This window comes from Panthera leo, chromosome E2 (genome assembly GCF_018350215.1).
Source record: "Panthera leo isolate Ple1 chromosome E2, P.leo_Ple1_pat1.1, whole genome shotgun sequence".
Taxonomy (NCBI): Eukaryota; Metazoa; Chordata; class Mammalia; order Carnivora; family Felidae; genus Panthera; species Panthera leo.
Genome location: NC_056693.1, coordinates 51435299 through 51506732, shown reverse-complemented (window position 1 = coordinate 51506732; position 71434 = coordinate 51435299). Strand labels below are relative to the sequence as shown.

The 71434-nt window shown below is 47.3% G+C and overlaps 1 protein-coding gene across 1 annotated transcript; it reads right to left on the bottom strand.

Moving 5' to 3' along the window:
• Positions 1-14610: 14610 nt before the first annotated feature.
• Positions 14611-28704, bottom strand: NUDT7 (nudix hydrolase 7). The gene is made up of 4 exons (XM_042918944.1): positions 28622-28704; positions 26233-26386; positions 20728-20886; positions 14611-15241 (listed from the first exon to the last, which is right to left on the bottom strand). The coding sequence occupies exons 1-4, from the start codon at positions 28654-28656 to the stop codon at positions 14873-14875; spliced, it is 717 nt and encodes a 238-aa protein (XP_042774878.1). The 5' UTR covers positions 28657-28704; the 3' UTR covers positions 14611-14872.
• Positions 28705-71434: the final 42730 nt, after the last annotated feature.

The following is a 71434-nucleotide window of genomic DNA, read 5'->3' as shown; positions in this document are numbered from 1 at the left end:
GATTCTTTCCTTCGGGCTTTAAATCTGACAACAAAATTCTCTAATCCCAGTGTTTTGGCGTATCCCTTTTTAAACATGTTTGCCTCTTGAGTATCACTTTTTTGCTATGCTGGCCCCTTAACGATTCCATTTTTATTGACCAAAACTTGTAGTAAGTGAGGATAATTTGAGAAATAAATAATAGATAGCCCGGTTCATTTCTCATTAACACAGTCAAGATTCAACTTCAGGGCTGGAGAAGGGAAATTTTATATGGAACAACTCACTGCAAAAATGCGAGTAGACCAAGATAATCCAGTGGTTTACTTTCAGCTTCTCCCTGCGGTCTGAGTGCTTAGGAGCCAAGAGAATTTATCTGATGAGTTCAGTTCAAGATCCACAACTTTATTTCCCCCCTACTAACAGAGCATGAGCATTAATTTAACAGTGTTGCATGATCTCCAAACACCGATGGCCTTATGTTCCAAATGAAAACGTTCATCAGCGAGCTTATCTCCCGATGTGTTATTAGCTGGAGGTCAAAATTAATAAATTTTGTCAGATTGCCTGGAGGAGAGAGAGAGAGAGAGAAATAGAACTCATTGGCAGACAATTTCCACTCTGTCAGCTGCTTAGTGTTGTTGCTGTTGGTGGTGTCGTTTTAATGTTATTCCTGGGGGTCCTCCGAACTTAGTGTTGCCCAGAACTCTTAGGGCACAAGACTGAATAGTATTCTGTTTCTCCTCGTACCTCGATAAAGTCCTTAGAAAGGTCTGTGGGTTCTCTGCCCAGAGAGGAAACACCACACGGGGATCCTATGACGAGAAGCTCAGAAGGAGTGATTGAGGAAAGTCACCGATGACCGTCGGCTAACGGAGACCTGAAAACATGCTAGGGCCATCAAAACCACAGCTACCACGTCTGTCTTTCCTGGGAAAGGTGACTCAGGTGGACCGGCGTAGGTCCTGCAGTAGTGATCCTCACTTGAAGAGCCCTGTGTCCTTTGGCAATCATTCGACCTCACAAATCTCTTTACTCACGCTGTGTACAACAGGGCTAACTGTTCCAGTCTTGCACGTAGGAACATAAGGACGACTAAGCAAGGAGCAGAGTGTGAAAGCCCCCCGAAACACTCGTTATTGTTCATTCCGTTTGTTGCTTGGGTCCTTTTAGACTCAGCCATTTCCAATAGCAGTGGGTAGAAGAGGAGGCCATTGAGAAAAGTTGTCTGATGATGAAGGTTTTCAAAATCTGTGAGCCCCACGGAAGGACCAGCTTGCGGTTTTTTGGTTTTTTTTTATAATTTTTTTTTTAACGTTTATTTATTTTTGAGACAGAGAGAGACAGAGCATGAATGGGGGAGGGTCACAGAGAGAGGGAGACACAGAATCTGAAACAGGCTCCAGGCTCTGAGCTGTCAGCTCAGAGCCCGACACGGGGCTCGAACCCACAGACCGTGAGATCGTGACCTGAGCCGAAGTTGGACCCTTAACTGACCGAGCCACCCAGGCACCCCTTGTTTTTTTTTTTTTTTTAAATCTGTGGAGGGGCGCCTGGGTGGCTCAGTCGGTTAAGCGTCTGACTCCTGATCTCAGCTCAGGTCTTGATCTCAGGGTCATGAGTTCAAGCCCCACGTTGGGCTCCATGCTAGGTGTGGAGCCTGCTTAAAAAAAAAAAAAAAATCTGTGGCATGAGAAGCATGTGTCTTCTGTATGCAAAGGCTCAGACTCTTTTTTAGGTACAATATTTTGTTTTCTCAAATAATTACCTATATCTGGCCGTAATTGAAACCCATGTCTTCAGTTCAGAGCATCTGTGATTAGTGAGTGGCCTGGAAATTTTGTGAGAGTATAAAATGTGTTTTCTTCCTTATCTTGGAGAACCATTCTTAGGGGATGGTCTTGGGAGAGATATATATCAACCCTATTTGCTGTCGTGGGATGAGTGGTGGGGCACCTGGGTGGCTCGGTCATTTGAATGTCTGACTTCAGCTCAGGTCATAACCTCATGGTGGGTAAGTTCGAACCCCGCATCGGGCTCCGTGCCGATGGTGTAGAGCCCACTTGGGATTCTCTCTCTCTCTCCTTCTCTCTCTGCCCCTTCCCGACTTGTGCTTTCTCTCTCTCTCAAAATCAGTAAATAAACTGGAAAAAAAAAAAAAAAAGAAAGAAAGCAAAACCAAACCTTCTCAAAGCTTCTCTGTTTTACAGGTGACCAATTTGTAACACAGGTACATGAATATGATACACTGGGGTGGATGGGGGTGACATGGGGCGTGCAAGGAATGGAGTCAGAGAGGGGACATCAGAGAAGATGGTCTCAAAGCCACCCACAGCGTGCCATGGTGTTGCCCGGTTGGCTGAGCCAGTGCTTGCCAGAAACACAGCCGGAATTACCGTTCTCCGACCACCCCAGCTGAATGCTGTAGTTGCAAATCTTGATTTCGGTATTTGGACTTTTACTCCCTTTTTCTCTACTAGGCATTCGGTTGTTGTTTTGTTTTTTAAGTTCTCTCCTCCTACTCAAACATCCCAAATCCTTACATTTTATAGCCTTTCAAAGTTTTTTTGGGTTAAAGGGTAGCATGATCCCAACCCCCTTCCTGAGGAGACAATTTCAAACACCTTGGTGAATATCTAACGAGAAACACGGGTAAGATTATTAGACAAAAATGGAATCATATAGACTTTTCCATAATTTACGATAATTTATTTAAGCCGTTCGCAAGTTGTCGGGTGTCTAGGCTGTCCTAATTTTTTCCTAACGTATACAAATATAGAAATGGGCTAATTAGCTGGAATAAATTAGACATTTTTTAAGAAGGAAAAAAAAAAACATTAACAATTCTAAAACATAATTAAAGATGCATAAATCGTGACAGAATTGCCCCCTGGTGACCCAATTACCAATATTAAAATATAATAAACATCAAAATCGGAATACCTGGGAATTGTTTGACCTAATCATTGATATGATCTCATTACGGCGCTGACCTACTTCTTTGTGGCAAAAGGACTCGGCCACCTCGTTTTCAACAAAATTAATCCATCATCCATTGCAGATAGATTTACTGAGTCCTGGCAGAAAATAAAATTTAATAAAATGTTCCCACACTCACAGAGCTTATGTTCCAGTGGGAGACAGAGGAAGAAACATAAAATAAATATACAAAAATATCAGATAGGGAAGCCGGGTGTAGAGAACTGACGCATGGGTTTGTAAGGATAACACTCTCCCCGGAAAGGACAAGAGTGTTGACGATTGGTGATAACTCTGGCACCAGACATTCAAAGACCAGGGCAAGACCATCCCAAGGCGAGGGGACAGCTTGGTGTAAAACCTCTGTCATAGGGACGACGCTGGCATGCTTCTGGGAGAGAAGGAAGAATGTATTGAAGGAAGCAAAGTGGCCGAGGGTGAGGGGGGTCGGAGGCAGGCAGGATCCAGAATGCGCCTGTTCGTCAGCCAGGAAACAAGCTTGAACCTTATTATAGGCCCGGTTGGGAGGTACGAGAAGGGGTTAAGCCAAGAAGCGACATGATTTTGCTCCTGTTTTCAAAAGATCACCCTGGATGTTGAGTGAAGGACGGGGTGAGTGCGGGGGCAAGAAAAGGCGTAAGGAGGGCGCCAGTTAGGAGGCTGTTGTGGGTCCAGGTAGGAGGTGATGGCGGCTAAGTCCAGGTGTCACGGGGGAAATGGGGAGAACTGGATGGATTTGGGATATGACTTGGGACGAGACTGGCCGGTGGAAAGCAAGTGAGGGATGTAGGGGGAGCAAAATCACCCAGAATCAAAGACAGTGCCAGTAGAACTTCTGAAAAGAGTCTTTTGTCTGCTAAGCATTTTGGGGGAAAAAAATAGCTTGTTTGGGCATCTATTATGATACGAAGGATAGTGTGGATTTTTTTTCTGATAGTAATGACAGTAGGCCTCCATCACTGAGCACTTACCACGTGCTGGCCATTCTTTTCCTTACTGTGTGAGTGGGGGCAGGGATACACGTTCACCTCACTTGCTAAGTTACAAAATGGCCCATGTGTTCCGCGTGGCCTCTGCCCCTCTGGGGATTGAATTGTCAAGGAAACAGACGATTAAGCACAGTCGCCGAAGCCAAATCCTATTAAATGTGCAATAATTCAAACAAAACGTACAAACCAGCATTCGGGTTTCGAATATTGGCTTCTAAATGTCCGCCTCCTCATGCCTAATAGACACCTAATAAGGTTCACCGTTTTGAGGCCTAGCTCTACCTAGAGTTCTGGACGTGTACGTTCCTGCCCCAAATCCCTGCTCCGAATGTCAGAGTGTTTAATTAATCTCCCCCACATGGTATTTTCGCATAATGAGCTCTCTGCACGCCGCTGGCTTCAAACAGTACACAAAAAGCGATTCTTTTCTTTTCCTCAGTCAGATGTTTTCCTTTGTGAAACGGTAAGCAAAACTGCTTAGTTACCTGTAGGTGCTCAGATATGGCTGGAGAAGATCCAGAAGTAGAGATTTCAGAAGTAGAAGTTGTTCAGAGAGCAACTAGTTCAAATCTGCTTTATCCATAAGAAACTTGAGGTTCAGAAAGGTTGGTTAATGTCTCTAAGGTCACACAGCATAGTAAGGGACAGTGCCAGGGCCAGTGCCCACATCCCTGGCTGGTGACCCAGTATTGTCTCTCTGTGTGTCCAGATTGTTCCTCTCGACCCCCTCCCCCAAAAGTCAAACTGCCCCCTCGTTATAAATTCTTCCTTTCCCGCTCTCTTCCGCCTCCGTGTTTCGTACTCCACTGTGACCCCATTGCTTCGTCCTTCCACCCCCCACCCCAGCCCCTCAAATGCAGCTTCTTACTCCAATGTCTGATCTTATCACTCTCACCACCATCTCTCAGGCTCACCTATCTCTCTACACAATCGATGCATGTAGACACCACATACGTTTTGCACAAATGTGGGCTTTTCTCCATCCAGCATCCATGGGCTTTGCTCTAAGACTGTGCTCACTTGACCCTGTCATTTCATTAAAAAAAAAAAAAAATTCCAAGGGGATGAGGAAAAAAAATGTGATTGGAATCCATGTACCATATGTAGATGAATTCTTCTTATTTAGGAAAACTCACTGCGAGGCTTTTTGGATGTGGAAGGTGAGTCCTGGTGCTCACGAGATGCAAGGAGGCAAGTAAGTCAGATATGACCTTCCAGAAAAGAAACGAGTGCCACTTAGGGAGTACGAGTGAATAGAAGGCAAGGGCCAGAGGGCTGAGGAGGGCGGTGTCCACCTGGAGCCTGATTTGGCAGAAGCGGACGGGACCTTTTTCGCAACAGGAAAACACAACACTCAGATTTAAGTTCTGCTCTCTCGTGTTACAGTCTGCTTTCCTGGCTGATACCCCTCTGTCTCCAAGCAAACAAAGGCACTCAGAGGTTTACATAAAAGGCATCTTGCGAAAAACAAGGAGAGATGATGGTCTGTGACCAGATTTGGGCTGACACCGGGGTAGAGGAAGGAGGAAGGAAAAACCTCAAGATATAGAACACAGAACTGAGATTCGCCAAAGCTGGAGATTGAGCCAGAAGTGATTCGAGGAACTGTAAGCCCTTAAGGGTTAGAATAAATCTCGGGAGGACATTGAGTTTGCCCTGGAATCACAGTGGGGATTCAAGTCAAGTTCATCTAGATCTGAAGGGGCATAGGCCCGAACGTGTGCCTGGCGTTGGAGGCAGGCTGAAGGGGGTCTCACTCTTGCGCTCCAGTGCTCATGGGAAAGGGCATCCAGACAGCTAGGTAGGGAAACAACCACGTGACCGATTGAAGCTAAGAGCTGCTCCCTGATTGACTCTTGGTAGGGCACTTTCCACCAGTTATGCAGTAAATGGGGTTGACGAACCACATCGGGCCGTCTCGGGTTGCTCTTTGTCAAGTCCACTATTTGGAAGAGACTGGATTTTTCCTTAGCCCACCAAACTGGCTATTTGATTAGAAAGACATGCCTCTTTGCCCATTTAGTTTTATTCTTGCACTTAGTAAATATGTGTTGAACATCCACTCTTTGCCAAGGGCTACACTAAACGGTAGGGTACAGTGACGGACCAAAAGTGAGACACGATCCTGCTATTACGGAGCTCAGAGTCTAGAGGAGGAAGGATGCGTCAATCGAGGAATCAGACAAAGGGGTGTAATAATGTAGCTGTGATAAGAGTTATGGCAGAGAGGTACATGATACGGAGAGAATTTATCACCAGGGGAGCTGACCTATTTATGGTGCCAGAGGAGGCTTCTCTGAGAAGCTGAGATCCAAACGATAAGTAAGAGTTAGCAAAGGCCAATGCGAAATTGTTGCAGACTGAGGGATCGGCTTGTGCAAGAGTCCTGTGGCATCCATGAATTTAACCAAAGCCAGGGGTATAGGAGTGGGATGAACAGGGAGGGGCCACGTGGTACAACACACAGCTAGAGAGGTAGGCAGGAGCCAGAATACAGGGCTTCTAAGCTCCATCAGTCCTTCTCATAAAAACAATGGGAAGTCATCAAAGTGTCTCAAAGAAAATGTTTAAATGTTGAAAAAATAACTCCGGCTAGGGAGGAAAATGGTACAGAGCAGTGGCTATCAGGTAGATATTTTCTGGAAGTCTATGATGTCTTAAACTAAGTTGATGTCGGGGCGCCTGGATGGCTCAGTCGGTTAAGCGGCTGACTTGGGCTCAGGTCATGATCTCGCGGTCCGTGAGTTCGAGCCCCGCGTTGGGCTCTGTGCGGACAGCTCAGAGCCTGGAGCCTGTTTCAGATTCTGTGTCTCCCTCTCTCTGCCCCTCCCCCGTTCATGCTCTGTCTCTCTCTGTCTCAAAAATAAACGTTAAAAAAAAAAAAAACTAAGTTGATGTCAGTAGAGATGTGAAAAGATAGTTTTGACAAATATTCAGAAGGTAAATTCAGCAGAATTGGGTGACAGTTCGAATACAGGAGTATCTTAGTTTGAGTTTACCTAGAAAATCTAAGAGAAAGACTCAAGTCATTTGGTGGAATATGCAGGACACATCCGTAGGGGAGTGAGGAAAGGGGACAAGAAAAAGAAGACAGCTACTAAAAGGCTAGTCGGCTACCCTAGCAGACAACTGGAACTCATTTCGTTCTCCGAGTCCATGAAGAATTATGCCTCAGAATTATCCCACCCGAGGGGTGAAGAAACTGGGCGACTGATATACCAAATTCTTCCAGTTACTCACTGAGGACTGACGTGGGGGCCATTAGTTTTCTGGTGCTCCCAACCTACCTGCTACGGATTTAGAAAAACCTTCGGGAACACAGATGGAAGAACTGGCCGTTGGAAGTGGTCTGGAGCTCACTGCATCGATGGGGAGCTGGGGGTGTGAGTGGGCTACGGACTGTGTCTGCTGGGGGTAAGGGCGAGGATAGTGTCAAGGACGACAAAGATTTCTGAGCTGTTGAGATAAGAAACGTCGGGAAGGGCTGCAGCACGGGTACTGTCATGCCCTGGAAATGCCAATGAGGTCAGGTCACTGCCTTCATGGAACTTACAGACTACTGCTAGGCTAGTTAGTGAGAACACCCAAGGACCTTCTCCGGAGAGCAGGAAGGTGCTGGTGCTGCGTGGTCCTAATCTCAGGGGAATTACTGGGCAAGTAAATCTGATTAACGGCATAGGCTGCATGCCAACCCGTGGACGGTCGACAGGGGACTGTAATCCTAAGGCAGAGGGGAGACTTATTCCTCAAAACTGGTGGTGGGGAGGGGTTCAGAGCCGAGGGTATGAGTTTCCACGGACTGGTATGACAAAGAACCGTGAACTTGGTGGCCTTAAACAACAGAAATGTATTCTCTCATAGTTCTTGAGGCCAGAGTTCAAAATCAAGGTGTTGACAGGGTTGACACTTACCCCTGACATTGCTAGCGAAGGCACCTTCCTTGTCTCTTCTAGGTTCTGGTGGCTTCTGGTGTTCCCTGGCTTGTGGCCACATCACTCATGTGCCTTCATCTTCATAGGCCTTCCTCCCTGTGTTTCTGTGTGTGTCTCAGATCTCCCCCTCCATCCATGTAGAAGGCCCACCCTACCTCCCGGATGATCTCATCTCAAGATCCTTAATCACGTCTGCAAAGACCCTCTTTCCAAATAAAGTCACCTTCACAGGTACTGTGGATTAGGAGCCGGACATTTCTTTTTTGGGGCCACTGTTCAATTCACTAGAGGGGGCTAAGACAGATTGATACGCATTTATAAGAGGTTAGGAACTCTAGCAAAACTATCTTCAATTTATCACTGGGTTCAATGTTAGGCCATACAGATTTGTAGTCAGGAAAAAAAAAAAAAAAGGTAGGCAACTTCTCAGAATGCTTTATGGGCTCCATGGGATATAGCAGATTTAGAAGAAAAACCCAGGCTGGTTGAAGGAAAGGAAATGAGCCCAGAGAGGCATCTGTTCACAAATTAATAAACACAAATAAATTAAGAAAGTAGAACAAAATGACCAGCAAATTTCAGTTTCACATGGGAAAGAAATGAAAAAGAGAGGGGGAAAAGAAAAAAAGGAAACAGAAGTGCCATTGACAGCCATGATGAAGGAATGAACAAAGGCTCGACGATATAAAATGAAAAATGGGGAAAGTTATAGTCGAGGAAATATCAAACCAAGGCTACACCTATAAAATAAAAATTTATGGACTTGAATATGAGGTCTTTAAAAGGGATCTTTAAATTGCATCAGGAAATATTCCTTCCTCTTCCAGTTGTGTCTGGTGGATTCTGACAGGACAGCTACTGCCTAGATTCAAGACACATTTCCACCTATTACTGGCTAACTAACCTTTCACCTCTGACTTTTGGGGCTTACTCATCATCATGCACATGGCCCAGAGTAGTTCCTGAGCGTAGTTCAAATGTTGTGGCATAGTTCAAATTCTTTGGATAATCTAATAGACTTAGCTTAGTCATTTAAGTAGACCACACAAGTCATAGATCACTGGCCATCAAATTAAATACCCCCTTTGGGTTGGCCATCCATCTTCTTTCCTTCCTTCCTTCCTTCCTTCCTTCCTTTCTTTCTTCCCTCCCTCCCTCCCTCCCTTCCTTCCTATGTTTATTTTTGAGAGACAGCGCGCACAAGCAGGAGAGGGGTAGAGAGACAGACGGAGACACAGAATCCAAAGCAGGCTCTGAGCTGGCAGCACAGAGCCCGACATGGGGCTTAAACTCACAAACTGTGAGATCACGACCTGAGCCAGAGTTGGACGCTCAACCGACTGAGCCACCCAGCTGCCCCCATCCCTGCTTCCTTTAGGGCCAGGGAAAGTCAGACTGAAAGGTCTCATGGAATGCTGATCTGTCCCTTTCAGGGTCATGGCTGGAATAAGCACACAGATACACACATATTCAACAGATAACCAACGCAGGGCAATATCCATGTGTCCGTGCCACGACGTAGCGTGGGTGGTCGAGGCAGTGGGCACCCGGGAATGAACTCAAAGTCTGAGTCCTGTTCAACAACGGGAAGGCACTGAGGGGTGATGGCAAGGCAGTCAAGAATCCCGAATGCCGTGTACACACAGACCCCATCGGCGACCCTGCACACCACATCTAAGACAACTGGACTGAGTGAGGATCACTCCGATGATCTTATCAAAAGCTGTGCTATTCTCAGATAAGAAACCAACTGGAAACAAGAACACGACCTGAGTTCTATTTAATCGTCTTGTCTCAGGGGTGAAGGCAATGTTTCCCCGTCTCGGTTCTTCAACTGAAAAGCTGGCACCACGGACAGAGTTGTTAAATTAGCAAGTATGCCAGCACTTTCATTTATTAATTGGTAGGTTCCATTTTAATTAAAATCATCCTAGCTAATTAGTCATTTCACTGTGTGCACCGCCAGCTGAGTAAGCGGGAGGACACGATGATGGCAAAAATAAACACTGCTCCCCCTCCAATTTATTAAGTTTGTGTTGTCTTCCCTTTCAGACGGAGAGAATCAAGGGAAACGTAAATTTAACCTTCTATTCTTGCCCATGTCCTTCTGAAACGAGCCTTGTCTTGGAGTAAGTGGGTAACAGTAGAAAAAGCACAGGGTCCGAAATTCATACGTGTGGGTTTGGATGTTGCCTCTTCCATTTATGAATCGTGCGATCATGGGCAAATATTTAACTTCTGTGGTCCTCATCTAACGTGGGAGGTATGGGCGCCTGGGGGGCTCAGTCGGTTAAGCATCCGACTTCGGCTCAGGTCATGATCTCACAGTTCGTGGGTTCGAGCCCCGCATCGGGCTCTGTGCTGACAGCTCAGAGCCTGGAGCCTGCTTCAGATTCTCTGTCTCTCCCTCTCTCTCTGCCTCTCGCCTGCTCACACTCTGTCTCTCTCTCTCAAAAATAAATAAACATTAAAAAAATTTAAAATAAAATAAACTGGGAGTTAGGAGTAATCCTCAGTGCAGAGATTTGGTGTGAGGGTTAAATGAGTAATCAAAGTAAAGGACCAAATATGTAACAGGCACTTAATCAATGTTAGTTCCCCTCAACAACACCACCACCCCATTCACTCGGCCATCAAGGCTCAGCTCAGCCACCACCTCTTCTGAGATGGCTTCCCTGGGTCCTAAATCTGAGTCAGGCATCCATCCCTCTTCTCTGTGTCTGTGTGTTTATTCCTACCACATGGCAGTATTTGAATCTTTCGTCTATTTCTTTGCCCAACTAGTATGCACATATCCCATTAGTAAGCAAATGTGGTTATAAGATTCAAATAAAAATTGTATTTTAAAGGGCATCTGGGTGGCTCAGTCGGTCAAGCGTCTGACTCTTGATTTCAGCTGAGGTCATGATCTCATGGTCTGGGAGATCGAACCCCACATCGAGCTCCGCACTGACAGCACAGAGCCTGCTTGGGTTTCTCAGTCTCTCTTTCCCTCTCTCTCTGCCCCTCACCACCCCCCCCCAAATAAACTTAAAAAACAACAGTATTTTCTAGAGGTGCCTGGGTGGCTCAGTCGGTTAAGCATCTTTGCTCAGTGACATCGGCTCAGGTCATGATCTCACAGTGCGTAAGTTCGAGCCCAGCGTTGGGCTCTGTGCTGACAGCTTGGAGCCTGGAGCCTGCTTCGGATTCTGTGTCTCCCTCTCTCTGCCCCCCCCCCCCCCCATGCTCATGCTCTGTCTCTCTCTCCCTCTCTCTCTCAAAAATAAATAAAAAACAAAAATAAAAAAACAGTATTTTTCTAGTATATAGTTTATGTTCAAATAGCTACCAAGTTAGTAGGACATAAACACTTACTAGATTGTTTGGCTAGAACGACATAACAAATGCAAGTCTTAGGGGTTTCTTTTGGCCTATATTGTGTTGTGAAAAAATTACTGAGAGGCCACGGGTGCTCACGATGAACCAAGAAAGTGCAGGCACCGCTGTACAGGAAAATGACGATGTTCTGAACCAGAGAAAGGACAATACTTGACATTATTGTTACAATATAACCTTGCAGTTAGAACGCCGTAATTACTAGCCAGATGCTTGTTCCGAGCATCTGGTTGTGCTGTGAGTAAAGGGGTCACATGTATTCACTCCTTTAAACCCTCCAAAAGACCTAAAACAAAAGGTTGACTTCTCCCATTTACCGAAGAGGAAACTGAGGCCTATAGAGTGTACGAGTAATTGCTAAAGGTCACCAAATAGGCTGATGCTGGAGCTGGGATTCAAATGTAGGCATCCTGACTCTCAGACTCAAGGCTCTTAGCCACTTGCTTACCAAGGATGCAGGGATGCAAAGAAGGAGACAGCTGACTGTCTGGATGGCACAATCCACAGAATTCAGGGACCAGAGACACTAGATGTTTGGGGATGGCCACCTAGCCCACTTTCTTCTGAAGCGCTCCCACCCACTGCCTGCTGACTCAGGGGACTTAGGGAGATGTGTGCATTTGTGGTCCCAACCCTGACCCCTGCCCTTGAACGTATCCACAGGTTACTGGAAACGTGCCAGGTGTCCCAAGCTCCATTAAACAAAGCTTCCTCCAAGAAACCGGAGGTGGACGCAGTGAGGGCCTCTCGCTTTTCTATGTCTGTATCAGTCAACTCAAACAGGCAGTTATTGTCACAATAATGACAGGATGCGGGGCACCTCGGTGGCTCAGTCGGTTGGGCGTCTGACTTCGGCTCAGGTCGTGATCTCGTGGTTTGTGGGTTCGAGCCCCGCGTCAGGCTCCGTGCTGACACCTCCAAGCCTGGAGCCTGCTTCGGATTCTATCTCCCTCTCTCTCTGCCCCTCCCCTGCTCGTGCTCTCTCTTGCTCTCAAAAATAAACACACATGAAAAAAAATTTTCTAAAGTAAATAACAGGATGCAAAAAGGAAGGTTTACAACTTCTTGCTTTAGAGGTGGCTAGCTGGGCTTGCTCCCTCCCCACTGCGAAGCTCCCTGAGGTTGACTGGTTCAGTGGTTTTGCAGACTCCCTGAGATCTGTACCCTCCCAATACCTTCTTTCCTTTGAGCCAGATTTGCTAGACTTCTGTTCCTTTTAACCAAAGGACGTTTCCCTGGAATCCCGAACATAGATGTCATAAAATACACCGTTAAAAAAAGGTATATGTTCAGGGCTGGGTAATACCTCCAGTGCTAAATATTTGGCCCCTTAAATTGGGTGGCCACGAGCGTGCTTCAGACTGTAGACTTTGGCCGGGCCACGTCCTCTTAGAAACCAGGCAGGCCTGCAGGGTTCACGAAAACAAACAGTTCAGAGAGGCGGCTTTCTGCATGGTCAGAGGGCTCAAGAATCTACCAGGCGATTACACTGCTGTCAGATTGTAAATACACGTTCGCAAATGCCTCTGTAATTGTTTGGCAACAGTGTGGGCCTGTTCATGCAGGGCCAGCTACTGCATGTTAATGGGGAGGCTTACCCAGCATGTGCTTTCAAGGTTGGAGCCAGATCTATGCCATTTCAATGTTTCTGGGGATGAGGCACCAGATCGGGTATCTTTCCCCTGCCAGCTCGCAGACAAGAAGAACTCCGAGGCGATGGGCAGTTGTGTGGCTGATTGGTGGCTTTGGCGTGGGCATTCTGTTTTCAGCTATCCCAGAGTCTTCCTACAACTGGTGTGGTTTCCTATACCTCCGGCCACTGCCAGTAAGACGGGAAATTGCCATCACGGACTTGAGGTCATTTTGCTTTGCACACTGGTGTCCTTGGCCTCGTGCAGGACAGTTACCATGATTAAAGAGATTTCCTGCTGCCTCCGAAGCATGAGGTCTGGAGATTCCCATGTAAGAAGTGGTAGATCTCAAGGCATGCAATTCAGGACGTTTGTCTTTTTGACTTTGGATTTGGGGCTGGTGCTCAAGACCAGTGTTTTTGTGCTTTCATCATCTTAAGACAAGAGAACATCCTCTCTCTCGATTGGTGGACATAGGGGCCTCAGATTTCCTTCTTTTCAGTTGCTCTGGATAATGAGTGCCAAACCAGGCAATACCCCCGGGCATCTTGTGCATGTCACAGAACCCATACGTTCAACGCCAGATCGTTGCAACTTCTAACTGCTGACAGTCCTTCCAGTTTGGGTGACTATCCAGCCGGCTATTTCCAAGTATTACAGTAGATTACTTAGGGGAACAGCTCTGCTTTAACAAAATGACCCCAGATAACAGTGGCAGAAAAATGACAGAATTTTAATTCTCCCCTCGTGTCACAGTGCAGGGTGACAGGTTGCTTTGCCACAGAGAGTCATTTAGAGATCCAAACTCCTACCACCTCTGGGGTCTGCCGCCCCCCCCTCCAGAATTGTCCTCATTTGTATGGTCAAGGCTGGGTTGCAGATAAATCCGTGTTGTGGCCCTCGGAAAGGGGAACTAGAGTCCAAGGAAGCTGGCTTATCTTTTAAATCAGGGATGACCTTAGGGGCACCTGAGTGGCTCAGTCGAGTTAAGCGTCCGACTTCGGCTCAGGTGATGATGTCACGGTTCGTGAGTTCGAGCCCTGCGTCGGCCTCTGTGCTGAAAGCTCAGAGCCTGGAGCCTGCTTCGGATTCTGTGTCTCCCTCTCTCTCTGCTCCTTCCCTGCTCACACTCTATATCTCCTTCTCTCTCAAAAATAAGTAAACATTAAAAAAATTTTTTTTAATTGGAGATGGCCTGCAAGGTCAACTTTCACTCACATCCCGTTGGCCCAGGTTAAGTTCCGGAGCCACATTTAACTACAAGAGGTCCTGGGTAATGCTGTTTCTTCCTGGGAAGCTCGCAGCTCAGCTTCAACTCTGCTGCCAGCGAGGAGAAGGCGACTAGATTCTGACAGGTGGTTTGAAGTTTCTAGTCACATGTAACAACAACGAAAGGGATATATTACCTCCTAAGAATAAGATCAATGCCACATGGTCATATAGTCAACAAATATTTATTAAATACCTACTATATGCCAGATACCTTTTCTTATAAGTATTAAAAAATGTATTATTAACAAACTGTGGGTGAAATTACGCAACACTATAAACACATTTTTCCACTTTAAAAAAAATTTTTTTTTATTGTGTATTTATTTTTGAGAGAGAGACAGTGTGTGTGAGCACAAGCTGGGGAGGAGCAGAGAGAGGGAGACAGAATCCAAAGCAGGCTCTAGGCTCTGAGCCATCAGCACAGAGCCTGACGTGGGGCTCGAACTCATAGACCACGAGATCATGACCTGAGCTGAAGTTGGATGCTTCACCGACTGAGCCCCCAGGCGCCCCTCACATTTTTCCACTTTTGAAGGATGTTTTGCTCTTTTGGGTAATAGAGGGCAAGTGGGAAAAAGGCAAGGTATCTTTTACCTTCATACTGTGGGAACGATACTCGTGCCCGTCCATTTCCGACAGCTGGCGTTATTGTTGTCCTTATGGATAAGCACAAGCCAAATCCTTTTAGTTATTTGGATGTTCGTCTCACAAATCATAACTTGCTTGTAGCACGTTTATGCCGCTTCAGGAAGATCTCTTCAGAGGATGACATTAGATCGCTGAGATTAAATTCAACGTCAAAGGTGGGTTTTTTCCCAAAAATAATTAAGGCAACAAACAGGGCGAGTTTCGCCGTTATTCCCTTGATCTGGTAGGTGAAACCATCTTCCGGATGTCTGTACTCAAAGCAGTGAACAACAACATCGTGGCCAGAAAGTGTCATGTGACTCTGGTGGTAGACCCGCGGATGCAGGAAATATTCCAGAGGCACCAGGAACACCTTCTTCACCTCATCGGGATTGGGCTGGGCCTGGAACTTGTGGTCTATAAATCCTACAACGGGGGTTATCAGCGTATCTCTCTGAAAGCAGAAAACAAAACACACGAATTAAGAAGTGAAGAGGGAATTGTTTCAGACGCTAAAATCCTGCCACGTCTAGGAAAATAAGAGAACGGTCCAGAGCGGCCAATCACATAAGGTGGGTAGGGACGGAGGGGGAATTTGCTCCAGACATGAACTTTATGCTCCCCGTGAAATGGGGGGACATACGTGGGCAGTATCTTTGAAACGACTCTGAAAATGTTCTTTTGTGAACATACCGGCATCATCTTTGGCAAGGGCGGCCTGGCGACACTATAAAAACGTGGTCCCTTTGACCTCGCAAGCGCATTTGCGCAAACGTATCTGTATGATAAAGTCCTACCAGTGAGTCAAGATACAAGACTGAGGCATTATCTGCACTAGCCCCAGGCTCTGAAGTTTCCACTCATCCACTGACGGACGTGCAGCGTAGGTCAGTTAGGAGGGTATCAGTGTAAGGGGATACTCTCGGCCCTTAAAATGAATGTGATAGACACCACCTGTCCCCATCAGTGCAGACAAGGACGTGCCCATCTGATCAATACCAAAGTCCAGGGACATATCAACTGTGGCATAGACCCAATTATGGGGAATTATACTTATCACATATGAACCAGTTTACATAACATAGATGTCTATGTATGGGAGGGGGGATTTCTATTTATAACCACAACTGCTTGCAAAGGAATGCAAAGTATTGTGAAGTGAAAGGCCCCACCGGGAACCTGGAGGGTGAGGCCCGGGTTCAGGTAGGAGCTGCGTAAGAAGAGAAGAGCTGTGTACCCTTGAAATGGAAAGCGAGAGAAGTCTAGAGCTCTTGGGGGGCGTCCCGAGAGAAAGCGGCTGGGAGAAGCCAGGGGTACACTGGGAGACTGACCCAGGATACCAGGATACACAGGCCTGTGGAAAATTTCTCAGGGGACCGAGAGCTGAAATATGTTTCAGAGCGGTGATGACTCAGACCATTAACGGAATTCATGGTGAAAGTCAACTGTGCGGGCCAGGAGGGGAAGGTGGCAGCACAGGCCTTCGCTGTCCTTTGGGAGGAAAATCTGGGGTCAGAAGTGGCCCCAGGGCCGAAGCAGTAACCACCACCTGGCCCCGAGTGGATGCTCAGCCTCTCGGGTCACGGGCCCCCCAGAAGTGCTCTGAGACATGACACGTTCAGATACAAGTGATTTCTGAAGGAGGAGCTCCCAGGAGGTGCATGAGGCAGGGAGGAACCCGGGCAAGGGCGGCTGCGGCCATTCACCTCGGAGCTGGACTCTGACGACCCTCAGCACGGTCGCCGGCGAAGGGGCACCTGGCAGCGTGAATTCTCGGGCCCTCCAGGCTCTCTGTGAGCAGGGGAAGGTGGCACACTGCGGGTGTGAGCTTTCAGACATACAGTAAGAGGGTAAGAAAGGGTCTGGAAGAACCCGGAGTGTTCGTCCAGGGCGCATCTGTGGTTGCTGTCACCATGCCGTGACCGCAGCCTCAGGGGCCCTGGTCTCGTCTGCAGCACCCTCTCCCTGCTTCTTCACGACAGCCTGACCTTGAGGAAGCTTTAACAATGGAAATCAGAGACCTGAGGAAACCTGCTCAAGGTCAAAGCTGGCTAATACTTGGCAGGAACCAGGATTCACCTGGCCTGCTGCCCACACTGTAGAGCAGAGCACTTATGTTCGGTGAAGACACAAATGTTACCCTATCTCCGAGTGGCACACCAGCCTTGCACGTGGCTTACACACGCTCTGGAGAGTTCTCAGCTGCAGCTCAGACTTAAGCTCTTGCTGAGGGCTGAGCTAGGGACACAAATGCATCCTTACTGTAAGGGCCAAACCGTTACAGGCACAGGTGTGAACGAGCAACTTAGCGAGGCCAGTGCTGGCCCCTGGACCAGCGTGTCCAAGCGTGAGGAAATTGGTGGGGAAAAATATCAAAGCCACGAAGGGAGAGAACAGTTTGAGACTGAATGATTCAGAAGGGAAGTCAGGCACGTTCAATGTGGTTCAAGTTTAGAAAAGTGAGAGACTTTGGAAATCAGCAAATGAAGCAGCATCTTTGGACACCCAGTTCCTAGACACGGGTGTCCATCTTGGAAGGAAGAAAGATGGTGGGTGCAAGGCGGACGTTCTAGGACCAAGAAAAGACTGAATTTCGGCCACCTGCTGGGCTGGAATCCCGTGGAGACTGGCTTAGGCTGTGGGAAAGGGGAAAGGCATGCTTCTGGGTCTCTGGAGGAAACCACATGCTCTTTTTTTTTAATGTTTATTTATTTTTGAGAGAGAAAGAGAGAGACATAGCATGAGCGGGAGAGGGGCAGAGAGAGGGAGACACAGAACCCGAAGCAGGGCTCAAACTCACAGACTGCAAGATGGTGACCTGAGCTGAAATCAGACATCTGACTGAGCCACCCAGTTGTCCCAAGCCACATGCTCTTAGAAACATGCCCAAGAAGGGACATGCCACTGGAATGCACTGAAACGTTTCCAGGAGCTGAAGCTGCAGGGATGGCAAAGTGAAGGAGTGAACGGAAACGTAAGGGCCACAGACAGAGAAAAAGAAGAAATGTCTCCTGAGACTTTTGCAAAGAGAAGTACACACACGTATGACGAAAAGACCACTGGGGTGGGCTCAGAGGGCCACAGCCTGCCTAGGTGGGTGGGGGGGGGGGCGCCGAGAGGGGTTAGTGCAGGGGTGGGAAAAAGCCAACAGCACCCGCTCTAGCTCTGACACCCAGAAACATCTCCAGACATTGCCACGTTCCCTGGGGGACGAGATCGCCCCTAGGTAGGAAGCACTGAATTAGATTATGCTTCTAAGTGTTTAACACATGGCATTTTTGTGCTACATTTAAAAGAACTGCAAGGCTCAAAGAACAAAGCAATCCTCGCCAGCACTTCCAAAGACAGTACACCCTTCCAGAAAGCCCTGTGTTCCTCCTAATTTCTTGATGATGTGACTGGCATTGTTATATCAAGAGCTGGTCATTGTAGAAACATCCGGCCCCAGGAGCGTCTGGCCCACAGAAATCTCCTGAGACCCAACACACTCCTGTGAAGACTGTTGTATTCCACTGCTCTGGGCAGAACTCAGTAGTTCCCGGGCACCTTGGAAATGGAGTTCCTCTCACTGGGGCAACTTTTAACCATGACGGTTCGATCTGGCAATAGAGTTTTAATATAAATCCCCAAAACGTGCTGGGGGATTTTGCAGATGCCAAGTGGAAAGGGTTCCCTGTAGAGAGAACAGAGCTGCCTAGAAAGTAATTAAGTAATTGACACATTTCTTGTCCTAATCCCACATTTTCCCCTCTTAGTTAGGAAGCATTTATTTGAGAGGCCATTAGCTTCTTCTCAACTCAATCTCCCCTGAGTGGTGACCTTTCTGTTTTTCAAATGGGCCAGATTAAGATAGATGTCTCAGCATCATTGATTGTGACAAGGCTGTACCACCAAGACTTGAGGCCAAATGGAACATAAAGAATGGTCTAACCCACGGGTGTTCTGATTTGTATGCATCAGTGGGACTCTCCTCCCCAAATAAAAATTTACCTGAATGCCCAATGTACAAAACATACAGCTCACACCTACCTCCAATACCTGGTTGGAGCACACTACCTTTGTGGTATTCTTCCCCCGAGCCCATAACCGTAGCCTACCCACGAGGAAAATATCAGATAAATCCAAATGGAGAGGTATTCTACAACATATTTGACCAGTGCACCTTGAAAGTGTCAAGATCGGGGAACCTGGGTGGCTTAGTCGGTTAAGCGTCGGACTTCAGCTTAGGTCACAATTTCACAGTCTGTGAGTTTGAGCCCTGCATCGGGCTCTGTGCTGATGACTCTGAGCCAGGAGCCTGCTTGGAATCCTGTCTCCCTCTCTCTCTGCCCCTCCCTCACTCACACTCTGTCTTTCTCTCTCTCAAAAGTAAATATTAAAAAAAAAACAAAAACTGTCAAGGTCATGAGAATAAGGAAAGTCTGAGAACTTGTCACAGAGCAGAGACTAAGGAGACATGACAAGCAAATACAATATGATGTCCCAGATGAGATCCAGGGCAGAAAAGGAGGACATTAGTAGAAAAATTGGTAAAAGGCAAATAAAATGTGGAATTTAGGTAACAGCAATGTAATAACGTTGCTTTCTTAGTTGTGACAAATAGACACCAGGGATGCAAGATGTTAACAATGAGATGAAGTGGGGGCGGGATTATGAGGACTCTTCATAGTATCTTTGCAACTTTTCTGTAAATCTGCAACTATTCTGACATTGCAAGTTTACTTTAAAAATTTTAAAGCAATAAAATAATGCTGGTATCGGGGCGCCTGGGTGGCTTGGTCGGTTAAGCGTCCGACTTCGGCTCAGGTCATGATCTCACGGCCCGTGAGTTCGAGCCCTGCGTCGGGCTCTGTGCTGACCGCTCAGAGCCTGCAGCCTGTTTCAGATTCTGTGTCTCCCTCTCTCTCTGCCCCTCCCCTGTTCATGCTCTGTCTCTCTCTGTCTCAAAAATAAATAAATTGTAAAATAATGCTGGTATCCAAATACAAATTTACGTTTACTCCTTCTAAAGTCAATTAGTAAATAGTCACAAGTTCATGTGAAATAAGATCAGGCTAGATCAGCTCCAGAATTCATTTTGCTGCATTTATGGGTTTTTGGTGTATACTATTCAAGAAATCCTGACTCGTACAGAAATGTAGTCACAAATAGTAATAGTTTTTGAACAGCTTGCCTGGCGATCTCAGGGTACTACTCAATGAATATATGGAAGAGAAGCCTGATTCCATGGTATGTATCAAAATGAGTATATTTAGGGGTGCCTGGGTCGCTCAATTGGTTGAGCATCTGACTTCGGCTCAGATCATGATCTCACAGCTTGTGGGTTCGAGCCCCACGTCGGGCTCTGCGCTGACAGCCTGGGGCCTGGAGCCTGCTTCAGAGTCTGGGTCGGTCTCTCTCTCTCTCTCTCTCTCTCCCCCTCTCTCTCTGCCCCACCCCATTTGCACTCTGTCTCAAAATGAATAAACTTAATAATTAAAAAAAAAAAGGAAATAAATAATAAAACGGAGCATATTTAGGACAAAGGTGATGCACTGGTGGCCTCCAAGGGGTGAAAATTTGGTATACAGCATGCTCACGTGTGTGGTGGTTTTTCAACAGAATTCTCAAAAGAAATGCTGACCGGTGCAAAGTAAATGGAAACCGAATGCTAAGGAAAGAACTCTGTTCCGTGAACAGGGTTCCACAGAAACCATTTTGAGACCCACTGATGCAGTTCGACCCGTTCATTTCTGGATGGTCAAAGAGGGGCCCAGATGGGCAATGGAGCTTTGCCCAAGGCCACTGAGTTCACGAGGGGCAAAGTCCGCATGAGAACCAGGCTCTTGACTCTGTGTGAGGCGCTGTCGAGGGTCACGGTTGGCCACGCGTGGAATGCTGAGACAGTGGATCCGCTGGGTGCTCTGAATCCGAGCCACCCAGATCCACCCCGACACTTACCTCAAGCAGATACGGCACCAGGCGGCAGACGACCTCCACCTGACGGGGGCACAGCCCCACTTCCTCCTGGGCTTCCCGGACAGCCGTGGCCACATCATCCACATCTGTGGGTTCACACTTGCCTCCAGGAAAGCAAACTTCTCCAGGAGACCTGCGTAGCTGGGAATTGAAAGGGCAGAGTCGCAATTCGGGATTCCCACTCAGGCACCGTTCACTCACTCAGCAAGGATTTACCGAACTTCTATGTTGTGTCACAGACCAGTCCCACCACCCTGGTGGAAGTAAGTGGAAAGAAGACTGCCCCACCACAGAAAAAAAAAAAAAAAAAAAAAAAGTTTTTACTTGAATCCTTTTAAAAAATGAACTCTGCGAACTCCCTTTACTTGTAATCGTTCTCAGAAAAATCTGTATCTGCCCACAAGATACAGATTTACATGGACGGGGGAAGAAAAGCAGGAGGGGTAATAAAAAGGGCACTGTGATCAGCAGATAAGCTTTACTGAGTCCCACCATGTTCTGGGCACGTTGCTTCACAGGAGCCCTCAGATCGGCTCCACATGCTGTTATTTTTTTTTTTTAAAGCATTTTTTTTTTTAATTGAGATGAAATTCACATAACATGAAATGAACCATTTTAAAGCGAACCATTCAGTGACATCTAATACATTCACAGTGGGGTGTGAGCACTGCCACTCTCCGGTTCCGGAATATTTTCATCCCAGAGGGAGACCCTGTACTCACTAAGCAGCTGCTCCCCACCCCTCCTTACCCCACCCCTCCTTTCTGTCTCTAGGGATTTACCTACCCCAGGTTATTTCATATACATGCAATCATATGACATGTGACCTTTCGTGTCTGGTTTCTTTGACTTAGCATAATGTTTTAAAATTTTTTTAATCTTTAAGTTTTCAACTGAAGTATAGTTGACATATAATATTAAATTAGTTGCAGGTGTACAATGTCGTGATTCAACAATTATATATACATTACACTGGAGTGAGGTTTTCACGCTCTTCTGTGTTGTACCACGGCCTATCAGTACTTTTTCCTTTTCATGACAGAACGGTATTCCACTGTATGTATATATCACAATTTGTTATCTTTTCCAAAATGTTTTTTTTTTTTTATTTTAGAGAGAGAGCACAAGTGGGGGACAGGGGCAGAGGGAGAGGGGGAGAGGGAGGGAGAGGGAGAGGGAGAAAGGGAGAGAGGAGGAGGGAGAGAGGGGGAGGGAGGGAGGGGGAGAGAGAGAGAGAGACAGAGAGAGAGAGAGAGAGAGAGAGAGAGAGAGAGACTCTTAAGCAGGGTCCACACAGCATGGAGCCTGACGTGGGGCTTGATCCCATGACCCTGGGAGCATGACCTAAGCCAAAACTGAGAGTCGGATGCTCAACTAACCAGGCCAGCCAGGTGCTCCCACAAGTTATCTCTCCATCCATTTGTGGATATATAAGCTACTATTCTAATCGCTTCTCGGCCTTTTGGCTAAGATCAAGTGTAAGCTACTATTCTATTATCACTTCCACTTTTTGGCAAGGGAATTAAGCTCAAAGAGGTTAAATAACACGACCAGGGTCACGCAAGGTACGCAGTAGAGTGTTTACTTTTCCATCCTGGCTCTTAACCAGCATACCAGCATTAATTAAGGGCTTACTAAAACACAGGAACTGTGGCCACCTGAGCCATTAGCGGTGACAAGTGGGGGTGCCTCTGCGTCCCTCTGCACATGCACGTGAAGGGACAGGAGTCCCTTCTCCCTGTACTGCCCCTTTCACCTCCATCCTTGATCCCATGCCTTCCTGACTTCAGAACTGTGGCTCCGTTTGTAGCATCCTCCCTTTCTCTTGTCTCTGTCTTGTTATGACTTCTCTCTTATCTTGGCCAGAGGTGGGAAAGCACATCCCCTCGTGCAGGACCAAACTCCTCAGCAAATGTGACCTCAACTTCGTGGACACTCACTCCCACCCAGTGCCCACCATCCTCTCTCTACTCAACTGTCGAGGAGGCCTCAGGGTCAGCAAGAGTCCCGGGTGGGCCTCTTCTCAACAGGGCACCATGGGGGTGGGGGGTGGGGGGAGGTAACGTCCTCCACATACCTCCCAGGGTCAGGTACCTCCCAAGGTCACAGGGCCAGTCACAGGAGCTAGCGGCTGAATGTCATGGCACAGGGCCTGGCCCATGTGAAATATTTGTTAACATCAACTTGCAAGGTCAGTTCATGATGTTTAGAAGCTAAATCAAAAGGTCCTGTTGGCATTTTTAGCCCCAGGGCCAATATATCTGTGTAAGAACAAGCCAGATGCCCTTATCAATTCTGCAGCATTCCAGAATTGAAAGTCCTATTTGAGCAAGCTTTTTAAAAAGCAAAAGGAAACATTTTAAAGTTCTTCTCTGCTAACAAATCAATAACACTGCAGGAATTGCCATAGTACAGAGAAATCGCACACATCTTCGTATCAGGGTTATGAGTTGGTGAAAACAAGGTTGAGGGATATATGTTTCTACCGTCTTGACGATGACCACCCATTCGCCCAAGAAAGAGACGTCCTGTAAGATAACCTCTGAAAGAAGTCTTCCATTCTGTTAGCTCATTCAGCATCAAAGCGATACTGGCAGAAGGCACTTACAGGGAATCATCGGCTATGACAGAAATACTGACCTGATGTAATGGGTTATTCTGAATACTCCTAAGAAAATGCTATGCTGTTTTCAAGGAACAGACACATTCACAAAAATGATTATTCACAGACTGTCAGCACCAAAAAGGCCCCTATCAAATACGCAAGGTTTCCATCTTTCTTTTTTTTTTTAAATGTTTTAATGTCTATTTATTTTGGAGAGAGACAGAGTGGGAGCCGGGGAGGGGCAGAGAGAGAGGGAGACACAGGATCTGAAACAGGCTCCAGGCTCCAAGCTGTCAGCACAGAGCCCGAGGTGGGGCTCACACCCATGAATAGCGAGATCACGATCTGAGCCAAAGCCGGACGCTTAACCGACTGAGCCACCCAGGCACCCCATCTTTCTTTTTAACAGCATAACATTTTTTCTTAAATAAAACCTTGTGGAATTCTCTTCAGAAGGCAAATGAGGTTGCAGGCTGATTTCCTAAAACTTCAGTCCACATTTTGTTGTTGCCTTTCCTTTTGTCTGTTTCAAGCCCTGAGAGCTGGGGACAGAGGGAGGCAAGGAGAGAGGGGGACAGAACAGGGGAGAGAAGAGCGAGAGGGAGAGCTTCTTTACCCTCCAAACATTACACACTGTTTTCAGTCCTATTTTGAGAATAGAAAACTGAGGCTCACAGAGATGAAGAACTTTGCTGTAGGTTCCGGAGCTAGGACGGGAGCCCACACGGAAGCAGGAGGGATTGAGGCAGGCACCCCCTCCCCATTTACTGGTGGGAAACCCATGAGCCTTTGCTTGCATGACTCCAGGGAGGGGTGCAGCTCCAGTAATGCCTGGGAGGGAAATTCCTTGCCCTCCAGAGCCAGATAGGATATAGTCGGATCTAATTAGACTTAAATTTTCTTCTTTATTTTTTTTAATTTTTTAATGTTTATTTAATTTTGAGAGAGAAAGAGAGAGGGAGTGAGTGGGGGAGGGGCAGAGAGAGAGGGAGACACAGAATCTGAGGCAGGCTCCAGGCTCTGAGCTGTTGGCACAGAGCCCCACGCGAGGCTCGAACCGATGACCTGCGAGATCATGACCTGAGCCTAAGTTGGAGACTCAACCAACTGAGCCACCCAGGTGCCCCTCAATATTCTTTTTTAAAGAAATGTGACCATTGCACACCAGAGTTTATGGTCTAAGATGATTCTCCTGTAATTCTCAACAGGCAAAGCTGTCTGGGTGATACAGAACTTGGAGATCCATTTCGGTCTTGCCTCGATTTTCCACACTAGTTTGTCTCCTTGTTCAAAAAATATATTGAAGTGCTTCTTTGCTCTTTGGCAGAAATGAGAACAGACCCAGTCCCCTGGTTTCCAGTTAGGTTTCTCCTGTTGGAACCTGGATTTTCATTACCTCCTGTGTTGATGTGATCGTTGCCTGACCCAGATCCAAAAAAACCCACACGAGTCTAGGGGCGCCTGGCTGCCTCAGTCAGGAAGAGCCCACGACTCTTGATCTCGGGGTCATGAGTTCCAGCCCCACATTGGGTGTAGAGATGACTTAAAGAAATAAAACTTAAAAAAAAAAAAAAGAAGAAGAAGAAGAAGAATCCATACGAGTCTAATCCCAAACCCACAAAACTTCAGCTGATTCCTCAGCTTTCTTTGTCCCCCTGAGGGGATATTGTTCATCGTCCTGCTTAGAAAGCCATGGCTATCATGGCCCATTTTCATTTTTGTACTTGGATAACTTTGAAGTTCTTGTTTCCCCAATTTTACCTCAGAAGTACCCCAATAGAGGGACGCCTGGGTGGCTCAGTCGGTTAGGCATCCGACTCCGGCTCAGGTCATGATCTCGCAGTTTGTGGGTTCGAGCCCCGCATTGGGCTCGGTGCTGACAGCTCAGAGCCTGGAGCATGTTTTGGATTCTGTGTCTCCTCCTCTCTCTGCCCGCACCGCCGCCCCCCCCCCCCCCCCACCATGCTCATGCTCTGTCTCTGTCTCTCAATAATAAATAAACGTTAAAAAAAAAAAAAAAAACAAAGAAGAAGTACCCCAACAGCAAAGGAGAAAGAAAGAATCCAGGGGGTGTACCCATGGCAACTCCATTCTCAGCCCAACACCTCTTTAAAGTACAACAGTTTATCTTAAAAGCCCAGGCCGTGTGTGCGAACAGTAACAATGGTGGCGGCTGAAACTTACCGAGTCCTTGCCAAGTAAGAGGTGGGTTTAGGTGCTCTGTGTTTGTTTCCCTGGGAAATCCTTCGTGGGTAGCCCCACAAAGCAAGTACTAGTGATTTGTCCTCATTTTGCAAGTAAAGAGACTGTAGCACAGAGAGGGTAAGTAACTAAACCAAAGTCACACAGCTGGCCAGGAGAGAGCCTGCGTTCAAACGCGGGCAGCCAGCTTCAGGGCCCTGGCTGTTCATTTCTATGTTCGAGAATTTTCTAGTGGCAGTGGCAGTTGTGGCCCCCAACCCTGCCAGGGCAGGGACGTCTGGAGACACCTGTGGTTGTCACATAGGGGTGTGTGTGTGTGTGTGTGTGTGTGTATTACTGGCATCTAGCGGGTAAAACCCAGGGATGATGTTAAACATCTCGCAGTGCACAGAACAGCTCCTACAACAAAGAATTATCCAGCCCAGATGCCATCCAATACAGCCAAGGTTAAGAAACCCTGACCTAAACAGATTTCAAATTACTTGCTAATTACTTATTTTTCTTTCTAAAACTTCTCCAAAAACTGCCATGCTACCCTGCGGCTTCTCGTCCCCCTGAACATCACAATCTTCAAAGTCCATTTGAGAACCCGTGGCCTCGAAATGCGTGCAAGTGACGGATTTTGGTGGGGTTTTCGAAGGTCCTGGAACTTTAATGGCAGGGACCTTTCTGTCACCTACCTTCTCCGACCGGAGGGTGAACAACAAATGGAGTTTTCCTTCTTTCACCAGCAACGGTAAAAGGACGGAGTATTTGTCATACGACAAATGAGAATATCTGGTCCCGGCATCATGCTCTTTTAAGCGGGCCTTCGCATCATCTATCAGACGGTTTCTGAAATGGAAACAAACAAAACACTTCAGTAACCAGAGTTGTGGGAAAAAGCTCCCAGTCCTGCCTATGTTTCTGTTGTCTTGTGCATCTCGGAGCTTACCAGGGCTGACTCTCACTGTATTTGTCGATAACATGGCAGGAATAATACTCTCACCCCAATTGCATGACTGTTGGCAAGATAAAATGAGCAAAAAAAAAAAAAAAAAAAAAGGCTAAGAATACAGTTTAGTGCATGGTTTCACTTTGGAAATTAAGTAGAAATTATGGTAAAAGGTTCTTTCAAAACTGCAACAGTTAAATGTTGCAATCCTTGATAATACTCCAGTAAGACAGGTTTGGTAAACAGGTCGCTGTCGTTAAGTTAGAACTCTCTTAGCCTGATCCTTATGTTATCAAACCCTTATGTCTTCAATTGCCTTATAAAGTTTTTCCAAAAGGGTTAAAAACCCTTATGTCTTCAATTGCCTTAAAGGTCCCAAAAATCTAGTGACAACAGATTCACCGTGTTACAACACAGATTGCTAGGCCCACCCCTAAAGCGTGACTTGGTAAGTTTGGGGTGGGGCCTGGAACTTAGCATCCAACTCCCAAGCAACCATGATGCTGATACTGTGGACCAGAGGAACCCCCTTTGAGAGCCATTACCTGAAAATATGCAAGTATTTGGATTTGTAACCACATTTGGTGCCCCGAATTCATGACTTTGAATGTTCTGGTCTTTTTGACTGGTGTATTTTGTTGCTGGTTTGTGTAGTAGCTTAAATAGTGTCCCCCCCAAATTCATGTCACCCAGAAGGCTCAGAATGCAACTTTATTTGCAAGCAGTATCTTTGCAGGTGGAATCACGAGTCTTAAGATGAAATCATCCCGGATGTAGGGTGGGCCCTACATCCAATGATTGGCATACTCATAAGAGAGGACATAGAAACACACACACACACACACACACACACACACACACACACACACACAGAAGAAGCCAATGTGAAGACAGAGGCAGAGATTGGAGTGATGTGGCCACAAGCCAAGGAACATCAAGATCCATCGGAAGCTGCAACAGGCAGGAAATTCAGATGTCTGGGCTTCAGGACTATGGCAGAATGAATTTCTGTTGTTTTAAGCCATCAAGTTTGTGATACTTTGTTACCGCAGCCCTAGAAACTAACAGTTTGGTTTTAATTTTTCTCTGGGAAAGGCAATTTTGCAGAGTGGGGGAAGTCAGATATTTAAGGGGGGCCAGAACTGCTTGTAAAGTGTTTAGGAAGGACCTCTCCAGGCCTTGCTTTCCTTATCTGTGACCTGCTTGAAGGTATCTGTAAACACGTCATGACATCGTTCGCACACTGTGACTGGCACTCTGCTGGTGCCCAGTGAGTAGTGACTGCTGTCATAAATGTCTCCGGCATTAGGTGGGCAAGTTGTTTGGGGAAGGTGTTTGCTTTTTTTTTTTTTTTTTTTTTTTTTTTTTTTTTTTTGCCTCTTTCTTCATGGCAGGATGCTCACTAAAGCTGGCTGGGTGCCAGCAGTGGATTTCAAAAACGACCAAAGGCCTTTCAGAACCACAGCAAGCGGGCACTGGAGGGGGCTCCTGGGTGTACCCCATGCACGCAGGCCCACGTCCAGAAAACTGGCCCGCCAGAGTGTGCCCTGGACCCACCGACTGTGGCTTTTTAAGAGGCCCCAGAACCGATCAGAGGGACCAGCAGAAGCAAAACTGCAAAAACGTGTGTGTCCACATTAGGGGCTGGCTGGAATAACCACCAAAAAAACACCACCGTAGCAGCCACCCGGTTCTGAGCAAGGGCTCGTCCCACGCATTCCACGCTTTTCTCTTTCTGTCCTCACAACAGCCCGGGCGAGGTTAGGACTGGGTTCCGCCCAGGCTCAGAGAGGTTAGGTAACTGCGAGACCCTGGAGGTGGCCACCGCGGCCTTGAACCCGGAGCTGCCTGGTGCGGGCTCCTGGTTTCTGGGATGGAACTCCGGAGAAGCCCTAAGCTGAAGAGGAAAGGCGGCTGGGCAGGAGAAAGGGGTGCGACCCTGCGGGGCCGGGTGTGAGCCCATGGGTGCAGAGGCCCCGCGGCCCCGCGGGCGGCCCGGGAGGCGAGCGCACCGAGCGCGGGCTCCGCAGGTGGGTAGATGGGCGCGGCAAGAAAAGTCCCGGCCGAACGGCCCCGGAGCCGCGTTCGGGGCCGGCCGGGCCCTGCTCGGAGTGCCAGGGACCGGGGGACTTTACCTGACAGGCTCCGGGGAAGGACGAGCTGGAGACATCTCCGGGGCAAAGTTTGTTTCCCCACCGCAACTCCTAGCTCGCGCTCTGCCGAGTGGGCATGCGCAGAGCAGCCGCGACCTGGGGCGGGGAGAGAGGCGGGGCCTATGGCCTTAGGGGGCGGGGTGGGGCGGGGCGTAGGGCCAGGCCGTAAGGGGACTCGCTAAAGCAGTTTCCGCCCAGCTCCTTTTTTTTTTTTTTTTTTTTTTTTAAATATATTTTATGGTCAAATTGGTTTCCATACAACACCCAGAGCTCATCCCAACAGGTGCCCTCCTCAGCGCCCATCACCCACTTTCCTCTCTCCCTCACCCCCCATCAACTCTCAGTTTGTTCTCAGTATTTAAGAGTCTCTTATGGTTTGCCTCCCTCCTTCTCTGTTTGTAACTTTTCCCCCCTTCCATTCCCCCATGATCTTGTCAAGTTTCTCAAGATCCACATGAGTGAAAACATATGGTATCTGTCTTTCTCTGACTGACTTATTTCACTTAGCATAATATCCTCCAGTTCCATCCACGTTGCTACAAATGGCCAGATTTCATTCTTTCTCTTTGCCAAGTAGTATTCCATTGTATATATAAACCACCTCTTCTTTATCCATTCGTCAGTTGATGGACATTTAGGCTCTTTCCATAATTTGGCTATTGTTGAAAGTGCTGCTGTAAACATTGGGGTCCAAGTGCCCCTATGCACCAGCACTCCTGTATCCGTTGGGTAAATTCCTAGCAGTGCTATTGCTGGGTCATAGGGCAGATCTACTTTTAATTTTTTAAGGACCCTCCACACTGTTTTCCAGAGCGGCTGCACCAGTTTGCAAGCTCCTTACTCTTCCACAAGAATGGGGAGCCTATGAGAATTCTGAGGTTGAAGGGGGAAAATGCAGTGCAGGTGATTTAAAAGGATTCTGAAACCGCATTCACTGTTGCTAGGAGGTTAAGTTGGTTCAACTTCTCTGAACAGCAGTCTACAAATGTTTACTGAGCACCTACTATGTGCTTGGCCAGCAAAAAGACGCATGGAGCCAGCCTGCAGACAAGTGCATGAGAAAAACGTGGATCAAACCATTTCATAGATAAAGCAGATGCCTTTGTCCTTGGAGAGCATATGAGGGAGAAACGCGAGTGAACCAGGTCAGAGAAGGCTCACCAGAGAGAATGGACACCCGCCGTCCTCTAGAGCAGCTGTGTTCCATGTGTGGTCCTGGGACCAGAGCATGAGCATCACCTGGGCGCTATTAAAAATGTATATTCTGGGGGTGCCTGCGTGGCTCAGTCTGTTAAGTATTGGGCTTAGCCTCGGGTCCTACCCTCACGGTTATCCCACGGAGAGTGGGATATTCAGAGAGCTACTGCTCTAAGGTATGTTTGGAAAGTAAATAAGGGGAGAGGGTTCCAGGAAGAAGACTAAGTTTGTACAGAGACCCCAGAAGTGGCTGGAGAAGAGCGAGTGGCAGGGAGCCTGCTTTGAGCTGACACTCGTAAGACATCAGATTTCAAAGACTGGTGGCCCAGGAGGTACACAGTAACTTTGGGGGCTCACAAAAATGTTCCAGTTTTAATTTCTTCAAAATTAATTTTTTTAATATTTATTTATTTTTGAGAGAGAAAGAAAGAGACAGAGTGTGAACGGGTAAGGAGTAGAGAGAGAGGGAGACACAGAACCCAAAGCAGCCTCCAGGCTCTGAGCTGTCAGCACAGAGCCTGACGCAGGGCTTGAACTCATGAACTGTGAGATCATGACCTGAGCCGGAGTCGGATGCTTAACCGACTGAGCCACCCAGGTGCCCCTTTAAATTCTTTTAAAACCAGAAGAAAAAAGATGGATACAATAATAACCAATATGTAATAATCAGTCCAGCCTGGGTTATATCCATCTTTATATCAGTGCAGTCATAAAATATGTTATTATTATTTCATGGGGTCCATGAAACCAAAATTGTCTAGAGCCCATGAAATATCACTGTGTGGCCCTCAGTCGTGGGACAGTTGAGCCATACTTCTTAAGACTTTTAAAACCACTGAACTCAGATGTTCACCTTGCCAGTCCTGGCAAGGCTGAGAGCCCAAACTAAAAGCTTGTTGGCATCCAAATGATAATGTTAATGGCACCTTCACCCACATTAGTGTGAACTTAATCCTTTGAGCAACCACACAACAGAGAGTTATCTCCACAGAGAGTTATTTCCTCACTTTCCAGATTAGGAAATTTAAAAAAATGTCTTGGTGAGGTCACACAGCTAGAGTTCAAGATCAGACGGTTCTGACCTCTGTGCTCTTTTATTTTGACATCACTTCTCAGAGGCAAGTGACTATGAATTATGTGGCTCTGACTGTGAGTGAGGAGATAAATATCCAATACCCACCGTGTAGCAACTATGGGCTAGACATGTCTAAGATGGGGCCCCTTGACCTCTAAAGCCTCCTGGTCTATTGCGGGTGATAATCAACATGATTCTCAGCTCTAGTAATGCACAGTATTCTCTCAGCTCTGTATGAGAGGGGATGGGAGACTGGTTCCGAGAATGAAATGGAGGGCTGAACATCACCGCCTGAGGATTTGATTTGCTCTTTGTTCAGGCGTCCTTTGTCTGAATCCTCGTTTTGAAGATGACTAAACTGTGGCTCAGCGTGGTTGAGTGCCTTGCTCATGGTCTCGGAGCAAGTAAATGGTGGGAGCCTAGTTTCGAGCCCGTCCGATTAACTGCATCCGGCACTCCAGTGAGATTTGAGAGGTAGGTGGGATTTCAAGAGGCCCAGGTGGGGAAGTTGACATTCTGGGCGAAGGGAACAGCAGAAGGCAGCGTGGGAGGGGTCTTGCTCAGCATAGCACACGGGAACAGAAAGGGACATTTTTCAGAATGGATCTCTGGGCACAGATGAAAAGGCTTTGGAAGCCAAAACAAAATGGAGGTTGAACTTCTTCCAGAAGGGAGCAGAATAACAGGTCTGGGTTTCCCAGGAGATCTCTGTGGAAGCAGAGTGGGAATGAATTGAAAGTAGGGAGTGAAAGTAGGGGGGCGAGCAGGGGGCTCTTCCAAAAGTCTGGACCCAAGGAACAGAAAAAGATGCTTTGGACGTCCAGAAAAATTCACATAATCCCAACATGAGAAAGAGCGTGGCAGGGGTCCAGGTTGCTTTAACGTAAAATGCGGCATCCCGAGACGCTTTGCTGTGTACCAAGGCCCTGCCCACAGCATCTTCTTTCAAGATCAGATATACTGCTGTAAAAACATTTCGTTTTTATGGCTTTTGTAAGGCTGGAAGGCACAGCCACAGGGAACATCACAAGGTGAAGTGCATCATAATAAGATTATGTATGTATGGGTGTGTGTATATCTCCGCACCTGCAAAACAACACAGGCTTCAAGGTTAACGGGCAATGTCTTTTAGGGGAAATGGCTTGTCTCTGTAGTTTCTGCGCACACATTTGTTGGTAGTGACATAATTCTGGAAAATGTGTAAAAGAGAGGCAAAGCTGTAACAAGGTCCAGGCCAGCCTGCGAAGCCAACACCTCCCTGGTGTTTCTCTCAAAGAAGCACATCCCAGGCTGCAGGGTGGACCTTATCTGCAGCCCACCCATCTGGAACCTTTATTTGAGCAGCACCCCATGGCCAGGCCTGGGTGGCACAGAGATAAGAAAATACCAATCAGCCTTCAGGAGCAAAGGATATCTGGGGAAAAGACCTACGACAAACAATTAACTTTATTGCCAGATGAGTGCTTTAATCCAGGAAAAGGGCTAAATGCTCTGGGGGACGAGGGGTATAGCAAACAATGAATTCTGCCGGACACAGGCAGTGGGGTCCAAGTAGGCTGTGGAGAGAAGGGAAACTACTGGGGAACGCGTACTGAGCATTATTCTCCTGGGAAATCTGAGTTTCCTCCATACCTTCAGTTTGTGGGAGGGGCTCTAAATCCTTAGAAGGAAGTCACAGGGGAGTGTCTCCCCAATGCATCCGATCTGAGTATACTGGCTACAACTGCTGGGTTGGGGATTTGCAAAGCAGACGCTTCCCACCCCCCCAACTCTGCCAACGCACAGCCCCATCCTCCATCAACTCTCCCCCACCCCGAAATCAGACAGAGTTAAGGAGCCACAGTCTTCCCCCACTTTTAAGGAGAGGAAGTTGAAGGAGTTCTTTGAGGACCGGGTTTCATAGGAATTTCTCTGCAGATGGGACGGCGGGGTGGGGGTGGGGGGGCGGAGCTCAGCATCAAAATCATTTGGGGGAAGGGATGCTGCATGGACACCTCAGTGCCCCAGATCCCACCCCACAGTCACTTATCTCAGAGTAACACCCACCCAGAAACATACATTTCTTTTTTGTTGTTTAAGGTTTTAAAAACAATTTTTATTTATTTTGAGAGAGAGAGAAAGAGAGGGAGCATGATCAGGGCAGGGGCAGAAAGAGGAAGAGAGAGAGAATCCCAAGCAGGCTCTGCACTGAACCCGATAACAGGACTCAAACTCACGAACTGTGAGATCATGACCTGAGCCAAAATTGACTGAGCCAGCCAGGTGTGCCAGAGCATCTAGATGATTCTGTTGTAAAGGTCAAAGACACAGGTTTAAGGGCTCCAAAGGGCGACGTTTGATATTGAGAAGATAAAGCCTCCTCCTTGTAGCACTTGCTGATGTGGCATCCTCAGAGGAGACGACAGGTGGTGGCCACGAGGGCCAGGAACTACCATTTCTCGTGCCACTGGAACATTCTTCCTCTCTGGTCTTGGGAGCTGGCAATTTGGGCAGATTCCCCTCAGGGGAGGCCCCAGGGGAAAGTTGAGTGATTGTTTTGTAGAAAGTGGGCTGGAATGGACTGATCCCTACGTAACGTGGTCCTTGCCTTTTTCTTTCTTTCTTTCTTTTCTTTTTTTTTTTTTTTTTTTTGGACCCATTAGAAAGGAAATAGTTTATGGGTTTGGTTCAGTACGTTCTCTGGTCAAGTGCCCATTCTCAGCTAGGCATGGAGTCGGATGTCAGAGACATAAAGACACGTATCAGTTGGTCCTTACTCTTGAGGGTTCGGTGTCAGATGTGGTGGTGAGTAGTCTCAGTCTGCACGAGGATCTCCTGGGGGCTGATTCAACATGGAGGTTCTTGGGCTGTGGCCTCGGGGATCCTGACTCAGGTGGGACCCAAGCATCTGCATTTGCATCCAGACCTTCGGGTAATTCTGTTCGGAGTGTACACTTTGAAAGGAGGAGACATGGAACTTGAATCTGAAAATAAAATAACACAATACAATACAATTCAATTCAATTAAAAAATAGTGGAAATCAGCCAGGCCCGGGAAGCCTGGGTAGTCACTTCAGCCAAAACGTCAATGACTTGAGACAGCCCTTGATTTCTGGCAGCAGGTGTGGACTGTGAATTAAGGTTTAGGTAGGGATTATAGGGAAATGCTTTTAGAACTAGATTATAAGAATGTGAATCGCTGAGAATTTATTTGCAGGCGCTGCCAATGTGATTTTTCAAAGCAATTCATGGTGTTTTCATCCATGTTTAATTTTCATTGTGCAACAATAAAACAGATACATGCTTGCGTATTAAGATGGCTTGAATCTCTGTGTTTCCATGAGCCAGGCTGGCAAAACCCCACAAAAATGGATGGGCATCACTCCTGTATTTTATACCATTGTTGGTTCTCGTTTCTGTGCCCCTTTAGAAATGAGATAAAGATTAGTTATGTCTGATTCCTTTACCGTCATGTAATCTCTGTATAATGGAACAATCAAGTAGGTTTAATTACCAGTAACAACTGTGCTGGGAAAATTTGTAATCTAAACGAAGGCTCGGTCTAGGATGCACGTAATGGCGTGACTGTGCCGCACGGCGACCAGCAGTCTGGTCCCAATTAGCCTGTGAATTAGTCGTGAAATTGGCTTCAGATTTTCCAGCGCATGTGGGAAGCTCGGCGTCTGCGGAAGAACCACGGACTCCACCGCACAGGGAACTCACCCTTTGTGTCCTCACCTTGGCCTCGAGGTCTGCCCACCCAGAACTCGCAGCTCAACCTGGTTAAGCGTTCTTGCCCGTTCTGGTGAGCGAGGGGAGGCAGGGACTCAGATCTCTCCTCGGATACAGGTTCCACCAGCCACCTATCTTGGTGCCTCATCCAGCGCGTTCTTGACACCTCGGCAGGAACCATGCTCCCTGAGCTCTGGTCGCAGGAATGACACTCTGGCACGCGGAGTATGGTGTAACTGGTGTCATAATCACTGCAGGGTGGGCAGAGAGAGAGAGAGACAGACAAACCCTTTGAGACCACACCAATTTGCTGCTAGCCGCTGCTCTCACGTTTGTCCCACGGCTGGCTACCTTAAAATGGCCACATCATGGTGTTGTTGGGGACAGAGGGTGCTGGTTATTGAGGGTGAGGTCCTCGGCGGAAAAGCCAGAAAAGGACACAGGCTATTTTGGAGCAGTTTCAAGGAGCTGGTGGGGGGAGGGTTATACTTCAGGCAGCACTGTCCAATAGAACCTTCTGCAGTGAGGGAAATCGTCTCTCTACCTGTGTTCTCTAATGCAGCAGCCACTGACCAGTTGTTCACTTGACTACTTGGTGTGACTAAAGAACTAAAAATTCTTAATTTGGGGGGCGCCTGGGTGGCTCAGTCGGTTGAGCGTCCGACTTCGGCTCAGGTCACGATCTCGCGGTTCGCGGGTTCGAGCCCCGCGTCGGGCTCTGTGCTGACAGCTCAGAGCCTGGAGCCTGCTTCGGGTTCTGTGTCTCTCCCTCTCTCTCTGCCCCGCCCCCTGCTCGCGCTCTGTTTCTCAAAAATAAATATTAAAAAAAATTTTTTTTTTAATTTTTTTGAATTTTATTTACTTTCAGGTAACTTAGCCACATGTGTCTAGAGGCCACCAAATGAGCATAACCTGAGGGTTGTAGTTTCTTCACTTCCAATTATCTTGCAGTCTTCTTGGAAATAGCAGCTCCAGTCCTCCACACAGAGTACCCTAACTTAAACGCACGCTTTGGGGGGGATTCTTAGAGGTTTCTTCCTAGGGTATTTTTGGGAGATGGATCCTAGAAGCAGGCATCCTTATTAATTCTTTTCTTTTACAACAACAGCAAATGTGAGCTCACGTTCCCCTCAGCAGTCTCCTACCTGCCCCTGATCTCCCTCCTAGCACATCAGAGAGGATTTGAAACAGGTCTCTAGGGGGCGCCTGGGTGGCTCAGTCAGTTAAACCTCCCACTCCCGATTTCAGCTCTTGTTACGATCTCAGGGGTCGTGAGTTTGAGACCCGCATGGGGTTCTGCGCCTACAGCTCAGGGCCTGCTTGGAACTCTCTCTCTAACTCTCTCTCTGCCCCTTCCTTGCTTGTGCATGCTCTCTCTCTCTCTCTCAAAATAAATAAACATTAAAAAAAAGAAGAAAAGTACTCAAAAAGAAAAAAAGAAGAAGAAACAGGCCTCTAGCAATGAAAGTACCTATTTGTTTTTTGTTTTTTAAAGTTTATTTATTTATTTAAGTAATCTCTACACCCAACGTGGGGCTCAAGCTCATAACTCTGAGATTGAGAATCGCACACTCTTTCGACAGAGCCAGCCAGGCGCTCCTGAAAGCTTATTTGCTGATGCCTACTGTATGGCGTGAGCTGTGTTGTCATATGTAGGGCACAGAGATTGGCTGTCATACTTGTCATTGAAGAGCTAATGTTCTAGAAGGGGATCCAAGCAAACTTACCCTGTGAAGCACCCAGTAGGAGAGCACTGTGGTCAAACAACGTTTGGGGACAGTGGCATTTGATGCCTCCCCTTGCAGATCTCTGCTCTGTATTAACATGGCAAAGTTCCCCCAAAGTCCGGCTGTAAGGAAGCCTCCTTTATTTCATGGACCCCAGCTTTTCTCGGATGTACTTGGCCCCGGAGTTCTTTTTTGCCCCCATAAGACCCACTAGCAGTGATCGGACCTCGTGTTTTGCTGAAGGCACTTGGGGCGGTGCCCCATTAGAGCGATGAGTAGGGGTTCAGGGGAGGGATGCAGTTTCCTCCCGGGCATAAAGGGAACCTTCCTGGGGGAGCCTGGTCTGCTGCCCCAAAGAGTAGCTAAAACACCGCCATTCCCTGTTCCCTTAACCCACTTTATTTCTCTTTGAAGCACTCTTCTCTACATGATACCATGTTTCGTTTTCCGTAATTCTCTGCCTCTCCCCACGAAAACCTCGGCTCCAGGAGACAGAGAGCGATGCCTCTTTTCCCCACCACGGTTGCCTCCGCACATGGGTATCAATACATAGTGTTTGGCTAAATGTAGAAAGGCAGGATTTCATCTGGGCTTTGAAGGGCAGGGAGGATTTTGATGGGCTTTAGTGAAGGTGACAGTCGCTCCAGGAGGCAGAAGCCCGGAGAATAAAGCACTTGGGGGGTTATGGAGAGGCTGGTTTTGCCTGAAGAAAGGGTGGGAAGCCAAATAGTGGGGGAAAACCTGCCGGGATACATGGAGGCCAGCTGGTGGGAGTGGGGTAGGGGGGAGAGAGAAAGAGAGAGAGAGAGGCTGGCTTGCTATATAGGGGCAGCCTCTAAGGGGGGCAGGGGCGGTGAGAGGTGGGGGGCACCCTCTCTCCAGAGAGTGGTGGGTTCTCGACTGGGGAAGAGGCAGTGTGGACAGGGAGCCACTCCCTCCTCTGGCGTCCTGGCTTGGCGACCGGCCTGCCACATACCCACGGATACATATACACACATGATGTACGCATGGGGTTCGCTTTTATCGGTTTTTACAATCGTGTATTCCTAAAGAACTTGCTTCAGTGTATCTACACAGAAGCAAAATGCCTAGCATGAAACACGCCCAACCAGACGCTCTCGAAGGATGCCACCCTCATAAACAAGTCTCGGCGGGACATACACGGAGGGGGTGAGTCGTCTTTCTGAGAAGAGGCAGCTGCTGTCGGGATGCATTTCCTTTCTGCGTTGTCATTCAGAATACAGATGTGCTTCAGAGGCAGGGGTACAAAGCAGAACTCGCTTCTTTGAACGCTGTTTGTCTTTCTTCATCGTCAAAAGTAACATTGTGTCCCCCCAAACAGGTGCTGGGCGCCTAAGTGGGCTAGTTTGCATAGCCTCATGAGAAACGAGATGTCGGCAGTTTTGCCTCAACCGGAGTCTAACTCTGACCTTGCGCGGAGATTAAAACGGGTGTCAGTTTGGGAGAGGTGAAGAATGTATTCCTGATGGCATCCTCCTGCACCACGGCATCCCGGGGGTAACTCGATTTCCTTTCCTTAACACCGTGACCTTGTGAGTTTTAGTCTCTCTGTATCAGAAATCGTCATCAACGACAACCACAACGAGGGCCCCGTGTGTGAGGCGTTTGAGGAAAGGGTGTTCCTTGCTTTACATGGATGGGTTGAATTAAATCCCAGAACCACCCTGCAAGGTAGACACTTCTCTCTCTTTGCAGGTAAACATCCTGAGACGGAGAGCAGGTAAACAGCTAAGTAACATAGAGCAGATACAGATAGAGCTGGGATTTGCATAAAAGCCGTTTGACTCCAGTGGCAAAAGCCACGTTATGACGTTTGGCTCCTTACGGAACGTGGTTTTTTATACTTTCTCTGTGTTTTTGTGTCTGACTGCTACTTAATATATACATGTATACGTACATATACATAAATAGATGCCCTCAGATGTCTTTCATTTGTAATGTATACCTTGCCTGTTAGCAAATGGTTTAGGGCTGCCTGGGTGGCTCAACTGGTTAAGCGTCTGCCTCTTGCTCTCAGCTCAGGTCTTGATCCCAGCGTCGTGAGTTCAAGCCCCGCATCTAATTATGAGAAAATTGTTTCAGCCTTGATAATAAGGTTGAAGAAGACCGGAGACACGAGTTGTCTAAGTGGGAGAGAGGAGGAAATTGCATTAGAAGCTGAGGGCAAGGTGGCAAGATATCCATTGCATTCAGGTTTGTCGGTGAACCTCCAGGTAGCCCGGGGAAGAAAACAAGAAGCCTCTCTCTTTTTCATCCCACATCTACATCCTGTTAAATAGTTTCAGCTTACAGTGTCCTTGTAGTATGTCCACAGACAACAGGCTCTCCTTGCTGCCGGCGAGGACCGGGGCCCCCCGGGTTTAACAAAATGCAGGACTGAGAAGGAGCCAGTATAATCAAGCCAGAAACGGTCTCCCCAGTCTTCCTGCCCTTGGAACTAACTCTCCATCAGGGCCTGGCAAGTCAAGGCGCCGCCCAAATCTCGGTGGTACGTCGGGGTCAGACGACACCCCCCAGACAAGACAAACCAGGGAGAAAGGGCCAGGAGCCAAGGGATACAGGGCTGAGACCAGCCCTGGGCTGGCAGCCTCTCCCAGGGGTGAGCGGATCATTGCCAGGTCCTGCAACACGCAGGCTACCCACGCAGGCTGCCACATTTCCTCTCGTCACTTCCCCTCTCTGCTACCATCACCTCCACCTTCTACCACCTGGTCAGACACTGATGAAAGGAAAGGAAACCCACGGGAGGGTCCTGGCCCACTATGGATGACTGTGACCTCATAGACAACAGTATAGTCACCGTTTGACCTTAGACTCCACGCTCATGAGGGTAGGAACTGTCTGCCTGGTTCACATCAGCACCCTGACAAAGACCCTCTCTGCCCACATTTTAGTTCAGGTTCCTCAGAGCCCTCTTTTCTACGAAGCATCAGCCGTACCCCCCTGCCCTTCCTGTTCTGGGTTGCCTAGCCCAATTTTACGAGAAAGCCTGCTAAGTCAGCTTAGTGGGGATCACCCCGCTCTTGCCATCTGGTCAAGTTCCTCATCCCCCACTTTGAGGTATGTCCTTGACCCTTGACCTTATAAGGACTTGACCTTGACCTCCACCTTGAGGTATAAGGCAGTCGGCAAGAATCCCGTGAAGTCAGTTTAGCAAGGGATGCCGCGACCTACCCACGAGGTCCCCTTCTAGCAACTTTCCATCCACTGGCCCTCACACTAAGCTCACCGGACATAAATCCCGAGTTCCAGAGTTGAGCCTGGTCTCTCTCCTCTATGGTGATAGTCTTGACACCCCCTGCGGAAGTCTCCCTTACCGTTTTCACAAATATCAGACTGATACGAGGAGCCCATCCCCTTCCTAGCTGTGCACCCCCAGGCAGATTACTGCACCTCTCTGAATAGCTTTAGCCGTCCTTGTATCAACCTCAAAGGGTTGCTGTGAGAATGAAGGGAAGCAATGCTGGGAATGCATTTAGCACTGGACCCAACACCCTGATGGCCAGGAAGGTTCTCAGGGGGAGAAGGGAGCTCAGAGAGGTGGGCAGGGCCAGAACTGGAGCGCTATTTGGCCCGAGTAAGGAACTGGGAATTCAAGCCGCCGTTTCAAACCAAGCGCTTATAAACAGTCCCCTGAAGGTTCTCTCCTCACGCTGCCTCTTAGCTGCCGTATTTTTGAAAACGATGTTTATGTGGCAGCTGCTGAACTGAAGCTTTGTGTTTTGTGATTACTTGTCTGGGTAACAGCTGTTGGTTCCTCCTGGAACTCTGTTTACCTAATTCGGTGAGGCTGGTACACAGACAAATGGGCTTTGATACGATAAATGGTCCGTGAAAGCAAAAGGCGGAGGCATACAACACTAATTTCCATTCTATCCAGGAATAAAGGAAAAGGTTACCAGCTGTGAAAAACCACCAGATTAGAAGCAGATTTCTGATTGTCAACCTGCTGGGAGATAATCTGGGCATCGTGACCTAAAGAAGTGGTAATAATTTGCAATTATGCATCAGCCTCTCTCTTAGGACACACAAACGCTCGCTGAATATTTCCCTAAGCTCGGTGAGGCAGAGATGCTGGTAGATTATTATTTTGCAATTAAAAAGTCATCTTAAAAGAAACACTTTAATAATCTTTCTCACGCTGCACATTTGAGAAGCTTCTCCAGCCGCTGTTTCGGGGAAGAGATGTTACTTGATCACGTGACCTGAACACCCAAAAGCTTGCCGCTGGCCTGCGTGTTTCTGCCCTGGCCTGTTTGTTAAATCCTGGAGCAGGGTGGCTCTGGTTTCCCTCGGACGCTTTCGAGCAAAAGTGCTTTGGCTCATGCATACATCTGAACCAGCCATACGTCGGTGAGTCCCGGAGGGCGAAAGAGATCATGGTGACAGACTCCTTGTTTGGGTCCTTCTACATGCTTGATAGAGGAATGTATCTTACTGACAGCCGTTCAGCACAGTCTTTAATTTTCCTGTTTCAGACTTAGTTCTAGAACAGAGACCAGGGGGATCGCCAATGACTAATGAGAACCACCCCTCTGAGCCAGAGGCTGTGGGGAGGGCCCCTGCTAGGAGCCTCTGAGCAAAGTAGGTTTTAATCCTGGTTTGTTTGTTTGTTTTTTAATGTTTTATTATTTTTTAAATGTTTTGTGACATTTATTTATTGTTGAGAGACAGAGTGCAAGCAGGGGAGGGGCAGAGAGAGAGGGAGACACAGAATCCGAAGTAGGCTCCCAAGAGCCTGACGTGGGGCTCGACCCCACGGGCTGTGAGATCATGACCTGAGCTGAACTGGACACTCAACCAACAAAGCCACCCACGTGCCTCACCTTCTTCCACTTTCAAGGACCCTGGTGATTACCTTGGGCCCATCCAGATAATCCAGGCTAGTCTCACTATTTTATTTTATCTTATCTTATTTTACTTTACTGTATTTTACTTTATTTTCATTTTATTCGGGCTAATTTCACTATTGTAAAGTCAGTGGATTAGGACTTTTAATTCCGTCTGCAACCTTACTTCTCCTTGGCAATGCAATTTAACACCTTCACAGGTTCTGGAGATTAGGAGGTGGACATCTAGGGAGACCATTATTTCCACCTTAATAAATATTTATGGAACACTTGAATAATAAATAAATGGCCAACTAGGTTGGAAGTTCTTTGGGGGCAAATGGCTGCATTTAAATTTCTTTTGCTGCTCCTTATGCCTATACCCAAGTCAGACCAATATTGAGGCTTAGTAATCATTCTGATGGGCGTTTTCTGATTCCCAGAGGAAGACGCAGACTCAGGGAAGAGTTCTTTCTTTAATTATCAGCTTCAGAAGAGGGCCCGGAGACCCTTAAGGTACTAGGTGAGGAGGGTTTTCAAGATCTAATTAAATATCTAATATTCTTTAGAAGCCATGAGATTTATAGTTGGTGCCACGGTAATTGGCACGGCTTCTCCCAGAGTGACAAATGTAGGTATTAGAAACGTTTGCCCCTAAGGTGATTCCAGCCAAGGTGATTAATTTCGGGGAGATTAATTCGGGGAGGCTGAGGACCGTGTGTTTGGCAATCAAGCAGGCTGGGCTTCCCCAACCTGGATGGAAGCCCAGCTTTGGAGGGGAGAGAGAGAAACGGAGGCAGATACTTCACGAGTACCATCCACACGGCCGCACCCTCACCCAGGAGGTGAGTGAGCGCAGTCAGGTGGTGTGTGTGCTGGATAAAAGCCGCAGGGGTTCGCCTCCCATGATTTCACATGCTTTTCTCAAGGATGACCCAGCAGAGACATTCAGTGGCAAGGTAGGAGAAGGAGGACGGCGTGTGTAGCTGTCCCCTCTCAGGCTGTTGTTAGTGATGGCTCTTTAAGAACTTGAGGAGCCTCACTCACCAGGCTCAAGCATGAGGTTGCTATGTGACCCTCCGTCTGCCTGGTGGTCCTCGCGCTCTTTTCCTCCCGGATGTTCAGTGAACTGGACCTTGGCCGGAGCCAAACAATACGGCGAGTCTGGCTCACGCCCGGAAAGCACAATGGCTCGCATACCGGGGGTCCGGCTTCAGCGGCAACCAGGTGCGTGGCCCGAGGCAAATCTCTTTCTCTCCCCGGGTCTCAGTGTCACCGTGTGTGAAATGGGGATATTATTCCTCTCTAACCCAGAAGAGCATCAAATGCGATTCTACTGCCTGTAAAGCCCTTAAGACACGAGAATTTCACAAGGAAGAGGGGTCTGTTTTAATTTTCACAGTGGACGAGTTTCATCAAGTCCTGTTTGGAAAAAGTGAGGAAATCCTGTTGATTACACCCTTTGGTGCTTATCTCCCTCTTAGGTTTTTTCGAATCTATCTCAAGATAGTCTTCCAGGAAACTAAACATAAAATAGCAGCAATGCCAGCAGTGATCATTTGTGAGCGTGTATGAGCAAACGCTCGTAACTGAACACCGTTTCGTAGGTTTTTACAAAGAGGCCTGTGACTTCGCGGCTTTGCTACCTGCGTGGAGAAGCGCCGAGTTATTCCCAAAGTCCTGGTGCCGCCATGTATACAGTAGGGCTCCTGGACAGAGGTCTGGGAAGTTCCTTGGTGAGCCACAGGGTGACATCTTTAATTCCCATCTGGGGATCGCCTTGCCTGCCCACCCACCACTGAGGATACAGCCTGTATGTAGACCTCTTCACAAAACTGCTTTCACATAGGCGATAACACTTACCGGTTACTTCCTGCGAGCCCGCAGGGCGCCTTTCCTTCTTAACATGTTACAATGTTCACTCCGCACAACAACCTTACGTGGGAGGTACTTTGATAACAGAGAGGGCAAACTACTTACCTAAGGCGACTCAGCTAAGAAGTGGTGGACAAATACTTTGTATTTGGGGCTAAATCTAGGGCTCTAGATTCCTCCTTAACCATGACCCTGCACCCCTTCCATTTGACATTCCCAAAAACGCTGCCCCATGGACACGAAGGGTAATATTCGCTCTATTTTGAATCAGATGAGACAGGACCTTAGGGAAATCCAGGTAAGTAAGTGGCAGGGCCACAGTTAGAAGACAGGTTTGGGACATTTATTATTTTTTTTAAATGTTTATTTATTTTGAGAGAGAGAAAGAGCGCAAGCAGGGGAGGGGCAGAGAGAGAGAGAAAGAGGGAGAGAGAGAATCCCAAGGAGGCTCCATGCTGTCAGCACAGAGAGCCCCACGCGGGGCTTGAACTCACAAGCCGTGAGATCATGACCCGAGCAGCAATCAAGAGCTGGATGCTTAACCCATTGAGCCATCCAGGAGCCCCAGGTTTTGGACACTTAGAACGGCGGTCCTTTTGGTGTTTCATCATGCTGCACTCATGTCCTGGAAAGGGACCATCTTCGATTTTTCATGAAGGAAAAAGGGACACCCCTATGATATATGTGCGTAGCTAGTTCACACGGTACATTCGATTCTCTCCTGGTTTCTCCAAGATGGTTGTAATAACAGCTGTTGGCCAGGTGGGGCGCTCTAACCAACAGCCGGGCGCCTGCCTTTAACGCAGTTTGACCAACTGTAATGTGTTTCCAAATCTCCCCGGGATCCTGCTAAATGCAGCTTCTCTTTCTCTAAGCCTGTGGAAGAAGAGGAAGAGCCTGTGACTCTGCATTTCTAGACAGTTCCCAGGTGAAACTGATACCGCCGGTTCTGGGACCACACTCACAAGAGCAAGGTTTTCGTTCTGTGCACCAGTGAGGGGCAGAAGAAACTTTTGTGGGTTGACTGACGACTGACAGAACGTATTGTCTGAGAGGTTTTCAGTTTCTTTCCATTTTTTTCTGTTTGTTACTCTGCTACGGACGCTGATCAAAATTTGGGTTGTGAGATTTAAAATGAGGTCTGACATCAGAAAAGCGTCTTTGAAATCACAGCTGCTAGAGAGAGAGAGAGAGGAGAAGGAGGAAAAAATAAGAGAAAAGAAAGGAAAAAAAAAAAAATGACAGGATCTGTCCAATCACTGTGACATGTGTTCTGGCCTAGAAGAAAAGCCAGAGACAGGAGGCCACAACAGAGGAAGTGTTTTGCTAGGCTTTCTCTGGGAAATAGAACTAGAAGGGACAGGTTGGGGGGCGGGGGTGGGGGGAGAGGGTCTGATCTGAAATAAATGCCAGGGGTGGAGTTGAGGAAAAGGCCACTGAAAAGGATGATAAAAGATCCCGAATCTGGTACTGATTTTTCGGAAACACTGCGGTCCTCAGGGCGACTGCTTATTCTAAGTCTTTTGGTATGACTATGGCCAACCCCGCCCCCCAAACCACATTTCCCCGCTGCTCTCATCACTTCCTCACGGTCTAATTTCTAAAGCGACTGGTGGCACCTGGGTGGCTCAGTCGGTTAAGCATCCAACTTTGGTTCAGGTTGTGATCTCATGGTTCGTGGGTTCGAGCCCTGCGTCGGGCTCTGTGCTGACAGCTCAGAGCCTGGAGCCTGCTGCAGATTCTGTGTCTCCCTCCCTCTCTGTCCCTCTCCCACTCCCACTCTGTCTCTATCTCTCAAAAGTACAATAAACATTTAAAAAAAATTTTTTTTAATCTAAAGTGACTGAATGTCTTGGGTTTCCTGGAACAATTGTCATCTCAATATCCTGTCTTGGTTTCCAGCTACGTGCCCAAATCTGCACCCAGCTTTTGGTTTTGAAAATACGGTCGTTGTAATTATGCCCCAGCAAGAACACCTATACCGTTGGTTAGCTTAATCGATGCCCTGTGTATCTCAAAGGTTCTTAACTTGTGGGGTGGGTGGGGGGCGGTGAGGAGTCAGGGGGCTTTCAGGAATTTTGTGAAACCTGTGGATGCACGTGGGCCCAGGCGTGCAAAAATTTGCATTTTTCTAGGATGTCTCAGAGACTCTCAAGCCCTTTGCATTGCAGGACCTGATTGGATCCGTGGACTCCAGATTCAGAACTCTGGCTGTTGATGATGGATGCTGATGTGCCCATGGAGAAATGAGCTGCCTTTCCATATACAACTTGTCAATGTGCCGTCCGTGGCTCTTGCAATGTCATTTCTGCCCCTGCTGAAGAGTGTAGGTGATTTTTCCTCGTGGACGCAGAGTATTATGTGGATGGTCACATCCCACATAATGTGTTCTGTACACCAGCCCTGTTGCTTTTTGTCAGGTCCTACTTTTGCAGAGACATCGTGAGTTACTCTTTTTCTTTTTTTAATGTTTGTTTAGTTTTTGAGGGAGAGAGAGATTGAGAGACAAAGTATTAGAGGGCGAGGGGCAAAAAGAGAGGGGGGAACACAGAAACCAAAGCAGGCTCCAGTCTCTGAGCTGTTAGCACGGAGCCCGTTGCGGGGCTTGAACTCACGAACCGTGAGATCATGACCTGAGCTGAACAGCCGGATGCTTAACCGAATGAACCACCCAGGCGCCCCTTGAGTTACTCTTCCAGGCAAAGAGAGAGGGAGCCCTAAAAGGTGAATGAATGGCTTTTCTAGTAGCAGAACACATATTTTTCTTAGGCAGTTTCTAGAACTAGAAGGGACCCCTGAGATCGTCTCATCAGGGAGATATAATCGCCAATACCTACCTTCCGGGTAGGTAGCGTGAAAGCGTGAAATCAACCTGTTGTATCTGTTCGATGAGGACGCACTCTGTCTGCATCTGACACACTTAGAAATAGTCTTCAGTTCCACAAGAGCGTGTTTTCTTTGCCACTTTTATTGAAGCAGGCGGCTTTCGTTGTCTCTCTGCCCCTGTGCAATTTTTTTTCCTATCACTCGTTGGAAAATGAAATGGTTCTCTACAACAAGAGAACAATAGAGTAACGTGAACATAAATGAAAAATAACGTCTACCTCCCTACCAGTACCAGGGATTGATATGGGGGAGGAGGGGGCGTGCAGATGGTCACGAACTGGATTGCCAGGGCCCCCAGGTCACGTGGCTGGCAGCTACACACTTCTGACAGCTGTGGCCACAAGGAGTGCAGTTGGAGATGGCCTGATCTTCTGATTTTTCGGGAGAACCTTGATACGTAGAATTTGAGTGGCCATCTCTACGCGAAACACCTTGGGCTATGTTGGGTTTTCACGTTTGTTTGCTTGTTTGGTTTTATTTTATACCGTGTGACCCAAAGAAAACATGCCTGCCAGCCAAATCCTGCCAGCTGGCTGCCGGTTTGTGATTTCTGATCTGGTTCAGCTCCTTCGTTTCACAGGCCAGGATGCTAAGCGGGAAAGTGACACGTGCGTATGTATTTAGTGAAAGTGTTAGGGGATTGAAGCCAGGCCTCCTGGTTTTCGATTTATTTCTACTCCTGTTCTATCATCCTCTTCCACTAATTTCATTGTCTCGCCTTCTTTACTTTGCACGGAGGGCAAGCAGCATCCTTAACGTTAAGCTATATGCATAGAAGTATGAGGACTGGAGACATTCTTCAATCAAGCGCCAAAGGTTCAAGGACCTCTTGGGTGATATTTAAGAGCAGAGCAATTCACACGATTTCTGACAACAGGAGCAGGTACTAAGAATCCTTAACATAGCTTTTCTCTACCCTCAACCACGATTTGCTGTTCCCTGCAGATAATTTGTCCTAGGACATACTGTGTTTGGAAAATCATTAAGCCATAAATCGATTATACTCCAGAGCGTTTTATACAGGATTCGAACAAAATAGTTCTGGCGGTCTGAAACCAGAAGCTCTTGCAGGCTGCAGAAATTTTATTATGGCAGAAAATTTGCAAGATATCTTTTTAGCCTGATTAAAAAAAAAAAATCCATGAAAATAGGCAGGGATTCGTCAGGATGTTAGTACAGGGCTTTAATGTGTTCCAGTGAATCAATAAGGAACATAACCTCTTTGAGAACGCTCAGAGCAACAATGCATCATCGATTTTTCATATTCTGCGTGATGACTCTGGCCAGGCATTGAGTCCTAGGGGGAAGAAACAAAAAGTGAAGATTGTAAAAAATATTCCTTTCGAACAGCAGAGTGGGTGAGAGAAATTCATGCAAGATTTAAGGTAAGTGGGAAAGGACCCAGAGCCACCGTTCTCGGGAGAATGGGGCCAGTGGGACTCTGGCTATTGGAAGCAAGTGGAACAGCTTCCCTATTGGAACAGTTTAATTGTGAAAACGTTTCGTTCGTGATCAGAAAAGCCCTTAACTGTCAGGTCTTTGGAACCAGACCAATCTTTTCCACTAATGTAATGCCATCATTCAGGGTAGAACCCAGTGCTTACTAAGCGCTCAATATATATCCAAGGTCTTTTGAGGCACTGGGTGGCTCAGTCGGTTAAGTGTCCAACTCTTTTTAACGTTTATTTATTTTTGAGACAGAGAGAGACAGAGCATGAACGGGGGAGGGTCAGAGAGAGAGGGAGACACAGAATCGGAAACAGGCTCCAGGCTCCGAGCCATCAGCCCAGAGCCCGACGCGGGGCTCGAACTCACAGACCGTGAGATCGTGACCTGAGCCGAAGTCGGACGCTTAACCGACTGAGCCACCCAGGCGCCCCAAGTGTCCAACTCTTAATTTCAGCTCAGCTGATGATCTCGTGGTCTTTGAAATCAAGCCCCGCATGGGGCTCAGGGTGGGGGCACAGAGCCTGCTTGGGATTCTGTCTCTGTCTCTCTCTCCTTCTCTCCCTGCCTTTCCCCCACTCGTGCTCTCTCACTCTCTCACTCTCTCTCGCTCTCTCAAAATAACTAAATAAACTTTAAAAAATAGAAAAAAATGTATCCAGATCTTTTTACTTTTAAGTTATGAAGTGCTACTATGTGTCAAGCACAGCGTTAAGACTGAGAATAAAGACAGATGTACATATTCCGGTGAATCTCGGGGTTTTTGCTCTGCTCTGTGGCTGCACCTTCTTGGGTGGACTCCTGAGCTCCCCCAGAGCTATCTCCATTCGTGGATATCTGTTTAATTACTGTTCTCTGTTGGGGGACAAAATCTGGGTCTCCTGCTCTGCCATTGGTCCTAACCATCCTGTTTCAAATGTGCCATCTGTTCAGATACCCACGGATAAACAATGAGCAAACTGGGAAATGGCTCTGAGAAGGATGCTTTCAGAGCTGGGGAAGATAGCTATTTAATAGCTTTCAAGATTTTTTTTTTTTTTCCTAAATCCAAGCAGAGCCCTTCTTAAGTCATGGCCTCTAGGGGATCGTAACATACGAGAGGTGCCCAGGTTGGTGCAGAGCAGTGAGGCCGAGCTCAGGAGGTAACCGTGATTACCCAAGCTGGAAATGCCTGCGGGGAAACTGGGACCCAGAGGGTGGTGTCAGCAGCGATGGAGAGGAATGGGTGGGCTCCAGAGACACTCGGGAGGTAGAATCTGGATAGAATTGGAGAAGAGGGAGAAGAAGGAGGTCCCAAGGGGTCTCCCAGGTTTCTGGCTTGTGTGGATAATTTGATGGTGGTGCCATTTGGTGGAGATAGGGAGCCCTGGGGGGAGATTTGTGATGGAGGCAGGCCCGTGGGCTCAGTTTTGGATACAGTGAATCTGTGACATCTAATGGGGATGTCAAGTTGTATCACCAAATGCAGGAAAGTTGTAAACGTCAAAGGGGTGGTCAGGGCAAAGAATGTAAGTGCTAGTATATTCCGCCTACAGGTTGGACTTTGAGTCACCGATAGCTCAAGGTAAAAGGTTAACAAAAGACGCATAGAGCTGGGTTTCTCCACTTAGCACCATTAACATCCTGGGCTGTATAATTCTTTGGGGGATCTGCCCCCTGCACTGTGGGATGTTTAACAGCATCCCTGACTTCTGATCCCTTGATGCCAGGACCCCCCCCAGTTGTGATAACCAACTATTTCCAGGGCAGGGCAAAATTGCCTCCGGTTGCGAACCATGGGCAGAGAGTTATGGTTATGACCTGGTGTTGTGGCATTTGATGGCCCAGCTCTGTCCACGACCGGACACAATACCCAGGCTGGGTAACTCACTGAACCTCTCTGTGTCTGGCTCTTCCTCTGGCACAGAGACAATAGTAGGGGCTGGTCCCTTACTACCTTGGTAGGGGTAAAAGAGAAAGCTTGAGAAAATCGCATAGAAGAGTGGCTCACAGGCAGTGTTTGTTGTTGTTCTATTCCTGGTGTTAATCTTACTGAGAAGCACGTAGGATCTAGAAGACTTGAGAAACTCCAACATTCAAGATGAAATGGAAATAGAACGAGACAGAAAACGGGAATGAGCAGTTGCAACATTGGAGGAAAGGGCGTGAGTGTGATGTCACAGGAGCGAAGGGAGAAATCAACTCAATATATTTTACTGAGACAAAGTACTCCCAGATAAATGCCTTTGTTAAATTTATTAGCGTATAGGAATGATAGTTTTATCGCGCTCTTACACGGCCCTCAGAATGCACTGACATAAGGTAAAGACTTCTTTCTCTCCCTCAGCCTGATGGTCATTTTAAGACAATGCTACAGGGGCGCCTGGGTGGCCCAGTGCGTTAAGCATCCAACTTGGCTCAGGTGACGATCTCGTGGTTTGTGGGTTTGAGCCCTATGTGGGGCTCGGATCCTAGAGCCTGCTTGGATGCTGTGTCTCCCTCCCTCTCTCTCTCTCTCTCTTAGTCCCTCCCCAGCTTGTGCTCTCTCTCTTTCTCTCTCAAAAATAAATGAATATTGAAAAAAAAATTTTTTTAGTAAAATAAAACAATGTACATAGCTGGTGGAGACACATAAAACATTGGTGAAAGGTGAGCCCAGAAGAAACAGCCAACTGTGTGTAGAGATATTACCTAACTCTGATGGCTCCGTCCCACTGAACAAGACACAGGAAGAGACAAGGGATAGGGTAACCGTTACCTGGGTGAAAAATAGTTTATACTCTATCTGTCTATACAGTTTGACGTCTTTGGTACTGATACTCCAGACAGAGAGCAGTTTTCCGCCTGTTTCTTCCCCTTTCTCCACCCCAACTGACCTAACCGGCTTTCGGCTAATTCTCAAATTCCGCAGTGTAATTCTGCTGTAGGAAAATGAACGCACCGCATGAAAGAACAGAACTCCTGGAAATTATGGATGTCTTCCTCCCTCCCTCTCCCTCCCTCCCTCCCTTCAGATACACATTATGTCCTCAGAGTGCCCCTGGCATTAAGTTAGGTGCAGGATACAGAAGAGAATGAGGGAGAGGGGACCTTCGGACTTAAATGTCCTTTTTTTTTTTTTTTAATTTTTTTTAACGTTTATTTATTTTTGAGACAGAGAGAGACAGAGCATGAACGGGGGAAGGTCAGAGAGAGAGGGAGACACAGAATCCGAAACAGGCTCCAGGCTCCGAGCGGTCAGCACAGAGCCCGACGCGGGGCTTGAACTCACGGACCGCGAGATCATGACCTGAGCCGAAGTCGGCTGCTCAACCGACTGAGCCACCCAGGCGCCCCTGTCCTTTCTTTTTAAAAACCAGCAAAATCACGAGCCCTGAGTGATGTATAGAATTGTTGACTCACTATATTGTACACCTGGAACTGATTTAAAACTGTATGTTAACTGTACTGGAATTAAAACTTTTAAAACGTAGAACAAATGTCTTAAAAAACACACACGCTCATATGTGCACGCGCACACACGCACAGATGCTTATGAAAATGGTAAAGAAAATAACCAGAATGAGTTGATAAGGAAAGAAAGAGGTACTCACCTTCTACGGAGAGATCCGGAAAGGACCCTTTGGGGACACAACACTGAAGCCAAGATCTGAACGATAAGCCCAGAGCAGAGCTCGGGGAGAAAATTCCAGGTAGAACAGACCCATGCGGGAGAAGGCCAGCCTGCCTTGTGCTCACGGTGCCGTGGAGTCCCGTGAGGGGCTATGGGGGACCATGAGGGCCACTTGAAGACCACAGGAGGCCTTTGAGGTTGTCCTGAGTGTAGAGGGAGAGGGCAGAGCTGGGATGGGTGGGACAGCCGTGGGCAACACCTGTTCCGGGAAGAGAGGAGGGTCCCCTGACCCCGGCTGTGGCTGGGTAGAGAAGGGACAAGTTTGGGAAAATTTTCCTCTCCCCCATCTCTATGTGACTACCCTTGCTGTGAGCATTTACAATTTTTTAATGACTCATGATGGTGTCTTATCTCTTTTCCTGAATGAGTCTCTGGGGAATAGCGATCCCTTCTAAATCCTCAGCCTAGTGTTCTGGGATACAAATGAGTCACCAGTGTGGATTCCTGTCCTGTCATTTGTCTGGGAGAGACAGAGGCTTGTTACAATATCACCCTCAGCTTTCATATTCTTTTTTTTTTTTTAATTTTATTTTTAATGTTTATTTATTTTTGACGGAGAGAGAGAGACAGAGCATGAGCAGGGGAGGGGCGGAGAGAGAGGAAGACACAGAATCTGAAGCAGGCTGCAGGCTCTGAGCTGTCAGCACGGAGCCCGAGGCGGGGCTCGAACTCAAAGATCACGAGATCATGACCTGAGCTGAAGTCAGACGCTCAACCAGCTGAGCCACCCAGGCACCCCTCAGCTTTCATATTCTTAAGTGAGTATCACGTTGCTTCCAAAGCCTCTTTGGAAGAGTAAATTAAGAACCAGGGTGAGAGTGGGAGGGAGGCACTACAATGAAAAACTACTTTGGCTTGAAGCTCATTGGAAAAAGTGTCCATTCATTTACTAAGTGTTTATTAAGTGCCTCTGTGTACGAGATGAGTAACGCAGTTTTTTACCTCTTTTAATCTCTGCCTAGTTGTAAAGCCAGACACATAAACAAATAATGTCAGACGATTGCATGCTTGAATAGAGTGCATACCACAAAACTAGAGGGGACAAAGTGGGGACTTAATTCTGCCTGGCAAGGCTGGGGAGAGTTCCTAAGGTAGGTAAGATGTGAGCTGGGTTGAGAAGCTTGGGTGGTGGTTCACCAGGTGGAAAGGGGAGCAGAAGGGACTTCAGCTATAAAGAAATATGTATGTGCAAAGGCCCTGAGGCCTAAAGAAGCATGCAGGTTCCCAGAAAGCCAAACCGTCTTCTGAAACACATGGTGATTAGCGGCATTAGGTGGGACTGGGAAGCTTAAAGCGGACCAGGCTGTGATGGGCATTTAAGATGTTCCAGTATCAGACATTCTCCTATAGGTCAGTGCTTCCAAAACCCAATTTCAGCCATTCAAGTACCATCTTCCATGATATTTCTCTATATACTTATAAAGGAGAGCAGAATATACCACCCCAAAAGGTGCCTCTTTGCCATAAGGATTGTTTGAGGCTGATTATTTTTAAGAAACAGCAGACGTAGAAAAAGCCCTGAAAACTGAGTAAATTTACGTTTATGAGAGAAATCTCTGTTTGTAAGAGTGTTTTCCTCTCTGTACCGGGCGCAGAAAGATGACTCTCCCTCTCCAGAAATTCTTCTCAGTGCACAAGAGAAGGATCTACATCTGTACCATAGCCTTAGCCTTCTTTACTGTGTTTTCTTTTCCTGGTGACCCCCCATAACTGGTTCGTCTGTCCCCAACATCTTTTGTCTTAAGCTGGGAATGGTATATAAGGTGATGGCTTGGTAACCCCCGTATGGGGGAGCTGCTTAGTTCTCCTGGGTATCGCCTGTGTATACAGGAGGTATACATTTTATGAAATCCCTCTTTGGTTTTCTCCCGTTAATCTATCTTTTATTACAGGAGGGTCTCCGCCAAAAATCTAGAAGGGTAGAGGAGAAATATTCTTCCTCCCCCACACATAATATCAGTACTGTTTACTTAAAGTTGTTGTTTTCTCTTTAAATTAAAATACATTGTGGGGCGCCTGGGTGGCTCCATCGGTTGAGCATCAGACTTCGGCTCAGCTCATGATCTCGCAGTCTGTGAGTTCGAGCCCCGCGTCGGGCTCTGTGCTGACAACTCAGAGCCTGGAGCCTGCGTCGGCTTCTGTGTCTCTCTCTCTCTCTCTCTGCCCCTCCCCCGCTCCGTCTCTGTCTCTGTCTCTCTCTCTCTCAAAAATTAATACAACGTTAAAAAACAATTAAAAAAATGTGCTGTTCACTTAAATATTTTTAGGAAGGAAATTTTTAAGCACAATATTTCCGAGAAACTTCACATTTCGATTGAAGGGATGAGTTTGATGTGCTGTTGTGCTTTTATGCAATGCATGTGGAATTATACACACGACTATGGAAACATATGAGGCTCACCTGTATACTGACTGTACATCACCTCACATGCAACGTTCTTACTTTGTTAATCAGGCTGCAGGGGAAGAGAGGGGTGGCAGATTATAAGCGGGTACATGATATTATCGTGTTGGGGAGGAAACATTTTTCTCTGTCCTTCCAAGATTCTTCTGGCTGGTCTAAGGATCAAATTGGAATGGCAGAGATTAACGGGAGAAAATCAAATTTAATTATGCACCTAACCAGGCATCCACCTGAGAGGTTCCAAAGACAGGCAGGACGAGACTATGTGTCATCTTGGACTAAGGAGACGGGGATAGGGGTCCAGGGCTTCAAAGGGAAGGAAGGTTGTTTGCTGGGCCATCCGGAAACAACAGGACACAGACAAGACCTTGATCAAACAGGTCTTGGTGGGTTCCTCCCTGTTGACTGCACCTAGTTCATATCATACTTTAGTTACTTACGGTGATGGCTCTTCCTGGAGTAGATCTCCATCTAATTTCTTTCAGGCAGCGGAGGGGAGGCAAAAAGACAAATGTGCCGAGTCTCTTTTTCTTAAAAATAATCAGCCTGAAAGAATCCTTCTGCCCAAGAGCCACGTTTCCAGGTGGACATTTTGCTCCGCCGCAGGCACATCTGTGTTTTGGAAGCATCCCTGATGTGGCCGTGTGGAGAGTAGAGTGGAAAGGGAATTTGATTTCGACCTGCTTCCCATTCATTATCTGCAGAGTTCAAATCATTAAACAAACGAGATCCCTCCACTGTGTCTGTGGAAATGTAGTAGCCCTGGGAAGGGGAGGGGGGAGGAAGGACAATATCAGAAGCCTCCGATGTCACGGTAGAGACATCACCAGTCCCTCCCTCCTCTCTAGCCCGGAGAGCCTTTGGTTCTGCTTCATTCCGCAGGTGTTTTGGGATGAGGTCAAGGTTTAGGAGGCTTATGACAGACAAGTGACATCTTTTCACTGCAGGAGAATATTATTGGGAACATACAGGTTAGAGGACCAGTGTCCTGCCCTTCTTCAGGGAACACAGTGAGCCTTGTTAAAAAGAAAACCACAGGTCCAAAATGATGGCTTTTAAGCCAAGTTACCAAATCTGAATTTAATACTGAACCAAATCACAGTTTCAGCCTCCCATAGCAATGTCGTTTTAAGGGGTCCGTCTGGCATTTTCTGATCAGCATTACTGAGGCAATCTGTCACAAAGGCCCTGTCTAAACGCCAAGGGAAAATGAAGTAATCTGCATAATAAGACCTTCTACCCTTCCCTGTAAGGTCTGGGGATGAAGCTAGAAACAATCCTTTCTTTTCTTTTGGTAATCACTTCCTACCCCACCCTCCTTCCTATAAAACCCTCTATTTTGTACTCCTCCTGGGAACAGTCTCCTTGTTACATGGGAAGCTGCCCGATTCAGAAGAGGCATAATAAAGCCAGTTAGATCTTCGGACTCTTACACTCTCTGTGTTCAACGGAAAACCCTTATGAAAAAAAGCCCAAATGTCTTACCCTGGAATTCGAGCCCTTCCTTGCGCTCTGAAGCATGGCGCACACCTCAGGAGAGATCCACTGTTTTCCAGAATGACTGATCAGTGTCTCCTGCATTCACCATCTACCTTCCCAACATCAAGGTTTTGCTCACACACTCCCTCTGTCTCGAACCCCCTGGGCTCTGCTCTTTGATGTTCTCAACTTAATAGACTGTTTTTAAAATCTAGCAAAATCGTGTCTGCAAAAGCAACACACTTCAGGAAAAAAAAGGCAAGTTGTGGATTTTGAATGTGGTTTCAAAAGCTCGTCAAGACAAGCCTGCCTATTCGAACACTCCAAGCCAGTTACTGGTATCTCCTCTTTATTGCTTAAAAATATTTGTTGTATAGGTAACCACTAAGATCAAATTCACTTTCAGAACCCTCTCCCATGTGTTTCTCTAGGCAGCTCAATCAGCTGCATTGGTGTGCAATTCAGAATCCTGACTTGGACAGTTCTTTCAGGCACCAGGTTTGCTTGGTGGGGGGCGTTGGAAGTTCTGATTTTGAGGGGCTGTGTTGAAAGTCTAATGGGAAGTGTGGTGGGAGAGAGCTTTGGATCTTTGGGGCACTCCTCTCAGCCTCCTCAGAACACCATCCCAGTAGGGTAAAACCTACTGAGTTCTGAGCCTCTTGAAGGGAGAATTAGATTCGTAAGATGCTGGAGCGAGCGACGAAGTTTTGGGGTGATGGTGGGGTGGTCCGGAGCCAACGGCCAAGAAAGAATTCTTGAAGACGTCTTTGGTGCAAAAAGGTGATTTTGTTGAAGCCTGGGGACAGGACCTGTGGGCGGAAGAGCTGCCCTGGGGTCATGACAGGTAACTCATTATATACCCTCAGGCTGGGGGTGGGGGTGGGGTGGTCAGGGATAGAATATGTCCCTAAGAAATTTTGGAAGCAAGGTTTCCAGGACCTTGAGGGACTAGCTGTTGCTAGAGAAATGCCATTTATTTATAAAACTTCAGTCATGAGATCGTTCAGATGTATATCAGGGGCCATCAGCTTGGTGTGTGATTGACAGCATGTGTCTTCGGGCAGTGGATATAAAAGAAGTAGACTTACAGGATCCTCAAGGTTGGGATAATGTTAAGCTAAGGTTCTCTTTTGCCCCCAGCAAAGTGTCATCATGGAAGCAGCTGAGCTCCTAGAGGGAGGTCACTCTGCCAGTTTCAAGCATTTGTCAATGGGCTGTAGGTGATAAGGGATTTAATTTTTCATTTGCCTTAGTTTCCCACATCATCCTGGCAAGCATTTAAACCTCTTTCCTTTGTTCTTGGGTAGCCAGGAGTGTCTGAGGAATATCACATATATTCCACCTGGGTGGGGGTGCTGTTAGTCTGTGTTTTGCCCTCAGCTTGCCCCACGCTCCCTCATCAGTGAGTACCTCAAAGGCAGCCCTGTGATACCCAGCTGTAATGTACTCCTACTCAGCAGCTGCTTTATTCATTCCAGCCTTTTGTGCCCACAATGCAAACCCCCTGGGACTGAAGGGCTCAGTTCAATTGTAACATTACAGCAGGTTGCTGTAATTCCAACACTGTGGCCAACATGCCCTCCAGACCGTCCTCCTGCACACACCTTCTCCATTTCGCAAGGTGTGGAGGTGATATTTCTCTTAGGAACCAAGGCAGCGCGTGCCTGTCAGACTGCCACATTGGAATGACCTCACTGGCAGTATGGTGGCCGAAGCCAACTTCAAGTGGATCCTGGGACCTTCCAGGTGAATGGAATTTAATAATAACTAACGATTATTGATGAGTATGCACCAGGAGTTGTGCTAGACTCTGTGTATGTATGGTCTCATTTTATTCTCCCATCCCTAAGACATAGATAGTGTTCTTCTCCCCATTTACTAATGAAGACACTAAAGCACAGACACCCGAGATTTCCCAGTTAGTTACAGGGCCAAGATTTGAACCCAAGGCCTTTTGTTCTCAAATCCTGTGCTCTTAATGCGCAAACCTACAGGATAAAAGGTTGTTTGTCGTCCCAGTACCTCCATGTCCCTTAACCCATAGGTGCCAACCTGCCATCTTAATCCTCTAAATCCAAGCCCTGAAAGAACTATTCCTGTGAATGCTGTCGGTTGTTTCAAAGACAACTTACATTTTGGACTGTCTCCCTTGACTCCTGAACTCACTGGTTGTTTCCTGCCTCTGGTAGCCTTTGTGTCCTGCTTCAGGTAGAGGGACAAACTTGTGTGCAGTCCTAGTCCCCACTTGGAACCCAACTCAGAAGACCAGTCTTCGCAAAAACCCTCCCCAACCCACTATCGTCCTCCTCTTTATCTCTGTCTCTTTCCGTCTCTGTCTCTCTCCTCCCCCTTTCCCTTCCTCTCCTTTCCCTTGTCCCTGCTCCTCTGCCTCCCACCTGGATCTCAAGACTTCATGCTCTGGGAGCTGGTTGGTGGCAGAACTGGATCTCGGGTGAGGGGAAGGGGAGAAGGTACCCCCAGTTCATTTTTCTGGAGCCCCGCTTGAATGGCAATGAGCACTGTCTGTCTGCAAAGTGGAACCTCATTCTTCAGGTGCCAGAGTTCCCACTGTATTCCTGTCACCTGTTCCTTGCAGGACCAAGGGCTGGTTGGCAAATGTGAGGTTCCGCTCCCTTGTCCCAATTCCATCTTAATGCCCTCAAACCTCCAACCTCCAGTCGGTCCCCGCTTGAGAAGACCATCCCATGAGCCTTTGAAGGGATGGTAGGCAAGGGGACAAGGTTGAAATAAAGCCTCATGAGATGACTAGAATACTCTAAGAAATAACAAGGACAATTCAGGCCACCAGCAGGAAGGAATCATCGTTGGGCACATTAGGGGGTCGGAGATGCAACGTTTGGCAGCCTGAGACGGCAAAGAGCATCAGCTTTGGAATCTAGAGACCTGGGTTCAAATCCTGCCATTAAATGACGGATAAACTTTAGATGGAATATTTCATTCCCAGCAGGCATCGATTTTCTCTTGCAGATATTGTGAGACTGATTATTTGAGTATCTGTCGCAAACATTTGGTCCACGCTGGAGACTAGCAAGGAGGCAAAATGGGATTCTGTGTTGATCTTGAGGAGCAGTGGCCCCATGAAGCAGAGGCAAAGACCCCAGGAAGCAGGGAGGGGGGCATTTGGGGCAGCTGCTGGAATTGTGAGGTGTTAGGAGGTGTAGGTAGACTCAATGAGGTGTAGCATTTATCCAGGGGAGGCATACACTCTGTGCTTGGTTGTTTTTATTTTGCAGCCACGCCGTTAACTCTTTTAAGGATTCATGGGCATAGATGATTAACATATTTGATTTTCAGCTACACAGTTGGGTGCTTGAGAAATGTGGGAGGGCCTACGCTTCCCTGGGTTTTCTTTCCTTTTCTTTCTAACCTCATGGGCCCCGTGACGGATAATCCTGCGGACCCGCCAGTAGCTGGAAACCCAGGCGCTGCTCTAGCCGCAGCTGGGCTGACTGCTGGGTTCCATCTCAGCCAAGTGCTTTTTGTTCTCTGTCACTTGGGGCTGCTCCAGTCCCTTCATTAGCACAAGCTCCAGAGCCGGGTGACCCAGAGTTTCCTTTGACTCCTTTCTGACAGGAAGCACAGTAGTGCTGCGGTGAGACGGGCATTTTCACATTTTCAAAGCTTTTTCGCTTTTTTGTTTTTTTTTTATTTTTTAATTTTTTGGGGTAATTCCAGCTCCCACCACTTTGCTTTTGGCAGGCATTGTAGCCTCCGAGTAAGTGGCAAACCATCTTTTGTTTTCACAAAGACAGAAGGAACATTTTATCACACTACAGTGGTTGGCAACTTGGGGTTGGTAAATTCCGGGGTCTTGGACGTATGATTGGTGGATTCCCACTCCCCCTGGGGCAGACTGACCTCTGGAAGCTTCTAACACGGCTGGGTGTTCAGGGTGGTGTGTGGATGGGGGGGGGGGTGGATTGGGGGAGTGATAAGCCCTTTAAGAGGAAGGCAAAGTGAAAGTGAACCTTGAGGAAAAGCTATCGGTTGGTGAGCTTCCCAGGGTAGCTGCAGACTTAATTTACCCATTAGAAGCATTTCCTGTAATTAGCTGAAAATGGCTTTCGGCTCTATTCGATTAGGACTAGATGAAAAAATTGACAGGAATCTCAAGGCCAGTTAAGAAATGCACTCCAAGTACTCTCATTAGAGAGGAAATGATCTCGCCTTAGACAAGGTGCCCCTCTAGACAGGTCGGAGAGGAAGGGGCTCTCAATAGAAATCACGGTTTCAGCGCACATTCTTTTCAGAGGCTCGTACTCGCTTAAAACCATGCACAAGAAGCCGGAGCCGAGGGCTAGGACCAGAAGCTGCTTCACCCCAGCACCGGCCTCTCCCCCAGTCATCTGTGTGATCCTAGACAAGATGCTGGCCAAACCCACGCTTCCGTTTCCCCGCGCAGAAACCCAGAGTTCTCCCACCGTGTGACTCTGTGATCTCTTTGCGGAGACACCTATATGCCAACAGAAGAAAAGAAAGAAAAGAAAGCTGAGTAATTACGCTCTATTGCAAGATCCAAATAGGAAATGTGTTAGGAGGAAGGGAGAAGAAATCACGGGCTGTATTGATAGGAACTCGAGTCAAAGCGTGGTGGAACCAGGAAGGGTAGTAGTGAATGGCACGGAATTTGCAGACAGTCCCCGGGGGAATTCCTGCTCTGCCATCCCCCCCAGACACGTCATGTAATCTCTCTGAGCCTCAATTTTCATATCTGTGACATGGGATGGCAGGACTGCTTTGCAGAGGTAATTGAGGTAATGGGCATGGAGAGGAGTTAGGGCAGTTACTTAACAACGTTACCTGTATGTCCATCCTTCCTCTTGATACACATTCTTTGCTGCCCCTTCTACTGAGAGGTGGTGCCAAGCCACCCTCTTCTTCAAAGTGGGCAGGCTCTGGTGCCTTCCTGACAAACGGCGGGATGCTCTGGGACTGACAAGGCCAAGTCCCAAGGAGCCTTGCAGTTCTGCCCTGGTCTTTTGGAAAGCTTCATCTAGAGCACTGAGCCACCATGTCAGAAGTCTGACTGCCCTACCAGTGTCATGCTGGGAAGACCACATGAGTGAGCTCACAGAGGGGCCCTGAGCTCTACAGAGAAAGATGTCAGGTGGTCCCCATGGTCCGGTCCTCAGCCACTGGGTCAAACCAGTGGAAGCCCCCACACATTGTAGGGTGGAGACAAGCTGCCCCCTCTGTACCCCGTAGAACCATGAGCGATGGTAAGGAAGAGGTATGATTTTAGGCCCCTAAGTCTTGGGGTGCTATGTTACACATCCTATGTAGCTGCATAAGAACTCAACGCATGCCGTTGACATTTAGCGAAGGTGAGGTTGAGAGCCCCTGACCTACAGATGGATCTTCCCGTCTGCTTCTTTCATTCCCACATTTGCTTCTGTGGCTCTTTCTGAGCTTTGTCTGACTCTAAGCCCTTCATTTCTAGCTTCAGTGTAAATGACAACATTGATGTCACAAGGACATAGAGAGCGTGTACAAGGAATTTCCTGGTACATGGTCAGTCGGCAGTAAAAAAATGAATCAAATGGAAATCTGATTCCTACAAGAAACTGTCAAATAAGTGGCCTCATTGAATTAAATAATTTTAATAAAACTGAGCCATTCCTTGGGGCTCAGCATTTGTTGTCTGTTAGAGTGTGTGGGTCAACTTACTTCTTTATTTGGGGGGCATCTAACCCAGCACTTGTTTCTTTACGTGAGGAAGAAGTTCACCACATCCAGGCACGTCTGCATCAAAATCAAAGCTGGATGAGGAACCATGTGGATGGGGTGGGGTCCCTGTTGTAAAAAGAAACTTTCCTGCATTTCGGTGATCACCCGTGATGAGAGACAGCTAACAGGCTTTCTCAGAAGGAGGTGGGGTGTTTTTCGCTAGAATACAATCATCAGTGGATCTTTATCTTGTTTTGTCTGAGGAGTTTCTGATATGAGTTATGGGCCCTCGTTCTGGAAAGACGCACGTATACACACAGAGATAATAATCTGCTTACACTTTTGGAAAGTGGGGGAGGTCACAGATCCCAGAAGTTCATTTCTGAGTTGAAAATCCCTGACCTTATGTTTTGAAGGATCTCATATTTGGATAATACCTTCTTCCTAGTCAGAATCGTCCTCAAAATTTTTTTTCTGCTGTTTGATTGGCCTGCTTAGGTTATATGGTGTAGAAGAATCCACCCGTCACTCCCCAAACCGTCAGGGTTTTTAGCATGAAATTTACGTTGTTGATAAGACTTTGAGAAGCTTTTATACAGGTAGGTTATCAGAAATAATTAGACTGAATCTTTGCTTTCTTATTTGTTTGCTTTTCTCTTAGAGGTTTCTTGATTTTGCTCCATTTATTAAAATCACACTCAAGAGACTTATGAACGCATCTGCCTTTGGGGGCGGGGTCTCATCTTTAGCCTGAAATCAGCTAAGCAAACTCTTTTCCAATCGCACTGATTGCAGAATGCAACGCATAATTAAGTGTTTACTGAAAAAGCCAGCAAACAGGGCCGAAAGGAGTATATCAGAGCTGCTCTCGTCGCCATAGCAACACCCGATGAGCCTTGCAGAAAAATGCACGCATTCACAGGATCACTGATGCAAAATGATAAAGCCGCAACTAACAAGAACACAAAATCAACTCTATCCTTACGTTCAGGGCATTAAAGATTTAATATCTCATCTTTCCGCACCGGCGTTCAATAATCCTAATTCGTTTTTGGTTGTGTCTAAGTTGCTTAAGTGGAAGACAACCGACGTCTGCTGAGCACGCTTCGGCCCGGCGAGTCCCGACATTATTTACACAGTACCGTAGAGTGAATTCTACAAGCAATTAGCAAAATGCAGGGTAATAAATTATGGCGGGTCTTACTGGCCACGATGCCAGAGCACACTCTCTCATTGATGAACGAGGGTTTATTCTTCGTTGAAATGGAAAAACGTTCCGAAGCACTTTGGGTGACTTTCCTTGTGTTTTGAAAAGTGCGTTCTAGAGTTTAGTGGTCTGGGGAGGGGGCAGGTGGGGCCGAGGAGCTTCCGTTTTCTGAGGAGGTGTGTACATTGCAAATTCTCCTAGAGCCTGGGGCCATGACCTTGTCTCAGATGCCTGAGGCTGGGCGGGGACGCCTTGGTGGCCACTGCGGGGTCATCTTTCTTCCCCATCGTGAGGTCTTCCTAAGGAGCAACCAGGCACCTGCCGGCCAGGGAGCGTCGATCTCAACAAGCTCATTTGCTTGGCTGACCCGGTGATAACACTATCCACTATGGGTAATCAGAATATACAAGTGAAAAAAAACCCAAACAATTAGCTCAGTGGCAACCAGTCAGTGTAAGCAGGAGGACGACTGTAAAAGAAAGTACGGAAACTGGTGGAGAAGAGAGCTTTGGAAAAGCACTTACCTTCATTTTCCCATCCCCCTGGGAGATTTATGCCGCAGGCTGCATATTCATAAACGTATTGCCGAATAATATTTGTGTGTGTGAAAGTATATTCACACATCCTTTGTAGAATAGCAACACCCATTACTTATTCATGACTATGACTCACTGTAATCTCTGCTGGACGGTTTTACATGTACTGTATGTAATGATCCTAATGACTCAGCAGAGTATTTGATCTCCTTTTCCATATGGGGAAACAGTTTCAGAAGAGCTAAATGATTTGACCAAGAGTAGCAAGTGGTCGGTGAGGATCCTCATCACATTTGGCCTCCAAAGACGGTGATTTTCTATAAACGTGCAGGTGTTTGTAAAGCACACGTGTTTGTAATGCACACCTGTAGCACACCTCCTGGTGCTGTCGTCTCACACGGCCCCGTGATGGGGACGCTGGTCAACGCAGCACCGAGGATGTGCCGCAGCCTAGCAAACCTCTTCGTTCTCCGATCGGTCCCTGTGTGGTGAAAGGCTGCTTCCGCAGCGATGGTGTGCTCTCTCTCTCTCTCTGAGGATTCCAAGGGAACGTCCGGTGACTTCTGCTCATTCCCCCCAAGAGAGACTGAAGAGGTGGGTAGCGTTCAGTAAAGCCGCTCCAGGCAAGCCGGAGCTCTTGGCAATGGGTGTTGCGCCACAACCAGCCTCCCTTAGACAAGGATCTCCCTGGATGCCAGTTCTGAAATTATGGGGATCCACCAAGATTTGATGAAAGGAGAGGGGTGTGTGTGTCTGTGTGCACAATAGATATATTCATTGCCTTGTATTTTATATAGGCAACGTATAGAAAATGTACAGGCAATGATATATGTATATATGTGTGTATCAGTGTATATGTATATATATGTGTGTGTGTATATATATATATATATATATATATATATATATATATATATACACATACTTGAATTTTGTAGTCTCTCACTATATGGCTATAATTCGGAGGTTGGTTTGATGGCCTGAAATTGTTATGCAGATGTGAGCCCAAACCCTTTGGGGGCCTGACACGCTTCAGCAGGGCCCGTGGGATATTGTCTTTATAAGCAAGACACCTCAACCCCCACGCTCGAATCAATGACTTTAGTAAATATGCAAGAAATGTGAGAATGGTGACATAATAAAATAATTTAGGGATTTCTGTGGATTATTTCATTTAATCCTCACTGCAATGCATTTAGAAAAAGAAATTGAGGGGCATCTGGATGGCTCAGTCAGTTGAGCGTCTGACTTTGGCTCAGGTCATGATCTCACGGTTCGTGGGTTCGAGCCCCACATCGGGCTCTGTGCTAACAGCTCATAGCTTGGAGCCTGCTTTGGATTCTGTGTCTCCCTCTCTCTCTGCCCCTCCCTAGCTTGTACTCTGCCTCTCTCTCTCAAAAATAAATAAACGTTTAAAAAAAAAAAAAAAAAAGAAAAAGAAATTGACGCTTAGTGACATTAAGTAACTAGACCAAGGCCACAAAGCTGATGAGAGATGGAACAGGCAGCCTTTCTCTAGAGCTCACTCACAGCCTCCTTTGGACCCTTGGGATTAAGTCAATGCTTGGTTCAGTTCCTAGGTATTTTCGAAGAAAATTAAAAAATTACCTAGGCGGAGATTTGAGTCTTTCATGATCTGCATTTGCAACAGGTTTCAGTTGTTGGAGATTAAGACCATGATGGTAAGCTCAACAGAGAGGCATGTTCTGTGCTCGTAGATTCATTCATTGATCCATAGACTGTTACCGAGTACATACAATGAAGCAAAGTCCGTGCTGGGTACTGAGCACACAGAGGTGAGCAAAATATAGTTTCCTGAGAGAGGCTGGGAAATTATACAGCAGCAAAAGATACACACTGTCTTCCCGTCTCCCTGAAAAAGGGGTCTTGACTCAGGTTTAGAGGTGAGGCTGGATTTCGCCATAGTAGCATGGTACCGGTAGGAGAAACCAGAAAGCTGCGAGAAGAACAGTGAGGAAGTGTGAAGGGGTGGGGGGTGACAGTGTAAATATATAATTGCTGGATTATTTTTTTTTTAAATATAATTTATTGTCAATAACATACAGTGTATACAGTGTGCGCTTGGTTTTGGGGGTAGATTCCCGTGATTCATCGCTTACATACAGCACCCAGGGCTCATGCCACAAGTGCCCTTCTCAGTGCCCCTCACCCATTTCCCCTCTCCCCCGTGCTCCCCTCCCCTCCCCCATCAACCCTCAGTTCCTTCTCTGTACTTAAGGGTCTCTTATGGTTTGCTTCCCTCCCTCTCTGTTAATATGTAATTACGGGATCCTTTACCAAGAGGCTTAATGTTCTCTTTTGAAACTCTCCCTTCCCGGGGAGCGACAGCAAAGTTTGAAGCAGTTTAAAACCAGAAAGCCTCTAACGGATTACAGATAGTTGACATTCTCAACATTGCGGAGTTAATGCAACAACTGGAAAACTGGGGCTCCTGTGAATGGGTCTTGTTAAAAATAAATGACCAGCATGGGAATGTAAAAGGGTTCAGCCGCTTTCGAAAAGGGTGTGACAGTTTCTTAAAAAGTTACCAGTAAAAAGAATGTGAAACAAAGTGGAAAAGGAAGTGAAATATACACTGAGTGCCTGACCCAGCCAGTCCATTACCAGGTATCCCTTGGAGAGAAGTGAAAACATATGTCCAAGCAAAGACCTGTCCACGAATGTTCACGGTAGCCTGACTCACAGCTGTCAGAAAGTGGAGGGGTGCCTGAGTGGCTCACTTGGTTGAGCGTCTCTTTTTTTTTTTTAATGTTTATTTATTTTTGAGACAGAGAGAGACAGAGCATGAATGCGGGGAGGGTCAGAGAGAGGGAGACACAGAATCAGGAGCAGGCTCCAGGCTCTGAGCTGTCAGCACAGAGCCCGACACGGGGCTCAAACTCATGGACCGCGAGATCACGACCTGAGCCGAACTTGGACGCTTAACCCACTGAGCCACCCAGGCGCCCCGAGCATCTGACTCTTGATTTCAGCTCAGTTCGTGATCCCAGGGTCATGGGCGTGAGCCCTGCGTTGGGCTCTGTGCTGACAGTGGAGCCTGCTTGAGATTCTCTTTCTCTCTCCCTCTGCCCCTCTCTCCAGCTTGCACTCTCCCTCTGGGAAAAAAAAGAAAAAAAAAAAAAAAAAAAAAAAGGAAACAACCCACATGCCCTCAGCTGGTGAATGAATACACAACACATGCTACATCTATACAATGGAACCCTACAGGCAGATAAAAAGGAACTCGTTTCTATTCAATGCTACAACACGGATGACCTCAAAACCACAAGCCAAGTGAAAGAAGCCAGACGCAAACACGTTTCGTATGATCCCATGTAGATGAAAACGTCCAGGGAAGGCAGACGCGTCGCGGCAGAAAGGAGACTAGGGATTTCTGGGTCTGGCAGTGGGAATGAAGGGGAAGTCCAAGCTGGCACGCAGGGCGGCCCCTGGGGTGACAGAATGTTCTACAACTGAATTGGGGTGATGGCTGCACAGATTCTGAAAATTTCCTAAGAAACAAATCACTGGGGGCGCCTGGGTGGCGCAGTCGGTTAAGCGTCCGACTTCAGCCAGGTCACGGTCTCGCGGTCCGTGAGTTCGAGCCCCGCGTCAGGCTCTGGGCTGATGGCTCGGAGCCTGGAGCCTGTTTCCGATTCTGTGTCTCCCTCTCTCTCTGCCCCTCCCCCGTTCATGCTCTGTCTCTCTCTGTCCCAAAAATAAATAAAAAACGTTGAAAAAAAAATTAAAAAAAAATAATAAAAAAGAAACAAATCACTGAATTGTACACTTAAATGAATTTGATGGTATATAAACTATACCTTTAAAAAAACTTTTAAAAATATGATCCCTAGCCTACTAAAATTTCTGTTTAGGTTAGCTGGAGTATCTGAAGTGTCATGTTCAACATTATATGACAGCCATCTTGGTTGTACCCTCTTTTAATGGATTCATTAAAAAAAAATTTAATGTTTTATTTATTCTTGAGAGAGAGAGAGAGAGAGAGAGCATGAGCGAGGGAGGGGCAGAGAGAGAGAGGGACACAGAATCTGAAGCAGGCTCCAGGCTCTGAGCTGTCAACCCAGAGCCTTACGTGGGGCTCGAACTCACAAGCCATGAGATCATGACCTGAGCGGAAGTCAGATGCTCAACTGACTGAACCACCCAGGCGCCCCTGGATTCATGATTTTTTTAACTGAAGCACAGTATATACTATAACACAATGCCACATTAGTTTCAGGTGGGTAACAGTGACTGGACAAGTCCTATGCCATTGCTGGCCACAAATGTAGCTACCGCGTGTGACCGTTGAACATTGTTACAATATCAACTATCTATTCCCTGCGCTGGGCTGTACTCTCTTTTGAACATAGCTTTGAAAGCTGTTCCTTTCTTTGGCTTAGGGAAGGAAAGAACACAGACTTTAAAGATGGCTCAGGGAGTTACTAAGTCATTGAAGCTGAAATTTTTTCCATGTTAGTTAATATTAAAAGATCTGTGATTTGCAGATGTTTTCCACTAAATCTAAACTTGTCAGCATTTCAGATTCTGTAGGACTTTTTGGGCATATGACAGATCAATTAGTGCTGACAGCCCCTTTCCATAAATGTGCCGTATCCAAGCGGGCCCTGGAAATAAATGGCATTGCTCAACCAACAGCTATGAATTAGCTAAGACAAGCCTCTGTTATTTTTTGGGGAATGTATCAAATGAACATTTCGCATCTCTTCACATCACTTTTGATGAGCTCCGGACCAAAATTTATGGGAAAGCTTTGAAGAAATCGCATCTCCTTGAATCCCAGTTCTGCGTATTAAGCCAACTTTTCTTAGTTAAGGACTGAGGAGTCAGTAGAGAAATTTAATTCTAGGAGAGGAATTGTTAAGATTAGCACAACTCATTCTCGGGAATGGAGACAGGCAGGCATCATCTGAAATTGTTGGCTTGGATTTTCACGCCCTGGAAGAGCTGGGTCCCTTGTTCTGTGTTTCCACAGGGGTTAGGCTCATGTTTGAGTTCTGCTTCTGCTACCTTACTATCAGTGTGACTTGTGGTAAGTAACTGAATCATTGTAATCCTCAGTTTTTCCCTCAGTAAAGTGGACGTAATCATTCTATCTGCTCCAGAGGATTATGGTGAAGGATCACAAAAATAATTCAAATATTGAGTTGAGCCCAAATTAGGTGTCCTAAAGCAGCGACTATTAGGAACAGTAGTTGTTGTGTCTTGTAGAAACTTCTATCAGAGGTGGGGCCAGTTTTATACAATGGTAGATTAAAAATATCTGGAACGTGTTAGAATTTGAACTCTTGGGGGAGGGAAACTCTTTGTCCTCAGGGTCAAACACAGTGCCAGGCACATGCTAACTTGGCTCAGAGATATTTGTCTAGTAATTGAGCCAAAGCGTGTGTCATTTCATCGATGAAGGAAACAAGCTCAGATGCATCGGATAGTTTTTCCAGGCTGCATAGATGGTCAGCGGCAGAGCGAGGATGGAACCTTGTGGTCCTGGCCGTTCCTCTGGTGCAACTGGCCCATTTAGCGTTGTAGAGTATAGGCTGTTCTGGAAAAGAGCTGGGGTGGGGGGCAGATTCATAAAATCCTGACCAGCTGCAGCTCAGGGGGCAAAAACTCATGTTTTTAGTTGAACCTCGTGGTCGATTGTCTGAACCACTGTCTCCCTAGCACTCTTCGCCACCTCCCGAAAGCCTACCTACTTTGCACTGCGCCTACCCAGCAAAGTCACAACTCTGATCAGTGTTGAATCTGTCTTGCCTCCAGGCTCCTGAGCTTTGTGGGAGAAAAGCCACCTGATGGATAGGATGTCATCGTCACAAATATATGGATTCCAGGGCTTCCGGAAGCTCCCAGGACGTAGCGGACACTTGGTATATCTTTATGGAGAGGGGGTGTGAGTGAGGGCACGAATGAACCAATCTTGGTCCAAATAGGGAGCCATAGTTGTCTTCGGGCAGTTCCTCGCCCATCCCCTAAGTCCTTGAGCTCAACAACAGAAAACAGCTGTACCTCACTCCCTGGCGTTCAAATCCCAGCTCACCACCATCACCATCAGCACCCTCTCGGGCAATTTAATCTCTCGGTGGCTTTTGTGACCTCATCTGGATAACGGGTTTACTGGGAGGAGTTAACGGATTAATTCATGTAAAGTGCTTTGCGCATTAATTGGCACATCTATAAATATTAGCCTATTACTAGTACCAGGACTACAACCGCCCCTCCCTCTGACCCTCAGGCACCGGAGGAAGACCTCGCCCCAGGTACTTGGAGACACTTGGTGCAGCCAGGTGGGGACGCTTTCATATTCTCACTCCGCTGCCAGATTATAAACTGGGGAGACACATCCTCCAATGGGCATTTCAGCAAGATCAGGACTTCAGGCGTTGCTCTGGGATAGGCGAGGGCGTAGTATCGCAGAAATTTCCAGGAGAAATCAAATCTGGGGTCATCGAGGATAACGCCCTCACCGTGCACCTGGGGGAACTGAAACCCTATAGTGTAAACTCTGACAGTCAATTTTTTTCCTCTTTGTCTTGCAAATGCCTGATTTAAGCGTTGATTGCCTAGGCGTCCACTTCAAAGGGACACCCACTTCAAACACAGCTATCTCAAATAAACTTGTTGCCAGCCAGGTGACCAGATAAACACCAGGCGCCCCACCCTCCAGCCCCCAGGCTGGCTCCTTTGTTTCAGAGATCTTGGTTGATTTCAGCCGTGGGTAACCGACACTTGGGGCCACCTGTTTTTCCTCCTTTGGCGCTTTAAATTCCCACTCTTCCGTTTTAAATTCTCCCAAGACCCCCTGGGCCCCCACCCACCACCCCGATAAAAGCAGAACCCCAGGCTTGCTCTCTCTCTACCTGTGACCGTGCTGGGCGAGTCAGGTGTGCTACGTCATTTCCAGGACGTGTAAGTGAGATTTTTTTTTCTCCCCCTAAGTTTCTTGATGGTTATTGCTGAAGGCGTCTTGCAATCGAATATGAAGAACCACAAGTGTTGGTCTGATCACAACTGGTTATGGAGAGGCCCGTGGGGGAAGTGACTGACCCCCGAACCGACACTAGGGCCCAGGCATGTGGACTCCGGGGGCAGAATATTTCTCATGCTGTCAGGCACATAGCACACGGGCCATGATTTATTCTGAACTTGAATCTGCCTCGATGCCGATCAATCTGTGCCCTTGGGCCTCCCTTGGCTTTTCCTAACGCGAGAGGGACCAGCTTCATTGTGCACTCCTGCCCTCTGCTGGGCGATGCGCATATTGGCGCAGAGGCTCCCGCTCGGGAAGTGCGCCCAGAGAGCCAGCCAGAGGCCACAGGGCCAGCGCCTAAGGGGAACAGGCAATCCTTGGGTCCCCTGAGGGTGTGTGGGTGTAGGGTGGTTCCTGGGAATCCAGGAGGGAAAGATCCTGCTTTTATTAAAGGAGCAGGGGCCGAGCAGGGGGAGTTTGATTAGTGTTTCTTTCAAGCAGAGCATCGGAAAGGCCACTACTGCAATCACCACACCCCACCCCTTCCTAGGTCTAGAACTCCAGGCATATTGCCAAAAGGCATTTTGCAGGATTCCTGGTCTTGTCCAGTTGGAAGTCTGGCAGGGCGGACGCAAAGACTAGAGAAGGGATTAAAAGAATTGCTGCGTGTAGTCAGTGTTATAAAAAAGATGGTCAGGTTAGCTGTGACTGAGCCCAGCTTCCAGCGTGCCCCTTGCTGCGCCAGAGGAGAGAGTGGCCGCCTCCCCGTGGACCCCGTGGCTCTCCATCACAGCGCTCATCTCTTGCCTGCGGAGTTCCTCGCTCTTCTTGGAAGCTCCGCGAGGGTAGAGCTTGTGTTTACCTTATCTAGTATACATGAGGTGCTCAATAATTAGTTATTGACCGACCAATAAAAATCCCTGTTGGCTGCCTCTAAGGCATGCTGGTAGGGTACAGATGACAAGTTCTTTTATGTTTTAGAGTAAGTACCTGCAGCAGTGGGTCATTATGTTACAATGTCTGTTTCCCGTATGTTTAGTATCACAGCCCGAGGGATCTGAGGGCACCGAAAATGTGAAGCGATCTCAGCTTCCAGTGTGAAGCCTGCCCTTTCCTTAAAGGCGCGACCGCCTGAGTAGTGAACATGAACTCGATTGTGCGTGATCTGCACAAAATGTGTGCTTTGCTTTACCGGGGTTTGATACGGGGTCTGGCGCTTACTGGCTGTGAGGATTTGGACAAGTTATTTACATTGTAAGTTTCTGCTTTTGCCTCTGTGCAGCAGAGATATCAATAGTAACTATTTCAGGGGTTCCCCTCCCCCCACAAACAATAAATAAGTTACGGATTTCACTTACCTGGTACCATGGTTGGAACATGGTAGATGCTTAGTAAATATGAGTAGATATTATATTGCCAGAGGAAGAAAGAAGAGGAGGAGAAGGAGAAAGAACTGGTTAGGGCTGTTTCTTCAGGTACAATCGATGCTGTTAACTTTGGGTATTACATTTCCTTCCTTAATTAATTAATTAATAGCTACATTGTAGGTTTTAACTTCTCTCGTTATCTCGGAAAAAATTACATTATTATTATTAAAAAATATTTTATTTATTTATTTTTGAGAGACAGAGGCAGAGTATGAGCAGGGGAGGGACAGAGCGAGAGGGAGATACAGAACCCAAAGCAGGCTCCAGGCTCTGAGCTGTTAGCACAGAGCCCGACGTGGGGCTTGAATTCACAGACCATGAGATCGTGACCTGAGCCGAAGTCAGACACTCAAGCAACTGAGCCACCCAGGTGCCCAAAAATCACTTAAAAAAAAAAAAAAAGCACTTCTTGGGTTGCCTGGCTGGCTCAGTCAATAGAGCATGTGACTCTTGACCTCCAGGTCGTGAGTTCGAGCCCCATGTTGGGGGTAGAGTTTACTTCATAATAATAATAATAAAAAAGGATTTCTTTTTTTTCTTACTGCAAGAAATACCTTCTCATTACAGAGAAATCAGAAAATACACAAAAGCACCAAAAGAAGAAAAGTTACCATCAACCCCACCAGAATTAATTCCTCTATAACCTT

Excerpts from the sequence above, each read along its gene's own strand:
- NUDT7 (XM_042918944.1), bottom strand. The coding sequence starts at position 28,656 with ATGTCTCCAGCTCGTCCTTCCCCGGAGCCTGTCAG. Across the intron at positions 20,887-26,232 it reads TCACCCTCCGGTCGGAGAAG|CTACGCAGGTCTCCTGGAGA; the intron begins GTAGGTGACAGA and ends TTCAATTCCCAG. Across the intron at positions 15,242-20,727 it reads TGGTGCCGTATCTGCTTGAG|AGAGATACGCTGATAACCCC; the intron begins GTAAGTGTCGGG and ends TTCTGCTTTCAG.